Source organism: Homarus americanus, unplaced genomic scaffold (assembly GCF_018991925.1).
Source record: "Homarus americanus isolate GMGI-L3 unplaced genomic scaffold, GMGI_Hamer_2.0 scaffold22250, whole genome shotgun sequence".
In the NCBI taxonomy this organism is placed as follows: Eukaryota; Metazoa; Arthropoda; class Malacostraca; order Decapoda; family Nephropidae; genus Homarus; species Homarus americanus.
This window is the reverse complement of record NW_024741189.1, coordinates 8,233,641-8,305,729: the sequence shown is the minus strand read 5'-3', so window position 1 is coordinate 8,305,729 and position 72,089 is coordinate 8,233,641. Positions and strand designations below refer to the sequence as shown.

Sequence of the window (72,089 nt, the reverse complement as noted above, 5' to 3'; positions counted from 1 at the left end):
AATGACCTGCAGCACTACGTATTTTCTTGCAGGGGGACAAGATGAACGGCGTGATGGAACTCGGGGATCCTGGTTCTTCCTGGTTTTCCTGGTCCGTGTACATGACATGACTTCCGATTTCCTCCGTTTTCTCTTTCTGGTCGGCCTCCAGTGTCTTCTTGGAGGCCTCGTTGCTCCCGGTGATCATGTTGAAGAGTCGCTGGTTCTTCGGAGACTTGGATCTTGACCTAAGAGTTTGAGTCTCGTCTCTAGGAATCCTCAGCTTTAAGGCAGGTCTCACGGTGCTTCTGGTGTCTTTGGTGGCGTTGCTAGTTTTCTTCTCCTTCTTCTTCTCCTCGCGTGTCCTGGGAGAAGATTCCTGGATGGGCTGATCTTCTTCCGGCCAGGCACACGAATAAGGAACATGGATCTTCCTCACTAATTTCAGGATGCCCAGGATACCACCAGGATCAGTGATGTCTTCCTCTGTCTTGATGTCCTGAACCATGAGGTAGATTATAAAGGTTTAATGGCTGATATATCCATTTATCTCGTTACCTTTTTGCCTAATCTATCTATCTGTCTATTTGTGTATCTCTCTAATTTACCTTTCTATCTCTATCTTGGACATAAAGTTAAAGAATCAGGCGTAGATCATTATTCGTTAATCTTAGATCTTACTGTTTGACTTACTGTCACTAAAATTAAAATATTTCATCCATGGCCAACAATCAGCCCAATAGGAAAAGTTCATCACAATTACTCCACCCATTGTAAATATATTTCCTTAACACACACACACACACACACACACACACACACACACACACACACACACACACACACACACACACACACAACAAAACTTTGAACGGTAATTTATGAACTAGGTATTTGGGACACTTATAATGTTACCTTGAGAACAAGAGACAAGACGCGAGAGTAGTTTTTGATGGCTGCATCTATGGCGTGGAACATAGCCCAGGCTGCCCACGGGTTGTCCAGTAGGCACGGCGTCACCACCACCACCACACGACGACACTTGGACACAGCTTCTGCCATTACCTCAATCATCACTGTAAGAAAGGCAGAGAAATATTATATATCGTATACTGTAGAATTACGTCATGTACAGGTCAGCCATAAGGTATGGAAGTAGTTGACCAGGTAGTGTTTGGTCTCTAATTACTAAGAACAATGGAAACGTTTATAGGTAAGAGTATTAGTTTCATAATATACACTTAAGAAACACAAGGTTGACAGTGTTGGTGTTTATCACGTATGTGGTAAAGGGAAAGGCAATGACAAATGAATTTATCTAATATAATCATTGTTTATAACTAGTAGAAATTATTGTGGAAAAATAATATACAGCAGTTTGTTATACTTATTAATTGTTGGTAAAATTGGTTATTATCTCCGAAGGGGAAATTAGAATGGAGATCGAGGCTATAGAAGAGCAGGTGCAGTAAACAACAGGTATATAGAGAGAGAAACTCACTGTCGCCGCCACACATATCTCGCTGCGGAAGGAAGCAGGTGTAGCCGCAGGCGTCCTCCAGCGCTGGCAGCAGCACCGTCCACACCCAGCGGGAAGCTGAGTCTCCGTGAATCACCAACACGTCGTACTGGAACCCATCTGTGAGATGCCATGGTGGGTTTAAGTTGTGCCATGGGATTATAATGGTGCAATGATGGGTTATAATGGTGTCATGGTGGGTTATAACGGTGTCATTGTGGGTTATAGGTGGGATCAGACAAGCTCTCTAGTGTGCGATAGTCATTGTGTTTATAATTTAATTTGCTTTACAAAGTTATAGTAAATTTCCCTTATCAAACCACAGAATTCATTAATCCCGGGGGCGTCATTTCACTGTATTTATCAGAAATTCGGAATTTTAACAACAATGATAAAAGTCACAAACATTGTATGTGTCTATCGTTCAATTTCTCTTTACAGATCATCCGCCGTGACGCCAGAGAACTGAGAGCTAGACAGAGAAGATCTACACTTGACGATGACTGAGGTTATATACTGAGCATTAGTTTTCGTGTCGCATCAGCCTGAAAAGTGAGTAGAGTCTATACTGTCAATTAATAGATAAAATACACCTTCAGTGTTGACAGCTATATACCAGTAGGGAAATTCAGAATAGAAAAAGATTGGGATTTAATGAATTAATCCATTTTATTCTTAACAATAATGATAGATTAAGTTTGTAGTGATATGTTTGTTGGTCTATTCAAGTCTATTTCAATAATAAACACACAAAGTTAGTAGTAATTCCTCGCTGTGACAGATAACGTCGACGGCCATATGACAGCGCCTTTAATGCCACAGTAGTTGTTCATCATTCTAACCAGATCACAAAAATGTATAATGTTGCAAACTCATATATTTTTCCCGAGCGTCATAGGAACTTCATGAACGCATTTTATGGTTCCTTGTCGATTTGAATTATTTCCACATCCTCAAAATCATATTATCCGTAGATACACATCCATCATACCGAGTAAATATCAACACTCTATCATCCGTACACACCCAGATTTTTAGATTTATTTTCAATTACCTGAATGTTTCCTTCATATTTTATTCATATTTTCGATTTTTATGACTTCCTTTGACCTTACATGTCCGTACAGGTCATTTAAGTTATACTAAAACATTTTCATTTTAATCACACTCTATATAATCACTTTGCTTAATTCCTCTTAACGTAAATTCATGTCCAAGTGGCACACAAAATTAACCTTGGTCTTAAGAAACTAAATAATAGAACAGCTTTCTTCTTTAAATTCGTTCGTATGAAAACATTAGGTTACCGAATCTTTGTAAGTATAGATATTGTCTTACTTTTGGTACATCATCATAATGGTCCTATGAGCCATGATCCATATCTACTATAATGTACTAAATACTATTGGGAGCACCATGCCAGAACACGCCCATTAGCACGGGAGGATGACTTAATGAATGCCTGTGAATGAAGGGAGAGAGAAAGTGTGTGTGTGTGTGTGTTTACTCCTGACTCCTTCAAAGATAAAATATATACTACGATGAGTCAACATTGGATAAGATGCATGGAGACTATGTCACCAAAATAACACGCTCAGTTTCGTCAACACATTGTTATTGTTTACGAGTAAGGTGTCACCGCCGTCTCACATCCGTACACAGGGACACACCTCTGAGCCTAACTGCGTAATAGAAACAAGTTTATTACACCAAAAAATGAATCACGAAACTCTCAGGGTTCATTTAGACACTTGAGAGGGAAGCTTAATGTTTCAGAATGCATACCCAGGTAAATCATCAGTAAAGGAACTTTCGTCTGCACCTTTCAATATATATTAACATTTAAACAGTTCTTGTGTTCTTGTAAAAAAATATGATTTTTTTTTATAATATAATTTTCTTTATACGGACTTTGATACAAACTTTAAAGAGTTCCAATTTTTCAGGTAAAACGCTTGCCTTAGACATTCAGTTGGAGACTTGCCCCTCCCTTCTCCTCAGGTAGGGAACACCTGTGAGAGGCCCCCCAGTTATCGTGGTCTCATCCCGCCTCTAGAAAAACATCCGATATGTCCCATCACCAAGAAGGAGGCCGGATGCTGGAAGGTGACGCCAGGTGCGACGTTATAGATAAACAAGGTCGACAGGTAAACTGGTGCCTTCTAACTCCTCCAGGTGAGACTCTCGTCCGTGTTTCATACTTCACCTTCCTTTACTTGCTTGATTATGTCAGTACAGGTGTAAATGTTGTATGTGTCATGAAATGTTTCACAGACTGGCTTTGATGAAACAATACAGCATCGAGACTAAAAAGTTAAGCAAAATAGTATCGTTTTTCCTAGATCTGAACAGCAACATTCAATGTATATGTTTCCAGGGATTATTCTGACTTGGAATAAAAGGCCTTCTATTGACAAAGATAAAGGAAGAGAGAGAGAGAGAGAGAGAGAGAGAGAGAGAGAGAGAGTGTATGCTGGACTAAAATGTTTCTTTTCCTGAATACAATCAAGAACATTTTATCAGGATTGTTAGTATTACATCCAATAGTCCTTCACAGCATGGCGACCAAAGCAACAGACAGAATCTAATATATTTGTTAAACATACCATTGGTAAATATTTATCATATGATCACTAAAGTCTAAAGTGTTCTTATGCTTAGTGATAATGAGTAAAATTAGTAGATATTCATGTAACTGAAGGTAATTGTTTCAAGCATCAGTTAAAATACAATTACTGCACGTTATAAGTATGATAATATAATCAATACATAAATTAAGTTGTAAGAGAATAATTTTTTTTTAGTTCAACTTTATGGACAGCATTTATATTTCCTGATAAATATGTTGTTTTAATAATTATATCAAAAGTGTTATAGTATTAACGTTAGATGGATGCGTGTACGCCCTAAGGCGACTTCATGTCAATTTGATGCCAGTGATTGAATAATTAAACAAAATTTAATGAAATTCCATTACTACCGTCTGAGTATTCGTAAGAGAAGAAATTAAACTATCCTTTGGGAGAAGAATATACCTATAGCAGATACAAATATTGCGGAAAGAACTGTTTATGTTTAATAGGGAGATAAAGGACTCGATATACTCGTATATTCGTATTGAACTCAGTAAATGCTCATGGGTACAGTGAAGACAATAATGTTTCTTGGTGATTCACTCTATGAGAAGAGGATCAAAGACTGCCTCACCTGGGTTCCATTAGACCTATTACAGGTTTCAATAGTCTGGCCAGTGCTCGTCCAATCACTCACCAAGAATTGGCCTCAAACTGTACCGAGTGTAAAATTGTGTACGTATTTATTTACATCAATTAATTATGACTTCATTAAATAGCCTGAGTACCAGATAATTGAATTTCTATGTTCATAATAAAATGCTTGACTTGTCGCTGATGACTGCCTGTGCTGCCCTTGATGATAATGACAGCACTAATATTCAATTAATATCAAATGCAAGCTTCATTATCATACATATAACCGTAATATACCGTGAAGCTGTTTAGGTCCAGGAAAAGCCAAAGTTAATATTTCTATATAAACTTGTATATATTGTCTATGTTATAACTGGGGAGAGGTCAGGAAGGAAACAGAGATTTATACAGGTGTAATAACCATCGACTAGAGCTGAAGATTCGATAAAAAAAAAATCAAATCTTGCGGCTGTTCGTTAATCCAAATATGCATTTACCGTTGGGTAATTACAGAGAGGAAGACAGTGTATAAGATGCATGGAAAAGGAAGAGAGAAAGTGATAAATAAAGAAAGAAAAAGGCAAACGAAAAGGGGAAAAACAGAGAAAGTAAACAAAGAAGGAGAGAACAAAGGAAGTGAGACAAAAAATAGAAGAAACACAGAAATAGAAATTAACTAAAAATGGACAGACAAAGAAAAATTAAAGAAAAAGACAGAGAGAAAAATATAAATAAGCAACGAGTGTACCCCCAAGCCTCGCAGCCTGGACAAAGCAGCCAGTCTCGTAACACCGAAAGGAATAAACTTTACAACTCTGTGACTTGTCAACCTTGCCACGTGGGACCTCTCCAGCCAGAGAATATTGACTGTCTGATATACACCTTCCTTCGCCCGCATGCATGACTGTAGTAATGAAAATCTCATCAGAATTTTGTACCTGATGCCTTAGTTCAGTGTGTCCTGCTGCGGTGAATACAAAGTCACATAGTCCTGTGTGTGTGTGATTGATGCTTGCAAGGTTTTTGGTGAGGCCATAAAGTGTGTGTCATTCATGCGTGTGATGTTTTTGTCTGAGCAGAAAGTCCCGGAATCTACAATGTGTTATTTCCAGATCAAATGTACATGCGTGTCTTTTTTATTTATGCTGAAACTTCAAAAGGAAACTCGTTTTATATTTTTTTGTTCCTCTGAATGTTTTATTCCTATCTGACATTCATACATAAGATATTCGTGTGGGCAAAAAATCATAGAATCTACGAGGTGTTATATCCAGATGGGTGTGTGTGTGTGTGTGTGTGTGTGTGTGTGTGTGTGTGTGTGTGTGTGTGTGTGTGTGTGTGTCAAATCGTTTCACGTTGTATGAGAGGCACTGTTTTTTTGTCAATCTTCTTTTTAAATTTTGGATGAAAATATAAACATCCAAATTATCGTCATAATTTTATACTAAACAAGGTGTCATTCGCTTAGGATTTTTTTTTTAATAATTGTCAATAAATTTTATTTATAAATAAAGTAAAACACAAACCAGCCATCAATTGGGAATTCACCTAAACTCATGATTCCCAAAGTATCGATCATCAGGGAACATAAACCCAGAGACAGACAAAGATAAGAAGTCCTCGAGGGAGGAAGAACACAGTATTGACGCTGTGTGGCGAGAGTTGTGGTGGCTGCTGCGGTCACAAGCCGAGTCTGGACACTAAGTCTCTGTTATGGCTCACAAATGATACCAGCGAGGAATCTCTTATTTCTTTTATACTTTATGTTGTTCATAAAACAGAGTGCTTATTTACTGAGGCCTTGTTGTTATAAATTTGCTTATTTATATTAATATTTAGCGACTGGATGATCCGGACGAAGGATGTATCTTAGTATCTTACAGTTAGATGAAATCCGTAGATACGAAATTGTGTAAAATAAAAGGCAAATGTAACTTCTGTGTTGTTGTGTCATGTACGAGTATCTAAAGTGGTCACGTTAATCTCGAGTCTCGGGCGGTAGATGAAGCCAGCGTTGTGTTGGACAAAGATTAGTGTTACTTCTCTGCTGGTGTTCGTATGACTGCCTGGATGGCCTCAGCGACTTACAAGTTATCACAAACACGTGTAGACTATGAAGGTTACACGAACACATTTATAGAAAAACAAATTGTTCAATGAAGATATTTTAGTTGTTTTATAAATGTCTTGTTCATTTCGTGATATGGGGAGGACAGTGGGTGGTATGGGAGGGTGAGTGTCCGGGGTTGTCAGATTAAATCATGTGGGATGACCCACAATTAAGGACTGTCTAGCGGCTTATTGGTTAACAAAGATAGGCAGACAATTAAACAGTCTATATATATATATATATATATATATATATATATATATATATATATATATATATATATATATATATATATATATATATATATATATATATATATATATCACCGTTCCAACAATGTTTTCTTGGCATATGAACGTAATTATACATACTAGAAATCTACATCTCATTCATATACCCACAAATAAAATAATCATAATGGAATAAAATTATCACAGTGGAATAATAATAACTATGTACATATATATTTTGAGAACAAATATAACCATACAATCAGATCAGACAGTAGCCTATATCTTTACATTCTCACACCATCAAAACATCAAACATAAAGAATGACTCTTTAGACATCTTCGCCATAATGACTAGCAACACGTTGATTAAACTTGAAGACACTGTAGGAGAGGCAGAGAGCTGATATCCTTCCCTTCTGGCTGCCCTGCCTCTGAACCCTTGATTCCGAGAGCCACATATGAGGGAGGAGCTGCTGTAAACAAAGTGTGAGTGAAACATTGAGAAGAGAGAGAGAGAGAAAGCGAGAGAGAGAGATAATAAAAGTGTTACATTCAGACTCCATTTGCCTCGTATAGAGAAGTTCCTGTAAAAGAAGCTGAGACTTAGGTGTGGAGGCTTTATATAAGTGGGAGAGGGAGGCCCTAAATAAGTAGAGGGAGCTCTTATATAAGTGGAGGGAGGGAGGCCTTGTATAAGTGAACGGAAACTCAAAACATTTGGAAGGAGACTTTATATACAATATATCCCAAATAAGCAAGACTCTTTGCACTGACAACAACTCGTCCTGGCCAGACTTTCTAAAGCTGCAACATTATTTATGTAATAGCTCTCAGCGCTACTAGGAAAATGAATTTAGGTTATGTCATGCCGGCTGAAGTGAATTTGATTCTGCAGTTGAAAACAAGTAGCGTTTTATCTCTGAATGACATCGATCAGTGATCAATATGAATTACAGTAATCTCTCACTAATCTTCTTAACAGCTGAGGAACCCCAAACCAACGTTGAGAGTAAGGCTAAAAGACTGGCTGCAGTGCCTGAGGAAGTACCTGGAGGGAAAGGAGCGCTCTTGCCTCTGCAGTAGAGAGCGATGACAAGCCTGGAGCGGGGACAGACGCAGCAGACCACCACCAGGAACACCGTCAAGATCGTCACCACCAAAACCACCGCCTTGTACTGTCCAATCACTAGTTTCTTCCCCACCACTGAAATAGGTCAGGCAATGTTAGAGGTGTGGTAGATGGCTAGTGTAGTAATAGAAGTGATGTGACTGATAGTATTTATAACACTAATGGTAGTAGTGATAATGGTGGCAGTATTAATAACAATAGAGGGAGTGATGATAGTTGAGTCAGTCTTGGTGCCAACACCAAGAAATGCCATCATTAATGACGTGTCTGATATAATATTGATGATAATAACACTATTACTACTACTACTACTACTACTACTAGAATTAACAACATTAACAGCTCCATCACCATGAGGCAACATTGTGGGAGTAAAAGTCATTACCAAAACCATCAGTCATATTACAGCGCATCACTCACCTCCTTTGAGAAGTGTGCCGTTGACCATGAAGTGACCGTTGTGGTTGGTGAAGGTGCAGCGGTAGAGTCCGTAGTGATCCTCCTCGACTTTACTGATCTTCAGGTGGTTCATCATTATTTCGTCCCTGGGGGAAGATCTCTCAATATCTCTCAATTCTCCCCAACTAGGTGCTGTAACTGCTGATTGCTACATGTCTAATATTTTAGATTAAAAAATCTTTCTCTATATACTGTAGAAGTAACAGTAATGCCCGTTTCATAATTTATGTACTTTACTATTTCACAATTCGAATGATTGCAGAGTAAAACCCAATCATAAAACGTTAATGACTGCGTATATATTCAACAACAACAAAAAATATATAGCCTAAGAGTAAAGTCTGATTGATTGTTACTATCTGTAGGCGTCCTAACAGCTGGAGTTATCAACACTATGTGAGTATAACTGGAACCATCCTTACTCATCCTCATGTTGGGAGGTATGAACGTGTCGCAGGAGACCTACAGGAACCCATGAACCATCTAGGGCTTTCTTGGTCCAGGTAATGTTATGCTCCTGAGGGAGATGACAGCTGATACTCCCTGTGTAGCCTGAGCAGGTGAAGGTGACACTCTCGCCTGGGAGGACTGAAGCGCCTTTTGACACGTTCGAAGAGAATTGATTACCAACTGTATCCTCGTTCGCTGTGAGACATAAAGGAGGTTAGGTACATTATACAAGCGACTAGTTTTATTTTTTCAACTATATCCATGAAATAGAGTTAAAACACCAACATTATTGACATCCGTTTCAAAGTCAGCACTGATGACTCACGCTCTAATATGAGGGACTACAAATACTGTTCCAGCCGATCATCTAATATGCCAATATATATACATAGCTACTACACACATTACTGCCGTCATATTTGCAGAGCGTGTGATGAGATGTCCATTCTATATTACATCAAATATATCCTGTGTCTATGTGGATTGCGTTTAAAATGTGCAGTAAAAGAGAGTTTATTTTGTTCGTATTTTTCTAAGATATTTTGCATGTCATTTATTGGTCACTACTGTCTTGTTATTCAAAATCTGGTATTCGTTGCATATCGTATATTGTTCATTATACATAAATACCATCCATTCTTCATTATCTATGGTACAATATTTAGTCTATACCATTAATTACTTTAACCATGGATTAGTTGTTATTTAATACATACTGTTAATTATTAATTCGATCTTTTTTTGGACAGTCTAGGTAGGTAAGAGCAACATTAAAATAACTCTTCATACTAACCATTGACACAAAGGCTGATGTTCCTGGTGACGGAGGTGCCGTTGGTGTCCTTGACGGTGCAGGTGTAGACGCCTTCGTCCCCTACCATTACATGCTTCGACTTTAAGGTCATATTGTCTAGAAGCGCCTTGAAGGAATTACCGTTCCTCTTTGGTAGAAACTCCTTGCCATTGAACTTCCTGAAAGGTGCAGAAATAGGAGATTATGATCCTTCTTGGTGGATAATTGCGCAAATTAAAACGTGGAATTAATGAAAATACAGAAGGTAGAATAGAATCATCACCCAATTCGACTATTTTATTTATCTATCGGGTCTTGGCAATCCATCGGCCCATCAACTTTTATATCAACTAGTCAGGTAACCAACTCATTAATCTAATCTTTAAAAACTATCAGATCACCCAGTGAGTTGTCAATCAATCCATCAACTCATCATATCGCCCAGATCTTCATCGGATTATGACAAGCCCATCATCAGATAATCCAGACAAACATTAAGCCACCTATCAACCTATCAGTTAATGTAAAACTCATCAGGGTATCCATTAACCCATCAGATGACAACCCAGTATCCTCACCAGCTGATGTTAAAGGAGTGGTTGTGGTACTGGTCGACGGGGAAGCCCAGGAGACTGTGTGGGCAGCAGTGTATGCAGTGCGCCCTGTTGGAGATGATCCCCTGAGACACATGGGATGAGAGCTCTTCCTGGGGTAGGTCAATGCAGTTGTATCTAAAGAAGAAGAAGAAGTTGAAAGATGAGATGTGAAGGATGTGTGATTTGGTGATGCCAGGAGGCCTCACTGGCAGAGATAACACTTTTGGCTTCTTTACAGGAGAAACATTCACCTGCTGTACTACATGTTAGCGAGAGAAAGAAACAGTGACTGGACTTGGTAAATAAGAAAAGGTATAAAACTATTGGGTTAAAAACATGAGTTGGGAAGTTGTGGTTAATCTCTGCTTGAATATAATTTTTTGGGGGGTGGGATAATCCTTCGTTGATTATAGCATTACCATTTAAAGTTAAGAATCGGATTAATGTTTTTATTTATTCATTGAACTTCAGTTTAACAGGAAGAAGGAATAAATAAGTATTGTGAAAAATATTACTGTGTCTCATATTCTTGATATACTGCAAACCTACATAATAAAACCTTCAACAGTGTACATGACTGACAGTAAAAATAGCATCTAATAACACCGAGAAAACCACGTGATGATAACCCCATTACACTACACTACACGGCATACAAGAAGAGTAGATCTGTGTTTATACGAACATTCCCTGTGCTGGGATCATGGATGAGAATACAAATGATGCTGCAATTTAGTTCTCCCGTATAACAAAGATTCAGCTCGAGTCACTCTGGATATAGTTATATAATAATGTTCCCTGGCAGCATGACAGTGATGGTATTTACCTACAAGAGTGAATGTTACCTTCATGTAAGTGGGACTAAGCTCATCTATAATCAACTAAAACTAAATTTCATCTCCTTAAAATCGATGTCATACTTAAAACCCAGAGATTTTCCACAGCCAGACTAACAAACAGCGTACACAAGGTTTTCCTTTTTTAAACGGGAGCAGAAATAAGGAAAAAAAGATGAAAATTATGGAGTTAAATTTCTTTTGAAAGGAGCTAAAATCAGGACTCTGATAAGCCACCCTTCGTCCCCAGCACAAGACCTCGCTAATGAGCGGCTGAGAAACTCGTCAGGGAATGACACTCATTTTATGTTAATTTAAAGAAAATTTGGGGGAAAAATTACGTCTAAAAGGTCATAATAAGTGAAAGACTATTAATCTAGGAGACTGATTATAAACGAAAGAATATTATACACCTATTATGGCTTACAAAAGTATTACAAAGGTTAACTGTATATTAATCATAATCGTAATAGGATCTTGATATCATATTCTAAGACTCTTGGACGACTGACTAAAGTACAAGTTGATCGAAAAGTCACTGTGCACCTGAAATAATTAACAACCTAGTTATTTATTTAAAACAATGTGAGTAATTAATCTTACAGGTGCACAGGAACTTCTCGATCATCCCGTACTTTCCCCAAAACAGTAAATCAACGAAGAGCATTATAATAGACCGGTTCTTTAGCCACGTATCTTGCCTCACCTAACCTATAGGGCTTCTTCTGTTGTACAGTAGATGAAGGTACAATGTGTCCCTATTCAGTTGGGAGCCGATATTTCACATTTGTTTATACCAATGAACCTTTGGATTCATTAAACCTTTCATTTAAATGAACTTTCCAGCCATATGAACCTTCCATCCAAATGATAATTCTCGCCAAATGAACCTTCCATCCAAATTAACCTTCAATCTAAATGATCCTTCTCACCAAATGAACCCTTCATCCAAATGAAATTTCCATCCAAATGAACCTTCCAGCCATAATATCGAATCTCAGCCTAAGACAAAACCATAGGAGACCAAAATTCAATTGGATTTAGTAAGACTGAAATCCAACACTAGATTATACAACTGCTCCAATTCATCTTCACTACCCCCCCCCCCTCCCCCTAGGTTATAATCACAAAGTCCCTCGCCCCCTTTCCCTCCCCCCTCTCCCTCCTTCCCCCTCCCCACCTCCTTCTCGTGGTAACACAATTGCCGTAGAAGAAACGTCTTTAAACTCCATAATACTAAGACATACGCGAGACATTACTTACACAAATTTAAAAAGTTGGGTTATTTTTCAGGATGTGACTTAAATAATAGTGCCACGAAGTTTTTAAAGGATGGGTTAATTAAGGAACGTGTTTGTGAGCAGTGGGTATGTGGGGGGGGATGGGTAGTTGTGATGGGGGAGGAGGGTAAGGAGCAGTTATTAAGTGAAGGGTTATTGGATATGAAGGGGGGGGGGGGTTAGGAAGGGTGATAGCGACGTAGTGATGGGAGGTTTGAGTCGTGGGGGTGAGTGATTGTAAGAGTAGTGATGAGATGGATGAGTGGTTGTGAGGGGTGGCTTAGTAGTTAGTTGTTAAGGATGATTTCGTTACGAAGGAGGAGTAGAGTTCACAACACCTGAAATAAATTAGTACAAAAACTCCCAACAAATTCAAAATAAGTTTAGGATAGACAGTATAAAAACATAATGATCAATGTACAGTGAGCGGCAGAACTACCTGTATCTTTACAGTTTTTGGGTGAATGTATCGTCGCCTTTCTGACACGCTCTCTGGGAAAGTTCTGAACAGTTGGCGGGCCTGGAGGGAACTGAGCCTGAGTTTTTAGCATATTCCTAGTGTCCATTTACCATGACTGTGAAATATACAGTTTACCACATTAACCATTTTGTGATGTTCCGAACCATAATGTGGTTCATATTCCTTATAAAGAGGCAATCTCGTCTCAGATGAATCATGCTACCCAGTCAGACATACCAACTGTTCATATGTAGTCGAGGTAGATCTTTGATTATGTTTCGCCAGCTTTAAAAATTAATCAGCTAAAACTGAGTAAATAGATTTTGTTTGCTCACTATACAATGCAATACAATATAACCTTATAGCATGCAGTATCTAGGTGTTAAGTCAAGTATAACACAGTACGAATCAGTATAGCCACATAAGACCAACATATGGATTAGTTTCCTGCAGTATGACCAGATCAAAGACTCTCACCTGCAAATGTGTTTAGTCATGTAGACCAGGGCAAGGTTCAGTGTGGTCATAAACAGTGCTAGGTGAACGCTGTGCCTCATCTTTATCGTCTGGAAGGATCCTCACGCATAACATTCTGAAAATATGGAAGAAATGAGTAAGTATTTGAACTTGGAGTATTAGCCACCTGATAACTTAAATTTGATTTGTTTAGCTACTACAGTAGGTAAGGTTTAGTTTCAAGTTTGTTTCTTTTGGGGCGTTAAAACCCGGCCGGTCAAAAAAATATTTCCACATGTAGAAATGAGTGAGACGCTCACCCAGGTGTTGAATGAATATTACATAAGTGTAATGTAACCAATTAATCATTCATAAGAGTTTTAAAGACATTAAGACTACCATATGGTCGTCATCACACACGGGACTGACACAGCACAACCAGGTAAGCTACTGTCAACAATGATATCAAAACCTAGACGCTGACAGTAGGTTCACACTCCTTAGGGTTTATTTAACTTATGTTAGAACTGAGTTAAATCATGCTAAGGTTAGTTTAAATTAGGGCTTAAGTAACTAATCTTTGTGTTTAGTTAATTATTTTAAGTTAGGACTAGGATATTAATTTAATTTAAGGTGTGTCAAAATTATATTAGGGTCCTGATAACTGTCATTAAATTTGGGCGAACTAGTGTTACGTTCGGTTCTGCAACACTTACGACAAACTTCAACTTACTACTATTAGATATCAGTTCAATCACACCTTAGGTATCTGTCACCTAGTGCTGTGACCTCTGTTCCCCTTTACTGGGGCTCGATCACTTGATCCCCCTTTCTCGTGTCCCTACCTCGTGGTCTTGGCTATTGCGCCAGCTGGAGCACGGCGCCCTCAAGGAGTGGTCTACACCGTCCCCAGTAACGTCCTGTGCTTTTATACTCGCGTCTATATGTCCAATGCAGTTCGTGTTACGTCATGCTTCCTGACGGAGAGCCCAAAACATATGGATAAATCCAACCTTTTCATCAGAAAATTCCCGTTTCCAAATGTCATGTTTACGCTGTAGACTACTCACTACCCTTCCTAGTTTTAGATAATCAACACTTCAAAATTTCCCCAACAAATAATGGGTTCTTGGCAGGTTGGAAAAAAAGAAGAGTACAAATTTAGTTTACTCGACAGAAAATCTCGTGATGGGCTTGGTTTACAGTTTACCATGAGTTTGTTGGTTTTTCAAGCCTGTATGTGTGTATATGGTAAAGAGGGGGGGGGTCTGTAGTGGCATTTGGTTGAGTAGACATAACAGAATTACACTCACATTCTGATTCACATGCCAACCAATACACACACTCACACACACACGCACACACGTACACACACACACACACACACACACACACACAGTAAGTCGATGTACCTGACTCGTAATAAAGTATTATAGCACTCCATTGACGTCAGGTACCCGAGGCCACATGAATTATTGACAGGTACACCACGTGAAGCCCTGCCTGGCTCACGTGTAGGAAGAACACCTGGCTATACTGACACGATTCCTAGTTTAGGTGAAGGACGCTAACGGAGAGGGGAAGACAAAGGTGTAAATATTAAGGTCTGTGGGATATATCAGGTAAGCTTAAATTATCGTAGAATTTTACAAAGGCTTGGGTGACCTACAAATGTTTACGAAGAATCAAAAGATGTACAAGAATTAAAAGAAATAGACTAAGAATATTTAAAACCATTTACAACTCAGACTTAGAAGCTTAATAGATACTTTTCAATAATATAGAATTCTGCAAAATTATTCAAAGTTTCAGAAATATTACAGAAGTTTACAGAGATTTTAGATGGTTTAAAAACTGGTCTTCAACTTGACGTTCAAAGATTTTTATGTTAAGAAGTAGATAATTATAATGTGACCTAATGATCTGAAGGTTTAAAAGTCTCAAATTTAACCACACATACAATGGTAGTCAAGGATTTGATTGACTTTATGTATACATATTTCGTGATTCATATTTTGTTTACGTTCGGTCAATCTTATAACCAGTTGACAGTGATGTTATATCACCATTAATGATCGCTCAATCTACTCTATGAAATTATCGTCGATATTCAGAATTTAAGATATTTCATAAGTTTGGACAAAATTTTCATCCTGACGTTTATTGGTAGACAGACATTGAATAAAAAGTGAACATTAAATAGATCGAGAACTGCGTACATGTACTTGAAAATAGTACGTGACAACTCTACAACACAAAAACAACATCCTGTCACGTCCCAGTTCGTCAACAGGTGCTGAGAGTAAACAATGAATCATTATCCACAGCAGCTTTAACCAGCTCTATCTGGTCCACGTCCTCTATAACCTCTCTTGTTTACATTATAGTCACTTGAAATAATAAAGACATAAGTAAAGACCGAAATATGACATCATTAATATTCAAATAATCATGGTTATTAAAGTTCACTTCTGTCTGAGTTGGTGTGACTGAGCCGTTGTGTCTTGGTTGAACCTTTGTTTCGTTGATGAGCCGTTGTGTCATGGAGGAGATGTTGTGTCGTGGATAAACCTTTGTGTCTTGGAAGAGTCGTTGTGTCGTTGATGAGCCGTTGTGTCATCCATATGTTGTGTCGTGGATAAACCTTTGTGTCTTGGAAGAGTCGTTGTGTCGTTGATGAGCCGTTGTGTCATGGAGGAGATGTTGTGTCGTGGATAAACCTTTGTGTCTTGGAAGAGTCGTTGTGTCGTTGATGAGCCGTTGTGTCATGGAGGAGATGTTGTGTCGTGGATAAACCTTTGTGTCTTGGAAGAGTCGTTGTGTCGTTGATGAGCCGTTGTGTCATCCATATGTTGTGTCGTGGATAAACCTTTGTGTCTTGGAAGAGTCGTTGTGTCGTTGATGAGCCGTTGTGTCATGGATGAGATGTTGTGTCGTGGATAAACCTTTGTGTCTTGGAAGAGTCGTTGTGTCGTTGATGAGCCGTTGTGTCATGGATGAGATGTTGTGTCGTGGATAAACCTTTGTGTCTTGGAAGAGTCGTTGTGTCGTTGATGAGCCGTTGTGTCATCCATATGTTGTGTCGTGGATGAGCCGTTGTGTCTTGGATGAGCCAGTGTGTCTTAGATGAGGGTAAGGGAAAATAAACCACAAAATATAAAAGCATTACGCCATCCCCAATATTGACTATCGTGGTTTATACCTTAGATTATATTATGATATGAAGGGAAAGATGAAATATTCAGCTCATTAATCTGAACTCTTACTGTTTAGTTATGAAGAGTTAAAGCGACCATAAGATCCTCCGACGCTGTATAAATTGTAAGTTGGGGCAAAGTTTTATTAAGCTATCTGTCTCAGTGGCGATCTTAGAACCCATTGAGCAATTTCTCACACACCAGAGGCAAAATATCTTTGCTGTTCAGGGACAATCACCAACATCCATCATTTGTCCAATTTCGTCCTTAATATTGTTAAAAGAAAGGTTAAGGGAAGGGATTGTATATTGTTCTTATTTGGCTTGTAAGATGACCAGAAACCTTTTAGAATGGCGGGTCCTTTGCAAGTGCTTACTCTCCAGCTACAGAACGTTAGATTATGATATTCTAATCCGATAATCCGACTGAACTAAGATTGATGGCTCTTTGAAAACGTTTACTATTTAAATTATCGATGCAAGAGAAAATACTCCTGTAAATTTCCGGAATCTTACTAGAATGACACAGAGAGGGAGGGAAGCTGTTCCGATAAACTCCATCTACTCTGGACCTCGAGGCACTACGCGAGAAGAAAGAAGAGCAGCTGCAATATTAGAATAGATAAGATAAAATAAAAATTTATAAGTTTTCCAGTCACTTAGTTACATTAATATACTACCTCAAGCTATTTTATAGACTATAACATAACTAGTGTGCCTTCAGTGCACACACACACACACACACGCATATACCGCCATCTGGAGAAACGATAAACGTCTGTAGCTGTCTCCTTCATTGACTTGACTAAGGCATTCGACCTTGTCGACCACAATTTAATCAACAAAACTATCGACCTCGGGTTTCGAAGAAGTCTTACACCATGGCTTACAGACTTCCTCAGTAACCGATGCCAAGCTGTACGCTTCCGAGGGGCTGTTTCCACCTTTCAGTTACTCACCTGTGGCGTCCCCCAAGGCACCAAGATGGGACCACTATGCTTCCTTATGCTTATCAATGATGTTCGCTGGAAATATGTCGCCGACTCCATCATTGGGATCAGCGTCAACAATTCTGTTCCCGACTATACCGCCCTTCAGGATTTATTGAACAGTCTCCAAAAATGGTCCACCAACAACCACGTCACCATCAACCATACCAAGACCATAGTTATGCACATCAACATCTCCTCCGACGTTGTCCAACCCCCTTCCATTACTTTAGGTCCCAACACACTCCAGGTTGTAGATTCCACTAAGCTCCTCGGCGTCACCATAGACGACAAACTAAATTGGAAACCACACGTTAGTGAAGATGTCAAATCATCCAGTTTCCGTCTCCACCTCCTCCTCCGACTCAATTCCCTCGGAGTTCCTGCACCCGAGCTCCTCAGTGTTTACTTAGCATACATACTTCCCAAGCTCACCTATGCCTCCCTTACCTGGTCTTCCTCCCTAAATGCCACACAACGCAAACACCTAGAAAAAGTGCAAAAGAGGGCATGCAAGATTATTCTCTCCCCTTCTTACTCCACATATCAAGAAGCGCTCAACACACTGACCCTTTCGGCTCTCACTGACCCTCTTGGCTCTCACTGACCATCACCACAACCTCATCTGCAAATTTGGTGAGAAGCTTCTGCACCATAAAAGGTTGTATAGTTTTTTTTTATCTGTGAATATGATTGTATTTTCGACCGCATAAGGATGTTCTTACTGGGTGCGGTTGCCCAGTCAGGTAGGTTTTTAGGCAGGCTATGTTTAAGGCACCTTTTCTAGCCCCCTCCCCACGTGGGGTGAGCAGAGTGGCTCCTCGAAAGGGCTGCTCAGTCGCACAGACAGGACCGGATTGCATTGCTGCCTAGTTCCTAGTGTATAAACGACCATCTTATATGTGCCACCCATGTGCAGAGTTGTGACAAGAGACTCCCGGTAGTCATCTCTGCCTGTCCCCGTCGCCACTTGTCCGTCGCCATAGGACTTTTTGGGGAATAGGGGTTTTGATGATGGTGATAGGTATGATTAGCCGGATGATGGCTGCGCGTGAGTTGATTTATGTGGTAAGGCAGGGGCGCAGGCTGCAACCACACATCTTGGCTTTTCCTTTTCCTGATCCAGTGGTGCAAGTTTTGCAACGACTGGGGAGAGGGAGAGTTGCAATGGACTGCCGATAGCCCAGTTTGTTAGGTTTCGCCTTAGTAGCCTGTCCATCATGCATTGCCTTCTCCGCTGGTGTAGTCGTTGGGTTCCCATGGTGGTCACTTCTTCCGCCTACACCGCCGTTGGGTTCCCATGGTGGTCACTTCTTCCGCCTACACCGCCTTTGGGGTCTTGTTGGAGCTCTGTAAGCATGTGTCCCTGATGCGGGGCTCCACCTCAGATTTTTCCATCGGGGTTTCCTCCCGAAACCTTATACTTACCAAGATTAATCCGCAAGGCAGCGGGGCAGTGGTTGGTAGGCGCCAGGACGTGTCCACATGCCACTGGGCCTATGCGCCGTCCCTCTGGGGCCCACTGCTACCCTGAGATCCCCTGCTGGTCTAGCCTGGGCCCACGAGGCACCCAGTTACCGTGTGTTGCCACGAGGAGGCACACTTGATGGTGAAGAGGCTGTATGCTGGCAGGGGAAGACTTATTCAGGTTGCTTCTCTGTTCGCCATGAGGGCTAGCCAGCAGTGGTAGCTGATAGCGGGAGGGAGCAAGCAGAGTTTGCACCTTAACACTATCATAATGCTGCCACACTAGACGCATTTCACTACTCTGTGTGTGAAAACACACACACACACACACACACACTTCTCTGAAGATTTACCTCCTTTTCACGAAATTTTTATACATACTTCTCTAATGGCAGCTTCTAGCAGTGAGCTCTTCTCTGAGTGGAGCCGACTCAGCTACTGTAAATATAGAGATCCAGCTTATTTTATACCTTGGTGCTCGAGGCAGCAGGGATTTCTATAAGTAAAGTAGACTTATTGGAGTCTCTGAAAGCTACACAGAGACGCTTTTCACCTGTGGTTCTGATGATGCCACAAAACTCGGTTATATCCCCACTTGACATAATTATTTCTACGGAAGATATTTTACTTTAGTAGACGATTGAAGTATTACAGGGGAGGTTTTCTATAGCAGTGGACTGATACAGACTCATGATGATGATGATTTATTTATAAATATCGAATAACGCAACGACTCATAGAAAACACTCACGAACTTTTTTATTAATGTTTTGAAGCGATCTTAGAGACAAACTTATGGCCGGCTATTCCACTCTTGCTAAATGTGTCTTAAGGCAAGCGGATCATTTTGTTGACAGATTTATTGTATTGGCACGCGGAGTTCTTAGAATAATTGTATCATAACACTAACCCATCAGGAGGGAACTAAGGCAATAGGATTTTTTTTTATGAGTAAGTAGAAAATATTGATGAGAATAGACGAGAGATAATGATCAATATTTATTTATGTACTGCCTATTAGAGTAAAGAGAGAATAAGGAAAAGAAGAATGCTGAATAACTGAATGGTGGGAGATGTAAGAGAAATCCTTCTTCTTCTTCTTCTTCGTCTTCTTCTTCTTAGGTCAATCATGTGGCATTCCCGGGCCGGTGGAAGTTGTTTGGAGTTACTTCCTAGCCCCCCATTAGTCCCTGTTCACCTAGCAGTAAAGTAGATACCTGGTGTAAGTCGAAAGTTGCGAATTCGTATTCAGGGACAAGTTGTTGGAGCTTCCAATAACTTGAGGACATAAACCACTGACTCTTCAGGCTTCTACGCCTTCAGGCTTCTACGCCCTTAACTCATGAGACATAAAGGCAAGCATGAACTTAGCATGCTTCCCTGTTGGGCGCTGTAAACGCTTCTGCGCTTCACCTTACACAATGATGTAGGGGAGTGCCCAATAAAATAAAAAAAAAAAAAAAAAATCAAGTGGCACTAAACGGGAGACATATATTGACTTTACATATATTTGTTGGTCTGTTTGATTTCTACAGTATAATCTATTGAAGGATGAAAATATTGAACACGATTTGATTCTTCCTATGACTAAACATTCTTACAGTATGACCACAAAAAATCCTTATTAATGAATCCTTTCGCGGGTTTTAATCAGGCTAGTTAAAGAAAAGGATAATGATCTCTGTGATGAAAGTGTGAAGGCTACCTGCGGGGCACGTAATTTAAGACATGCTTGGCGTCTGACTTCTACACTACCTATAAATCACTTTCATGTTCCAGTGGCTGTTTGTGTAAGACTAGACTAATTTTCTTCAATGAATCTGTGTTATATTATTGGGAAGGCCCCGGCCATGTGGGAACCCCAGCGGTGGGATATTTGTAAAGGTGTGTACATGACTGAAAGGAAAAAGGATGCTTGCTTATTTATTCCACCAGTTCAAGATTGCTGCATTATATAACCGACTAAGCTTAGCGAGTAGGGTGTGGATTTCCATTGCATATAGGTGAATGTACAACTTCTAATACTACTGGCATCACAAAGAAATTACTGTCCGTGTATTTGTATGTAAATCTAAATTTGTACTGATTCTTTTTAATAAAACTTCTTTTTAATTTAAAGAATCAATACCGTGTTCTTGAATGTCGTTTGCAGGCGATATTTAGAAGACAACATCAAGTACCCAAATCATAATTCTCAAACGTGAACTTTCAGTAAAGGTTTTCAGGTTACCTCACTTGGGGATTTCTGAATATCACTTAAATCGAAGGAATCTCTTACTCGCGGCTGGCCACAACTACCTTCAGAAAAACCCTCCACCATATCCCCACCTTAATCCAGAAACATATGACGTAACCCACTCTATCCAAACTACCCAGCCCACCATACTAATACCCAGTGTCATCAGGGTATTCTTACTTAAAAAATCTTAAACTAATTTATCTCGATACACTTCTAATACACACTTCTTACACCAGATATTTAGAGTACACCCAAATCACCATAATCTAGGCACTTTCATGGTACATACTTTTAACTAGGCTCTCACAGGATACACTTAAATTAAACTTTACAACATCATTGTATAGTCTTTAGTCCCTTGAACTTTAAGGGGTTCAAGGTTATCATGACTCAGTTTTTTATGCCCACGTGTGTGTGTGTGTGTGTGTGTGTGTGTGTGTGTGTGTGTATAGTTATCTCGGTATGCTTGTTAATCCTTGAATCTGTCTTACCACATTTACTATTCAATCAGTTTATGTATGTATTTTCTTCCTTCATCCAATGTTCATAATTTTACTTTTTCTGATAATTACCCGTATTTTTTTTTCTGGTGCTTATCTTGAAAACAACTCTTATCGCCTTCTGTTTCAACGTCCCTTTAGAAGCCAACATAGGTATTGTACTTTACGTGAGTGTTCAAGAAACGACGGTATACTCATGAGAACATTCTGTATCCTTTCACATTATCACAGGACACAAGATATGAAAATCCCACCTTTGTACCCTCTAGGAAAATTAAAACAACAACGACATTTTACATAATTTTAGTTTAAATAATTATTGTTTCACCATTCTTAGATTACTCTTTAGCAGTATTACATATCATGTTAATTGAATAAGACTTTTTGAAAGGAAAACCCACGTAGGATGGGCGTGTACTGACCAGTCTTCCAGCTCAGCCCCTCAGGATGTGATCTTGACCACATCCTCACGCCGAAGTGTTTCAGTCTCCAACTTGCCAAGAAAAACCTCGCTGAACAATGACTACACTGGCATATACCGTCACTACATCACTAAAATAATAACTCATCGCTATTAAACACGAGATGTACAAATCCTTTACAATGATGGCAACTCCTCACAACTAATACATCGACTTATACATAGACAAGTAAGCAATTCATTTTCTATTGATAAATCCTGTTAACGAACGTGATATAATAATCAGTGTGAGTTAATTTTTGTACCTAGTATATCCACGACACAACAAGAAGCTCTAGTAAACTGGTACATATCCAGACGTACAGTTCCCACCACACTTGTTTTTTTTTTCTATATACGTTACAAGAGTAATTTGGATAATAACACATATAAATCAAACACCAATTCTTATTAAGTAAAACGAATGAAATATCAAAACTAATAACCATAAACTTCAATTCATCGTACTGGTTATGACATTACAGTTCCTACTTTAAGAAGACGCCTCATTAACTCAACCATCAAGAAAGACCATGTAGCAGGTGCAGTGCTTCCTCTATTCAGATAATTATGACATTAAACATACGCCGTCATCTTAAGGTTAACTAATACACGATCCTTTTTTTTCAGCAGTCAAACCACATCTTCAGTATATCGTTCAGGACGGAGGCTGTTACCAACACCGACTATGAACCTGGTCCTCGGTAAGACAGGCATGTAACTCTTTCGTTGTAATGTTGGTAAAGCAAGTGTACCATAGGGCACGTTATTCGTCATTTTTACACCAGTAAGATAATTACTATAGTAACCTGCTCTATCTGAAATAACTAGTATAATAAATTGATATATATATATATATATATATATATATATATATATATATATATATATATATATATATATATATATATATATATATATATATATATATATATTGACGGGTTATTGTCATCAAACCAGTCCTAGCGTATTTTTACGATCTGGCCGAGGAGTCGATGCAGGTTTTTGTCATGACAATGTCGAGAATATCGCATTCGGCTCTGAGATATGGGTTGTTTGTTGTCGGGTTGTTTATCAGCACCATGTGCGAGCTGCTTTCTGAAAGCATGTGCTTCTACTGGATCCTCCAGACGCTTAGTCTTAAAACTTCTTCTGGAGGCTTCCTGCCTTCGCCGTTTTGAGGTGACGTGAAGTGAGATCTTGGCTCTGACGAGCCGATGATCAGCGTTGCAGTGGCCTGATCCACGCATGGCACTGGTGATGAAGACATCTCAGCGATCTCTTTCTTTGACAATGATGTAGTCAATGAGATGCCGGTGTTTGGATCGTGGGTGTTGCCACGAACCCCTGAACTTGTCGGCCTGCCTAAGCAAGGTATTGGTGATAGTGAAGTTGTGTGCAACACACTTGCTGAGGAGGAGTAGGTCGTTGAAGTTATACTTGCCTAGTCCATTTCTCCCTATGGTTCCTGCCAACTCTAACATTAAAGTCACCAAGGAGGACAACCTTATCTTCTCTGGGGATAGAGGCTAGAACTCTGTCGAGGTCAGCGTAAAAGGCCTCCTTGATGTCATCCTCTAAATCCAGTGTTGTGGCGTATGCACTGATGTAAAAGGCATGACGTGAGTGATTCAGTGGGACTCGGAGCGTCATGAGGCATTTCAGTTAGCCTGTGTAGGATGCGTTGGTGGATGGCAAAGCCAACTCCATAAGTGCGGTTTCTCTCCGCAGCTGGCTTACCCTTCCAGAAGAAGGTGTAGCCAGATCCCCGTTCTGTGAGTTGAACCTCGTCTAGTAGCTGGGACTCACTAATGGCTGTTATGTCGATGTTACTCCGAGCCAGCTCTTTTGCCACAAAGCCGGTTCTTCTTTCTGTACTCTCATTTGTGCCAATATCCAGAAGGGTCCTGACATTCCATGCAGCGACCGTAAGAGGGTGTATAGTTTGCTTTTGGTTTGATCCGTGATTTTGATTGTGCGGTTGCCCAGTCAGGTTGGATATTTAGGCAGGTTATTTTTAGGGCACCTTTTCTTGCTCACTCCCCATGTGGGGTGAGCAAAGTGGCTCCTCGAAAGGGCTGTTCAGTCGCACAGACAGGACCGGATTGCTGGCTGCCTAGATCCCTGTGCATAAACGACCATCTTATCTATGCCGCCCATGTGCAGAGTTGTGACTAGAGACTCCCGGCAGTCATCTCCGCCTGTCCCTGTCGCCACTTGTCCGTCGCTATAAGACTTTTGGGGGTAGAGGGGTTTTGATGATGATGAGAGGTATTATGAGCTGGATGATGTTTCCCTGTTTGCCACGAGGGCTAGCCAGCGACGCTAGCTGAAAACGAGAGGAGCAAGCATTGCTTGCACCTTAACACTAACATAATGCTGCCACACTAGTCGCATTTCACCACCCTGTACACACACACACACACACACACACACACAGATCTCTCTATCTCTATCCTTTATCATAGTTAGATAAACATAAACCCCGTCCTGTCCGTTCCTAGAATCTTAGTATTACCAGCTGTATAATAACATAATTAAATCGAGTCAACAAAAACAATTGTACTGTTATTATTTTTTATTGATTACGCATTTTAGACTTTTAAATTTACTCTGACTATGGTAAATAAGAAGGTGTAGTTGACCGCCAACATATATCTTTATTGTCAACCCCGACTACTCTTTTCCTGGAAGTGACGGTTACTCCTCAGTATATATATATATATATATATATATATATATATATATATATATATATATATATATATATATATATATATATATATATATATATATATATATTTATTTATTTATGCTGATAACCACAAGGAAACAAAGAAAACACGAAGTTCCCAAGCTCTTTCGTGTAATTCACATCTTCAGGGGTGAGTACAGACTAAAGAGTAATACTTGACAAGGCTAATATATACAGTAGAGGAGAGTGAGATCGAGTTCCGGTCATAAGGCAGTGACCCTTACTAATCTTCTTAATAAAAAAATTGACCATGCCATCTCTAAGCACAGCAGCTGTCCCTAGTCAGGTCATAGGGTAAGATGACCCAACCTTCTCACCTGGTTACAAATCATCTTAATCACAAAATTATCCAGTTTGTACATACCATTACACAAATTCATGTTGACAGATTCGGTATGTTTAATGAGACTGGATTCTATAATGTTCCTATTGACAATTGAATTACAAGGTAATATTGAGGAGGCATTATCCCAGTCAAAGCAATGCTTATTATCTCTCATATGAATGAACAGAGCATTGGATTCCTGGCCTGTCCTAACACTATATTTATGCTGTTTAAGTCTAGTTATAAGATCTTTACCCGTCTGGCCTAAGTAGAACATATTACATTCCTTGCAAGGAATGTGACATTTAAAAACTCATGCACTGTAAAGCAAATGTTAATTAAGAACTCCTCCAACAATGCAGGCGGCTGCATTTACTTGGATCACGCGCACCTACAGTGATTTACTTGCATATATATATATATATATATATATATATATATATATATATATATATATATATATATATATATATATATATATATATATATATATATATATATATATATAAAGAATGATAAATGTATGTACTACAAGTGGAATTAAAGGAAATTAACTTTTGTATTTTCGGTTTATTCTTAAGAGCACTTTATTGAAGACGGGAGAATTACCTTGCCTAAATGATTTACATAGTCTTCAACATAGTCGACCGACATTACTTTCTTTATGATTGTTTATTTACTGAGGACTATATGTTATTATGTGAGGCATTTTGTCATCGGGATTCACTGGTTTGTGTCACGCCCATTTCCGGTAAGTTAAAGCTCATTGCCATCACAAGATGAACAATCTTTTTATTAATTAATATCGAGGTACATGTATATTTGTTCCGCTAAATTAATGAAGTAAAACAATAGAGCATTTAAAATAAGGTAAAGCGAGCTTTCGAATAAAACAAGATAGATGAATTAACAGTTGAAAAGCACCAAGAAAATTTACCTCATGAAATTCGTGTTAGTCGCCAGCGGTCACCACCATTACCTATGTTAAAACAGACGAGGAGAATATAAATGAACAGAGCCAACTTGCCTTTATCATCATCGAGTTGGACCAGACAAGTAAACACACGTCAGGAACACTTGTACTTACCTCTTGTGTTAGGTGGAAGAAGTGGGTAGGTGCATGGTGGTGGCGCTCCTGCCTCAGCGTGACCCCGGGATAGTGACAGGTTTGCCCACTTCACCACTTAGCCTTTCCATTTTATACACTCGCCCATTTTGAGGGATTTTCCGTCAATTTTGTGTATTGCATTGCCATAAGAGCACACTGGAGTTTCTTAATAAAGGTAAGAGGAGGTTAATTGGTTCCTACTTGCACTTGGGGAGCGTATTTTGGCTTCAATATGTCCCTAGCGACAGGGTGCACGACCACGCTCGCCCACAGTATCTCCGTCAATGGTTGGCCAGAGAGGGTGCCACATCCGTCCATCCTGAGTTATCTTAGTGGCCGTCGGGGCTCTCCTAAACTTCCTTGCTCTCAGCTATTAGTGCCTTAATTACATGTTCTCCAGTGACTGCTAAATTAAGGTGTTTCTGTACTTTAGTCACCTGTGGGTTGCTTGGTCATGGAACACCTATTATTTAAGTTTGTTGACGAATTTTCACAACAAAAAATAATCATAGCAAACCCCTGTGTGGATCATCCCCGGTAAATTGAAAAAAAAAATCCATAATTATATTTTATGCGTTAGAATAAAGTTGACATCACACACATTATATCCACTTCGTTAACGCGTTTTACTAAAAGGAAAATATAAGTATTAACTTTTGTCGGGATTTAATTAACCAGGACGCGGAGAGAGATAACCAGCGGACACTCGGGGTCTTTCTTTCTAATAATAATAATAGGAGTAGTTGCCGCTAGTGTTCGAGGAAGGCCGGCCCTAGGGCCACCTAGGTGTGTATTTGTTTAAGGTATAGAAGCTGTCGCTAACATAACCACCATACCCTAAGTTAACGAGCTGTATGACCCAGTGTCAAGGAATAATTCGGGAAGACCGGACAACTCGTCAACTGCACTGGCTAACCATTACCCCGAAATACGATCCGCAAATCGATTAACATTCAGGTCCCCAATTACTGCTGGATAGACAGAGGCAAATGGCGTAAAGAAACTTGCCCATAGTGTCACCCTGACGGGGGTCGAACCTTCTAATAAAGCTAAATTAAAAGACCAATTCTCGACCACATCCCCAACACCACTCAAACAAAAAAAAGCTGAAATCGAGTAGTGTAAAAGTAAACAATTTATATGATATTTAGTTCCGTGTTGTAATCATATACAGTATTATACAAAGCTCTTTATTTTTATTTATTCTTTAGTTGGTTATACAGACACATCGGCTAGTACGAGGCGCCGTGAACCGATGAGGAGCTGACTTTTCATTATTATTATCATGAGGGACTGACTGATCACCAACACTCGGGTCATAAAGGACTGACTCATCACCAACACTCGGGTCATGAAGGACTGACTTATCACCAACACTCTGGTCATAAAGGACTGACTCATCACCAACACTCTGGTCATAAAGGACTGACTCATCACCAACACTCTGGTCATGAAGGACTGACTCATCACCAACACTCGGGTCATTACAGCAGCTCATTATCACAGAGGACACAAGGTCAGGGGCGTCGGCTATCAATTAGGCTTTTCATTTGTCACCTCTCTGTGCAATAAGGTAGAAAGGGTAGTTAATCTTCAGATGATTCGATGAAAATAATAAGAACGGCTCAAAGATTCGCATTTAAACTCGTGGTGTTCAGAATTCTCAATATATTTAGAACCTTCACGTCATTACGGCAAAACAAAAAATTTTACTTCCTCGTCTAAATTTAGAAGTTCTGTTTGTTAATTGCGTTCCGTGATGAAAGTACATATTAAAAAAAATTACAAAACTTTTAAAGTATTACAATACGAGAGTAGTTAGTTATATAGACCCAACCACCCCATTTATCGTTTTCTAAGGTCATGTTATTACTGAAATATTCACTCGTCTGTATTCATCCTTGTGACATGATATTCGTCCTCGTTAATGATATACAGTATACAAAATAACATAAAATCTGCAACTACGTCAGCAGGACTAGAACGGATCTGATACCCGTTATCTGTAGCTGCGACAATGTTGACATTTTCATTTGTCGTGAAACTTAATATAGAGACTTTATCACCCAGTCTTGTTGTGTGCATCCTAAAGTGTAGACAGTGAAATATATCCTGGAAAATTACTTAAGAAAACAAAACCTAGCTTATGAGACATCTCTGTTAGTGTATTTTCAGTATTTGCATTTCACAAACAAAGGGCTAACGGTTCTAGTGACGTGAGCACAGCTGGTGATTAGTGGAGGAAAACATTTTGAGATATGAGTTCATCCAGTCCCTTGAATCAGCTGTAGTGAGAACAGTGAGAAAAAATGGTGTGTGTGTGTACGTGTGCACGATTCGTATGCGTGTGTGTGTGTTTGGGGGGGGGGGGTGTACGCACAGGATGCTGTGCGTACTGTACTAAGCAGCCCTGTCTAGGAACCACTATGCTCACGCCACATGGGGAGGGAGCTAGAAAAGGTGACCTAAACATAGCCCGCCTAAAAATCCAGCCTGACTGTGCAACGGCACCCAGTAAGGTCATCCTAATTCGGTCGAAAACATAATCACAGCTCAAAGCATTAACAAACGATTCAACATCTTATGGTCGCTACATGGAATGTCAGCACCCTTTTGGATATTGGCACAAATGAGCGTCAGGAAAGAAAAACCGCCCTTGTGGCAAAAGAGCTGTGTTGGTATAACATTAACATGGATGCCATTAGCAAGTCCCGGATCCCAGACGAGGGTCGACTCACAGAACGTGAGCCCGGCTATACCTTCTTTTAGAAGGGTAAGCCTTCTCCTGAGAGAAACCACATTTATGGAGTTGGCTTTGCCATTCGCCAATTCACCCTACATTGGCTAGCTGAAATACCTGTTGGGTCAACGAGCACCTCATGGCGCTTCGAGTCCCATTGAAATACGTCATGTCTTTTCATTAGTGCATACGCTAACACTGGATGTAGAAGCTGGCCTCAAGGACACCTTTTATGCCCGCCTTGACAGATTTGGCAGAGATGCTGACTTTTGGCAGGGAGCCATAGGGAAAAACGGAGTGGACAAGTGTAATCCCAAAGGCCTACTCCTCAGCAAGTGTACCGAACAAAACCTCATTACCACCATCACCACCTTTAGGCAGGCCGACAAATTTAAGGGTTCTTGGCAACACCCACGGTCCAAACATTGGCATCTTATTGACAACATCATTGTCAGAGAAAGAGATCGCTGCGATGTTCTCATCACCCGAATATTGCGCGGCTCAGACCACTGTGACACAGGTCATCGGCTCATCTGTACCCCAAAACGGCGAAGACAACAAGCCTCCAGAAGAGATTTTAACACCGAACGACTGGAGGATCAAGCAGTAGAACACGCTTTCAGAGAGAAGCTGATAAACAATCAGACAACAAACATCCTAAATCCGAGTGCAAAATGTTGTATCCTCGACGCTGTCATTACATAAACCTGCAGTGAGATACTCGGTCAGATCAAAAGAAAACACTAGGATTGGTTTGATGAAAATAACCAGAAAATCAATGTACTCATCAATGGTACACATGCTGCTTTAACTGACTGGCAGAACAATCCTCAGTCTCGAACCAAAGCTGATAACTTCCGCCAGAAGAAAGCAATGGCCTAGAGCAAACTTCATAATCTTAACAATGAATGGTGGACAAGTAAAGCATTGGAAATGCAAAAATTTGTCGAGCAACAGAAGATGCGTGAATTTTTCAATTCCACGATAACAATGTATGACCCAACTACTAATAGTGCGGCCCCATTCCGCTCATCCGACGGCAACTCCCTAATTAAAGAGAGAGAATGCATCTGACAGTGCTGGAAAGAGCATTACCAGCCGTGGCTCAACCTAAACACTGATCTGGATGCCCTGACTTTCCAGCAGGTCCCTCAGCATCCAGAGCTAACCCATAACAACTATCCTCCATCCCGTGATGAGGTAGCTACTGCCATCAAGCAGATGAAAAATCGTGGAATCCCAGCTGAGGTGCATAAAGTAGGAAGACCTCTGAGGCGGAAAACTTCCTCTTAGAATTTCAATGTGGCTTTAAGCCATAACATGGCACTACTGACATGATCTTTGCTGCCTGCCAGTTGCAGGAAAAATACAGAGAACGGCGTCCTGACTTGTACATGGCCTTCATCAACCTTACTAAAGGCGTCAAATCGGTCAACAGGGAAGACCTCAGCCATTTTGGTTGCCCACTAAAATTCATCGCCATTGTGGGGCATCTCTAGGATGGCATGAACGGCAGCGTCCTACACAATTGCATCCAGTCTGTGTTCTTCCCCATCCAAACAGGGGTAATACAAGGATGTGTACTGGCACCAACTTTTTTTTCCAATTTCTTGGCTGCCTTCTTTGCTCGGATATGCATCTAATGCCTTTGGCAGACTCTGCACAAGTGTCTTCAGCTGTAGGGGGCTAAAAATATCTACAAATATCTATCAGTGGTCCTCCCCACCCTGCTGTATGGCAGCGAGACATGGGGCACATGCAGGAGGTACCTCAAGGCACTTGAAAACTTTCACCAAAGTAGTCTACGTTCCATCCTTCGAGTTCGCTGGGAAGACAAGAGAACAAATGCCAGCATTTTCACTGACACCAACTGTAGGAGCATCTAGTCTACCATTATCCATGAACAACGACGTTGGACTGGCCAATGGCCATGTTACCTGCATGTGCGACAGTAGACTGCTAAAGCAGCTACTTTACAGTCAACTAACGAGTGGTAAACTTAACGCTGTCAGGTAACGGAAAAGGTATAAGGATAGTCTTAAGACGAACCTGAAAAAAGTACCAAATTTACCCCCTCACCCGGGAGACGATTACTCCACATCGTAACTCTTAGAGGAGCACCACACGAAAAGGTGGCAATACTTTCGAGTTAGCCCGACTGCCTACCAAAGCAGACAAGCACCAGCGCACGGTAGACGCTGACGCCTCCCCTCCCGCTCTAGATGTAGCCCCCTACACGTGCAACATCTGTGGATGGCCCTGCTGGTCCCGTATCGGCCTCTCGAGTCATTTCAGAGCTCACCAACGAAGGTGACATCTTTAATAGCTCATATCATTGTATCATAGCTGGATGATTGTTGTACTCGATTCCGAGTGAGAAGCAAAGTAGTGGTAATAGTAGTAGTAGTGTGTGTGTGTGTGTGTGTGTGTGTGTGTGTGTGTGTGTCACTGAGAGTGAAAGAAGAATATACATCTGAGTAAGACAAACATACGATTGATATCTCGCATCCTTTGGAGTGATAAAAATATTCAAGCATTTACTTTCACTACAGGAAGACGAGTCTTTTATCTCCGCAATTTCAGATGCGAAAAAGTCCTTGCTGTCGACATTGACTCACCCACTTTAAATCTTCATATATACTCCTCTCGCTAATTCGATCTTTTAACATAATCAACTGCATTAGAGAAAAAACAAAAGAAGATCAGACAACTTTACAGGTGAACAATTATGTTCTGGAAGTTGACTGGACAGAACAAAAAAGAATTTAATCATTTTCTGCGATTCTCGGGATACGGTGTTGGACCCTCGCGTCACAGTTACTTGTTTCCTCCGCAGTTGCTATCTTATAACTTCATCCTCATATTCAAACAAACCAGATTTACTATGATTTCAGAACCAGAATGACGAATAGAGAAGAACAAAGCTGGAAGATGATCAAACCGAGTCATTCAACACACACACACACACACACACACACACACTGCTCGTTAAAGAGGAGATATGGTAGAAGCAGAAAGTTCCACTATTTTGCACTGAACAATGAAAGGAATCATTTCCACAAAACTGTGTAGGAAAGCGGGCTCTCGCTAACACGGATTATGAATGTTAAGAAAATAAACGCAGTGCTAGACGCTACGATATATTATAGCTGAGAGTCGTGTATGATGTTCGAGGATAAGAAATTCATTGACGTATGTTTTTAAAAAATATAGTTCATGAACAGACGCAAACGATGAACATGTAAGATTGAAGGATACATATTACTACTTTGCTGTCACTCAGAATCGAGTATGACTACCATTCAGCTATGATAAAATGATAATTATGAGTTATTAAGGATGTCACTTAGATTGGTGAGTTCTGAGGTGACTTAAGAGGCCGATGCGGGACCGGCAGGGTCGATCCAAGCGTTACGGTGTACATGATCGTTTCCCAGGTGAGGGGGTCGATGTGGCACTATTTCAGGTTTGTCTTAAGACTATCCTTTTACCTTTTCAGTTGCCTGCCAACGTTACATTTACTATCGGTTAGATGACGGTAAAGTAGCTGCTTTGGCAGTCTACTGTCGTCCATGCGGGTAACATGGCCAGTCCAACGTAGTTGTTCATGGATAATGGTAGCCTCGATGCTCCTACAGTTGGTGTCATTGAGAATACTGGCGTTTGTTCTCTTGTCTTCCCAGCAAACTCGGAGGATGGAATGTAGAGTATGTTTGTGAAAATTTTCAAGTGTCTTCAGGTACCTCCTGTATGTAACCCATTTCTCACTGCCATATAGCAGGGTGGGAAGGACCACTGCTCGATATACGTGCAACTTTTTAGATAATTTCAGCTCCCTACAGCTGAAGACACGGGTACAGAGTCTGCCAAAGGCTTAAGATGCACACCTGATCAGATGTGTACTGAATCACTGATGGTGTAATGAACACAGTGAACATATTCAGATAGTTGGAAACACCAGAAAAGGTCGCAACACTTCTTAAATTCCTTGACGAAATCTTATCAGACTTATTGTAGTTTAATCTATCTATCTATCTATCTAACTATCTGTCTGTCTGTCTGTCTGTCTAAATGTTTTGACACATTTTACCTTAAGTTGTGTATATCGGCTGCTCTACACAAAATGCATCCATTCCCGCCACCAACATCTTCGCCTGCCCTCCTCCGCACCTCCTCCCCGCTCACTTGTTATTCCTTATACTGATATGGGATTCAGTATCAAAGAGGACGATTCTTCCTCGGACGAACTCAGGTTGATAGGTTCATCTCCCTACTCCTACGACTTTTTGGTTTCAGATTCCATAGGAGTAAGTTTATTTCCCTCTCTCTAAATGTAAATAAGAGAACGCGTCTGGTTGCGCCACCATAATGTTTGCTGTGGCGGTTTTTAGAATTACGAGACTAGAATCCACAGAGGAAGTCGTACAGTAATATACAAATGGAATTATGAAGAGGTAAAGAAAGTAAATAAAATAGAAAGAGGATGAACGAATTACTTATAGATTATGAAAGAAAAGGATAAGCGAAAATGGGATGGTAAAGAGTAATGATAATAATACGAGCAAAATTAGAGAAAATAAAAGTAAGGGAAAGGGAAAACCGGCGAAGAGGATGTGAAAAAAAATAGATAAAGGAGAAGGAAGATTGAGAAAAAAGCTAACAATCTCAAAATGACCAGAAAAAGATGAGAAGTAGATAAACGTAGAGTAACGATAGAAGAAAATAAGTAAAACAAATAGGAGGTGAAGAGGGAATAACAAAAAGGAAAATGGAAAGAAGAAACATAGCAATAAAGCAGAGAGGAAAGGGAGGAAGAGGGAAATTAGAAGTGAGGGAGATTTTAGAAAACTAATGATTTTGTGTTCCTCGAGATGGGATAGGTGGGTATAGAGAGCATGTGATAAACTAGGGTATAAAGAGAACATGTGATAAGCAAGGGTATAGAGAGAGCGTGATAAACTAGGGGATAAGGAGAACGTGATAAACTAGGGTATAGAGAGAATGTGAAAAACTCTGGTATGAAACTCAGGGGTCAACAGAATAAATTGGAATCCATTAATCTTGTGTATTATAGTTGAGAGAGAGAGAGAGAGAGAGAGAGAGAGAGAGAGAGAGAGAGAGAGAGAGAGAGACCAAACAGACAGACAGAGTGTATCACAGGAGACGAATTTTGCCCAAATTAAAAATGCTAAACCTTACGTTCTCCCATGTAATTTCACCTGCAACATTAACATTAATTATCACACATTATAAACTTACATGCAAAAAAAAAAATTAATGAAATCATAATTAATTTTGATTATAAATCGTAATTCCCAATGTTGTCTAATGTCTATTGGATATTTAGTATCTTGATCAATAGCATTATATTAATCTATCAACAGTAAACTAAATTATTTCTTCATTTTTAATATTATCCAAATACTTTACTAACTCGTCGGTATTTAAGAAGTTTCTGGTAGAAACATTTTGTGCAGTGTGAAATAATCTCCATTACTTGTCACCAATATGCAGATTAGGTCTTAACAGCTTAACTTTGACCAAAATATATTCTTACTTGAAACCCTAAAGTATACAGCGCTTCATGTTAACACGAGTTATCATATCGCCTACAAAGACATCTAGTGCGGCTTATTCCTGTACAGATTACAAATGTCCTGTGTAACCCGGAACTACACTCGGTGGGACTGTGTTGTAACAGCTCCAACATGCAACACTGACTTTCTTACAAGGATGTGTAGCTTAAGGGATTATATATAACACTGGTGCCTGTTTGGTCTTTCCACCTATCGTGTACTAAGAGAACACTGTACACCGTCTCAGAGAAAACATTTTGTCAAACCTTCACACGAATACTTCCAGCAATACCCCGTTTGAGTTGTGTTTACGTCTTCCAGGTTGGGTTTTTGTTGATCATCACTTTTTTTTTATTGTGTGTTGATTGCCATAGAATTTGTCAGATCATATGTTGAGATATACTTGTGAATGTTGCTAGTAAAACAAAACTTCAAGACAGATTGTTTATCCCTACTGAATACTAACTTTATTGTACTTATCGGTATTATAACATTTTAAGTGCACTATGATGTAAGTATTCAACTCAAAATTATATATATTTTATTTTTATTTTTCATCGTGCATAGTTTATCAGAAATATTATAGCGTTTATCCTATTGAGCATTTTGATTTTGCAAAGCATTTTAACCACTTTGGAATATATATATATATATATATATATATATATATATATATATATATATATATATATATATATATATATATATATATATATATATATATATATATATATATATATATATATATATATATATATCGGCCTAAGAATAAGAGCAACACAGACAGGGGATTCTAGTAACCTTGATGAGAAGGATGAATAAAGGTTCCAGACATAAGTAAAGTAAGTAAATAAAGTGACGTCACGTCCGATAACATCAGTGCCCCACAGCGGAAGCATTCCATTTTCTATGAACAAATGACGCTAGAAAAGTATTATTGCCAACTGATCATAATTTTATTGCTTATTTACATTAATTTTCTTAAATTGATCATGGGATAAGAATTATGACAGACCTCGAGTGTAACATTTATATATCTTCATGTCTTAGGTGACAGATCAAAGCGTCACCTTTGTAAATAAATTTAAGTTTCCCAGAATCATATATACAGTAAAATGGTAGTGCAATATGTCGCCACGATAAAGTGTCACATGAACGAATAATTTACTGTGTATATGGCCCTTCAGCACCATGGCACTTTGGCACCTCCCCCATGCTGCCACCAAAGTTCAAGTTAAGCGACCACTGGCGCCCACTAAACTCGGGCTATTAAAGGTATATATTTGAGGGAGCAGTAAACAAGAAAGATACTGGAGGCGGATATGGTAACTCAAGCGTGCTGGCCACTGTGAGTGATACCGTCGTCGCGTGTGGTAGTGTGATCATTAGCGTGTTGCTTCCACCAGCCAACGCGACCCGCGACTTTTAGACTCAAACTCCTGGTGCCTCTCACTGGAGGCTCCAGGACACAGACAGCAAAGTGAAGAGGACACGTACACCTCGGAGATCAACGAGACGATGGGTCGAGGGATCAACAAGCCTGAGAGGGAGTAGAGCGTCACTGTTTAACGTCGCCTTCACCTGGATATAGCCAATATCGCAGCCGCCTCACCTCACACTATCTACACGCGAAGTAAGAGACACGGGTAGCCTTCTTCCTTCAAGATTACCTACCTTCTTTATTGTATTTTACTGGGAGCTACAATATTATGCTTTTAATGTCTGTGATATTATCCCTGCTCTCTTATTGACCTCTCCTGATAACCTACTTGTAAAATATATCGCTTTTAGGTCCCCAGTAACAGTCACTCAGTCATTTCTAAGGAGCGTTGCAAGCAATAAGTGTTTTTCCAAAGACTTCAAGTGAAGCTTGTCCGTTAGCTTGTGGTAAAAAGTCTAATGCAAAGGGAAATGGATAAATTAATTGATGAATGGTGAGAAACCTATATGACTGAATTCATATTAACAGCAACTCTATGAAAACCCCCAAAGCAATATTGCTTACAATTCAGAATGATTCAGGTGCTTATCGTTATTATACTTACTACATACTTTCTCCATCAGCTCTAAAACCCGAGATCCACCATGTTATATTAACCGGGACCTCTTAACTTACACATGAACTTTCAAGTAGTGTCGTGGTCATATCAGACTCAGTTGCCAGTATACAGTGTTCACAGCCATACCGATCGTGTGTCTCCCTCCCTCCCTTCCTACTTACATCCCTACCCCCCCCCCCCGCCTTCTTCCCTCCACTTTCCTCCCTCCCCTTCCTCCCTCCTTCCCCTCTCCTTCCTTCCCCCCTCTCTCCTTCGCCCCTCTCTCTCCTTCCCCCCTCTCTCTCCTTCCTGTCGCCCACATCATCACCACTCATCTTGGTGGCCCGTCATCGGCTGATCAATATGGGCTACCATGACGATATGGCTTATGGCTAGTTCTCAGTGCAATATTCACTTTATTACAGTTGCTCTCGTAAGGCGTATCTGAGCTAGATAAATGCGTCTTGACATCACCATTTAAGGAAATTTTTAACCATTGACATTTTAGACTGACGTGTTCGTGCACAACCTAACTCATTATGCCATGCCTTCTATGTTAATGTGTTATATTATTTAATGTTTATTTACTCTCTATCGTAGCTGTATCAGGAAAAAATCGCTACCTAAGAATTCACCTTTTTTCAGCAAAGTAATGAACGTTGGTGGCGTATATATAATAATAATAATAATAATAATAATAATAATAATAATAATAATAATAATAATAATAATAATAATAATAATAGTAATAATAATAAATGACAAGTTGTGCTCACTCGCCTTAGAGCCTGCGAAGACGCCACCAACTTATTAAAGACGGTCTTGGTCACCCGCGCGCAACCGCCCAAATTGCCTCCCTTAGCGTTCTTCTGGAAGTGCGATAAATATCGAAGTACGTGTACGTTAATGCTATTCTTAAATTGGCTCATAAATACGCTAGTTTATTCATCAAAATGCCATCCCGATGTCGTGGTCGTTTTGTTAAGGTCAGTGTGAAGAATCAACTGGAGTACAGATGACAGACAACGTATGCGCGAGATGCTTGATGTATAAATAACGGAGGTAAGGGTAAATATTTTTGTGTATTCTCATAAAAGGCTGGTAACATATCAGTTTTGTTCGTTTCATACTTGGCGCATATATAGATCGAGGCTTTAAAGTGATCCATGTGACAGTGTCTAGTGTAGACAAAAATTTACAGCCTCAGGACTCGGTATTTTCCGTAACAAATTTTCGAGTAAAAAGCTGACATAATTTCACTTTTTGGCTTATAAATTTATATAGTGTTGCATATTTGCACAAGTAAGTGCAGAGTCTTTGCTTTGCAGTATGCATACAACATTAATTTTATAATATAAACTGACTGCTAATGAAAAAATAACATGTTTGAGCCCAGTTTTTATTATATGAAACAAATATACCCCAAATGGACGAGAAGCTTATATTTATATTTCATCATTGTTTTCAAATATAGAAGTAGATTAGATGGTCAAAAATCGAGGTCTGTATCTATTGCGCATCTTTTCTGTAGCATATGTCCTCAATCAAATTTACCACCTATAGGAATCAGACTTGAGGTATTGCCGATGCCTGTACATGTACCCAGCTTATATATGAACTGATGAACAGGTATTGCACAATATTTAGCAGTAGGACGCAACCAAGATGTGAAGCAGTAATTTAAAGACGAGTAAATAATCCTCTCAGTTGTAAGGAAGCAAACAGTAAAACAGGATAAAGAAATTAAAGAAATCTCCGAAAATCGAATATTAGGGGAAAACGAAAATGAAAATTATCCTAAAAATGAAGTTGGATTATGGCGAACTTTGCATCATTAACAAAAAGACATTTCGAAAAACACACCTTTAGTTTTTTATTCCACCAAAAACAAGATAAAACAAGAACTAGGATAAATAACCTCAGACATAATGAAAAAAGTTTTATTAATTCATCCCGTCGAGTAACACACACACACACACACACAGACACACACACACACACACACACACACACACACACACACATAATGAATTATTCCTTAAGCATAAATTCTATGAGCGTAAAAATCTTTCATATTCAGAATCGCATTTTAGAGGCATGGGATTTAACTCATGCGTGAAGCGAATGGAGAAGAAGATTAACTGCAATTGACTGTGAGTGAAAAAGACGCCAACAGAGCCCCACTTCAGCTACAAATCAAACTCACTGCATAATATTTCCAGTCATGTGAAATATACGTGTAATTATATCCAGCTGAGGCGAATTATTTTGTATTATCAGTTACATTTTTTATGATTCTTAAATAATGAATGAATTCCTCCTTTTATTTTTCACCTCTTATGTACAGTATGTGGGTAAAGCCAAGGTATAAACGTGTCTTCTAATTTCAATATATTTTTAAGCCCTACAAGGAATAGCGTCTTACTTAGGTATTTTATTCTGGCTAACACCTAGTGATTTTATTCAGCTGAGAGAACCCCGTACCACTCACTGGGATAATAGGGAAGTAATAAGGGTAATTATGAAGTGTTTATGGATGAGCTACCACAAAAATAAATAGTTGAATAAATAATAATAATAATAATAATAATCGACAAATAATACTGAATAAAATTGAATGAAATGATCCATCTATCACTAATTACTCTTATTTTAACTTGTATATATCTCTTTCATTTAGCCACGTGCAGCCACCCCCCTCCCTACTCCCCAATCCCTCGGCTTGGTTGTTCCTCTATAATGTCTATAAACGCTTGACTAAGTTCAGTACTGTGTAGGCTCTTCTCAGTGTGATGCTCTCCTCTTGCTCCGTGTTCAGTTATTATTCTTCCCCTTCTTATCTCCCGCTTTCTTCGGCTTTCATCTCCGTGTGTGTGTGTGTGTGTGTGTGTTTGTTTGTTGTGTGTGTTAACGTGCCGACTATGGTACACATTCTCTTCCTGTAGGTGTAGGTTCTTAGCTCGCCTACTTCTCAGGAAGATGAGAAGCATTCATCACCTACCTGGCATTGTCTCTCTCGAAGGTGTTTCCAAGCTACCACGGCGATGCCTCTTACCGTGTTGGGTGTTTGAGTCATGTAATAGCTAAAATGTGTGTTCATTTACCTCGACAAATATATAGTTTTACCTCGAGCAGTGGATGTTTAGAAAGGATGTTATTGGTGTTATAAGGTGTTCTAGGTTTGTAATTACCTTAATCATCAAGATTTAAGAGAGTTTACACACCTGTGATTTAGAATGGAACTTACATTTTTACTCGGATGATTGGAGACCATGTGTTGACTGCACTGGGACTAACAGAAGATAGAGAAACAGAAGTATGGGTGGACCATTGTTTTAACAGAGTTTAGCTTTGGCAGAGTGATTTTATCTGTAAAAGTGAGGTCGTGTTAGAAAAAAAAGGCCAGTATATGTTTCTTTACCTAAAATTGTTTACCTTATGTACACAAATCACATGAATAAATTTGAAACTAAGTTGATATGTTCATGTATGTTTACAAAGAGAAAGGAAATGAGTAACAATTAGTTCGGAAATGAAATTGTGGATGAGTGCAACAAGTTAAAAACACCACCATTAACTCTAACTGGTTGAGAACTTCCAAGTATAGGTTAAACAGATATAAAAAAAATGTAAAGATTGGGTGTAAAAAGGGGCTGCCTCGTATAGGCCAGTAGGCTTAGTGCAGTTCCTTTATTCTTATGTTCTTATGTATATAAACTTAAACATATGTGCACAGTGTACATCCATACGAGCATATCAACACGAACTGAAATATAATCTAATACTTTTATATTCAAATATACAAACATATAAAAAGATTTAATGGATATATGTGGACATGTGTATATACGCACACATGTCCGGACAGACGAGGCAAACATAACAGAATAGCGAGGGGTGATAGTGGCAGTAGGGAGAGGGGGGGGGTTGTCATGTAACCCACGACAGGGAATTCCTGAATCACTGAGATAAAACACTGGATCAGGCTGTGTAGCGACCAATAACGGTGTATTAAATGTGCATGATCGTGTCCACGAGTCCCTGTTGCCTCCTTGTGTCTGATGCTAACTCTGTTGCTCTCATAATGCTATTGTTCATGTTGTGTTTAGTATAATTCGCGGTAAATAATGTGTATTTTAGTTCCTAGAATGTCGTCAATTGCAAGTCTTCAGTTTATTATTGTTCCCAGTACAGTGTGTGTGTGTGTGTGTGTGTGTGTGTGTGTGTGTGTGTGTGTCTGTGCACAGGGTGGTGTAATGTATCTAGTGTGGCAACATTATGTTAATGTTAAAGTGAAAGCACTGCTTGCTCCCTCTTGCGTTCAGCTAGCGCCGCTGACTAGCATCTCGTGGTGAACAGGGAAGCAACTTGCACAAGTCTTCCCTTGCCAGTACACAGCCACTTCACCATCAAGACTCCTGCTGTGCCTCCTCGTGGCAACACATGGTAACTGGGTACCTCATAGGCCTAGGCTAGACCAGCAGGGGATCTCGGAGCAGCATGGGCCCCAGAGGGATGGCGCATAGGCCCACTGGCATGTGGACACGTTCTGGCGCCTGCCAACCACTCCCCCGCTCCCTTGCGGATTAACCTTGGTAGGTATACGGCTACGGGAGTAAACCACGAAAGAAACATCTGAAGTGGAGCCCCACATCAGGCACACCTGCTTACAGAGCTCCAACAAGACCCCAACGGCGGTATAGGCAGAGCAGGTGAACAACATGGGAACCCAATGACTACACCGGCGGATGAAGGCAATGCATGATGGACAGGTTACTAAGGCGAAACTCAAGAAACTGGGCTATCTAGAGTCCATTGCAATTCTCCCTCTCCCCAGTCGTTGCAACACTTGCACCACTGGATCAGGAAAAGGGAGAGCCATGAGTGATTCCCGGCTCCCAGACAAGGGTGTCTCACCTCAACACTGGATGCAGAGGATGACATCAAGGAGGGGTTTTACGCTGACCTTGACGGAAGGTTAACATCTTGCCCCGGAAAAGATAAGGTTGCACTCCTAGGTGACTTCAATGCCAAAGTTGGCACAGATACTGACATCTGGTATGGAATCATAGGGAGAAATGGACTAGGCAAGTGCAATCCCAACGTCCTACTCCTCAGCAAATGTGCTGCACACATCCACAATATCACCAATACCTTGTTTAGACAAACCGACAAGTTCAATGGTTCATGATAAACACTGGGATTTCATTGACAACATTATTGTCAGAAAAAGAGATCGCCCAGTTGTCCTCATCACTCGAGTCATGTGTGGCTCAGACCACTGCAACACTGATCTTCGGCCCGTCAGAGCAAAGCTCTCACTTCACGTCGCCCCAAAACGGCGAAGGCAACAAGCGTCCAGAAGACGTTTTAACAATAAGTGTCTGGAGAATCCAGCAGTATCACATGCCTTCAGTGAGCAGCTCGAACATGGGCTGATAAACAATCCGACAACAAACAACCCAAACCCCAGTGCCGAATGTGAAGTTCTCGACACTGTCATGACAAAAACCTTCAGAGAGACCCTCAGCCAGACCAAAAGAATACACCAGAACTGGTTTAATGAAAATGACCTGGAAATAAATGTATTTGTTGTTGATAAACATGATGCTTTAACTGACTGGCAGAACAACGCTTAGTCTCGAACCAAAGCTGATATCTTCCACAAGAAGAAGGCGGCGGCCTAGCGCGAACTTCGTAATCTAAAGAACGACTGGTTTAAAAAAACCATGTGTAACACAAAAAACTTGGAGATCAACACAAGATGCGCGACTTTTTTAATTCCACTAAAACAATTTATGGGCCAATCACTCATGGCATAGCCCCCATCAGCTCATCCAGTGGTAACTCCCTAATCAAAGACGAAGAAGGCATTCTTCAGCTCTGGAAAGATGTGGATGTCCTGACTGCCCAGCAGGTCCCTCAGTATCCAGAGGTAGCTACTGCCATCAAACAGATGAAAAGTAACAAAGTCTAAGGGCCTGATGGAATCACAGCCGAGGTGTATAAATCAGGAGGACCTCTGCTTACCAGCCCACTCTCGGAGAATATATGGGAAAAGGAGGAAATCCCCAATGGTGACCAGTCAGACTGTGATTATCGCCCGAGTCCTCCTAAACAGACTCCTTCCTGAGGTAGAAAACTCCCTCCCAGAATCTCTATGCGGCTTTAGACCATCATGTGCCACCACTGACATGATCTTTGCTACCCGCCACATACAGGAAAAGTGCAGAGAACAGCGTTGTGACCTGTACATGGCCTTCATCGACCTAACCAAAGCTCTTCGACTCGGTCAACAGGGAAGCCCTCTGGCGGACCCTCAGCTGTTTTAGCTGCCCACCAAAATCCATCGCCATTGTGAGGCAACTCCATGATAGCATGAACAGCAGTGTCCTACACAATGGTACCCAGTCTGAGTTCTTCCCCATTCAAACGGGGTTAAAACAACGATATACACTGGTACCATCTCTATTTTCCATTTTCTTGGCTCCCTTCCTTACTCGTACCAGTGCCAATTTAGCTATCGGGGTGGACATCCATTACCGGATGAAGGGTCTTTTCAACTTAAGACAATCCAAGCAGGAACAAAGGTGTCTGCAACTTCCATTATTGAACTTCAGTACACAAACGACCCCATCCTTTTCGCTCACACTGAATGCTACTTACAAAAGATTCTGAACACCTACCCAGATGCGCACTTCGGCCTTGAGGTGAATGTACGTAAGATTCAGATTCTCTTTCAGTAGTAGTAGTAGTAGTAGAGTAGTGTGTGTGTGTGTGTGTGTGTGTGTGTGTGTGTGTGTGTGTGTGTGTGTGTGTGTGTGTTTTACGTTAAATGGGGATAATCACCGATTAAACTTGAACAAGAAACTGACGTGCTTTTTTTTTAATTGGTGTAACTTTTTCTTGTTATCGATATATCTAATGGAAATGAATATTTACAAGGTTTAGAAATTGTTCTGTTTCATTCAAGATGTCGTGTAACAGATGATGCCCAAATTATCACGTTTTTAGGGTTACAGTAAACAAAGCTGTCATAAAGGTGGAGGTAAGGACGAGATCAAATCATCTTGAAGGACACAGTTTTAGTTGCCATTAAACCACGAATCAGAGATCATTTACTTGGTTTCTTCAGGAGTTGACACGTGTGCTTGTAAAAGGACAAAAGTAAAGTGTATAAGCAACAGTAGAAAAATCTATATACACGGTAAATCTCTTAAATAAGTTATAGACAATAATAAATAGAATGATAATGGAAAGCCAAGGAGGTTGAATCATTATTGATAAAATGCCTCTGGATTTAAACACTGTTCTCAAGTAGGACGTTGATGTAGGACACAAGGCTGAGGCTCGAGGTGAGAAAATAACGTTTATACAGATTCAATAAATCAGTACCGTAGAGGGAGAGAGCTATGAGCTAATGGTTGTATGTACAATAACTGCTCTGGAATTATTCAAGATTCCAGTGTAGTGTTTTAAAATTTGGTCTTTATTTACGCCCCTCATACAGGAACGGCCAACCACTGGACTTCAGGGACTCTATGCGTAGGGCGAGGTGCACCCCAGGTTGACTGCTGGTGGGTATAACTTATTACCAAATAACAGTGAAACTCACACTTCACAGAGTACGCTAAGACATTCTTGAAGTTCAAAAGCAATAGTTTTCCTTCTTTAATGGAGATGAGAGAACGCTCTCTAGTTGTCTCACTTAAATACTGAAATAAAGATGGCGGCCACTTATCCTGCCGCAACTAGACCCAACCACAAGTTGGACTGCGGCCAGGAGATGCTCCCGCAAGCTTTACTGCTGCAAGACTTTCTGCCTCAGGGGAAACTAGACACTGCCTGTTATACCCCTAAAGTAATAAAAAGTCTCTGTAAGTTTAGTTGTCGTAAAGGATCGTTGCCGCAAGTTAGTTGTTAGAGAGAGGATAGGCATATCCGCAACGGGACGCCGGAGTGGAATACTCCTCACGAAGGACGAAGGCGTCACCGGACATTACTCAGATTTTGTGTAGAACGGAATTGTGTGTCACCTTGTTTATGTGCTCGACGGGTATGTGCGTTGTATAAAACCTCATGCCCTACGTACCTACTGCGCACGTACAGAGGTGGCGTCTATGTACGTTTGTGTCAACATTTGTAATCGACATGTGACGTGTGTATAGTTATATAACCATTCGGTATGTGTGTGTCTACTTTATAATCACAATGTAGAATTAATGAAAAAGTATCGGCCACCCTGCCGTGCTGAACAATATGAGGCCTAGTGTGATAACTGTAAACGTATACCCGAGGTTACCGGCGGCAGTTGGTTGTTGTCGCTCATTTTCTATTCCACTGACCTTGAGATGATCGATACTTATTTTACTGACTGTACTTATGCAATTAATGTTTAACTACTATGTATGGATGTACATAATGTGAGTCTCCTGTGTATGCAAATATCCACACGTATATGTCTACATGTATAACAAGCAGACAGTTATTTATACAAGCAACGACTATGTACTGTACATATACAGTATGCCTATATGTGTAACGCTACATAGTGTACAGTTGTGAACAAGAGTAACTCAGCAGAGAGGGAGTGGAAGCTGCGTCTGCCTCATTTTTAAACTAAAAAAATCAATTTGTTGTGTGGAAAGAAAATCGTTGATTTTTAATCACCACCTCTGTGTGACGAAGTCTCCACCTACTCCTACCCTGCCATACACCACCTCCTTCCCTCCCACCCTCCCGAATTCTTTTATCGACAACTGTACATTTGCTTCCTCACGATTTAAGAAAGCCATCCCTCTCAGCGTAAGCTAGGTAGACTTAAGCTGCAGTGTAAAGATTCATACGCTAACGTCGGTGGTCGTCACCTAAACGGACACGTGGGAGAGTGTGTGGACAGTCGTGAGCTGGATGAGCCTAAAGATTACGGCCTTAGAAAATTAAACAAAGATTGTGCGAGAATATTGAATATGGCTCTCTGTTTGGCCCTCATCTGTGTTGGAACATCGGGTTTAGGACAGGGAAGAACATTTGTTGAGTTACAAGATCGGGGGGAGAACATTTGCCAAATTAATTACATTTTGGTAAGACAGAGGGACAGGAAATATGTGGTGAGTTGTAAGATTAGACCAGGAAAAGTTGATGCGAGTCAACATAGGGTTACTGGTCATGGATATTTGGTTTAAAGAGAGATATAAAGGGAATGATGACCAGGCGAGAGAATGAAGGAGGAGGTCCAGCAGAGGTTGAGGGAGTTGTGTGAGATTGTAAAAATTTAAGGAAAATAGAACAAAGTGACGATAATATTCAGAGGAGTGCGGTAGAGCCTAGGGTAGGAGGACGCGGGTAAGTGATACTTGATCGTGAAATATGGAAGTGTCGGCATGAGTGAAAGGAAGAAAGAGGTAGGTAAGGAGTGGAAAGGTACAGGAGGTGAGCGAAGATAATAATGAAAGAGAACAGTTAGTAGCGAAACGATGAGAGTAGTTATTATGAGTTAGGTGAGAAGCATGACAACCAATAGACACTAGAGAGAAATGTAACCGTCTATAGGGGTGCAGTATGAAATTAGAAATCGCCTTATAATAGGAAAGAGACATTAAAAGTATGTGTAAAGATACTTTTAAAATATTACTAAATTAGGAAACGAGATAAAAGCAATTGCAAAATAGATGGCAAGAGAAGAAGGTAACGAAGACGGCGATAGATAGGATGAAGAGAGGGGAGGCTTGTGTACCATCTGAAGCGACAGTGGAGTTAGGGAAAATGTTGGGGGGGGGGGTGATGAGCAGGATGGGGTGTCAGTCGGATCTGTTCTGGAAAGTGTCGAGGGATAAAAAGATACCGGAAGACTGGAGCCAAAGTGTGAGGGTGAATTTACAACCGGAAAGGTAACAGGGACCGTGGGTGCTACTGGAGGATGGCGTTCATGAAATACCCTAAGAAAACGATGGATAGAGGCGATGGAGGGGTTAGTAGAGCAGAGACTGAGAGGGAGACAGTGAACATAGGTGAAAAGAAAGGTAACAATAGACGCTATCAACATCAGGCATCAAATTCAAAGTGTTTCAGAAAACTGTTTTTGTAAATCTGTAAATCTACAGAAGACTTGAGAGAGTCCTTGAAGAAAGTGTGTATTGATGCTTGAGAAAAGAAGATATTGGAACAAGATCAAGAATGAGATCTATAAGCAGTTAGACAAGAGAGGCAAGGCTGAGATGACTTGGTTCTGTGGGAGGTCATAGGGAAGAGATCGGGGAGATGACAGAAGTTATGATGGAGGGACGTGGTTGAAGGTCATACAGAACAGCGGACTGAGACTCAAGGCTGAAGATAAAAGAATGTGATGGAAATAGATGTGAGAGGCTGACCCTTAACCCTTAAAGATGGTTAAAGGAAGTAGAGTACACAGAAATATATAAATAGAAATGTGTGTGTGTGTGTGTGTGTGTGTGTGTGTAAGCGACCGGTAGAAGCAGCGATAAGCTAACTCAACGGCTCTCGAATGAGGTAATTTAGGCCGCCTCGTTTAAATATAGTTACCCTTGAGCATCATAACAGACAAAATGTTTACAGCTCTACTATAGTGAATGTGGAATATAACACACACCAACACGACAACATTGTAGGAATTACATATTTCTTTACAATTCTCATTCATAACCATTTAACGAATTAGGCGTAGATGAATTACAGATGTACTCACCACGATGGTACAGTACTACATCAAGTACATAAAGTAGACAACTATTTACAGTACCCTAAAGATAGTACCAATAGAAGCATGTACTCTATTGTACTACTTAATAATAATTACTGAAAAAATATCTAAATAGCATTTTCACTGAATTATTGCTGTAATATGAACTACAAAACATGTTCTATCGGTTATTTAGTACACCAAGACACTGTTGAAGTTGTCCTGTAGTGAATACATGATTAATAATGGTAATGACAAAATGAGAACTGTTTATCTACACTTACTCTATTGTAATATATTGTACCATTATCAAAAATCTTGAACTTAATACAGTACTCAGATTTCAGAGTGGTCTTTCGATACAGTGTCTATGAAATCGTTCTGATATTTATTGTTGTCTTAGCTTACATTTTCTCGAAGTGTCTTAATAATACACAGTGATAGTACTTTTGTGTGCACGTCTGTCTATCTGTGTGTGTGTGTGTGTGTGTGTGTGTGTGTGTGTGGGCTCAACCCCGGCATGACATCAGAGGCCACAGTAGAGGTGGTAGCCAGTCCTTCCTGCCTGCCTCATGTGTAGTGACGATTTCCACACCTAGTTTCTTGTGAAGGGGTGATAAGGGTGATAATATGGATAGTGACTCTAGCAGGTGTTTGTGGATGATAATGATAATAATGATGATAGTGAAAGTGAGTGGTGGTGACGATAGTGTTGAGAATATAGGAGTGTTTTAAATGTGTGTGTGTGTGTGTGTGTGTGTGTGTTTAATATTTTTCATGTATACTTACAATACTAATTTTCATTTCTAAGTCAATAATGTTTACGAAAAAAAAAATAGATTTCTCACTTGTCTGTCGGCTTCACATACACAGACTAAGAATTACTGACAAAAGTTAATAATACAGACGAAGACACGAGGTACAGGGACCCACAAATCATAGACACAGACACTAAGCACAGATAAAGACTCGGCAGTAGCCACAAAATCAGTTGTATCCATAGCCATACCCACAGAAAGACACAGCCATATCCACAGCCATACTCACAGCCTCAGCCATAAGCCACAGACATAGCCAGGATGGCAACCCTTGGGAATCTCCATCTGTCACCAAAACAACATCGAGGCGCCACTTAAAATATTATCCCCAAACTGCTTCTACCACATATTTTTTCCTATCCCCGCTTCACTTTCTCCCGTGTGTTATTTCCCCCTTTTCGTCGGCGTATTTAAAAAAAATAAATAAATACAAGAGAGAGAAAAGAGAAATAGACGATTTTAGTTATGGATGACAACGCCGGGACACGAGGAGGGTGGCACAACACGGTGTGATGACATACCCTTGGGTCAACTGATGTTTTCACAACAAAGAATGTTGTCACAGCGTTAGAGACTTTGAGTCAGTTATCAAAAAAGTCTGGTCTGAATGGAGGTAACTTTGGGGCCATTATAGAGAGATAATTATTTATGTTTGCTTCTCTGTTGACAATTTGTTTAAGGTTTTATCAGTAAATTCCTGTACTTGTAGGCTCAAGTAATTAACTGTTCCATAAACCTGTAGGATCTGATGAGTAACTGTTTCGTCGAAATTCTGTTGATCAACTATTATGTCTAAGTTCTGATGTCTGACTCTAAACAGTTTAAAGTCTGACGATTAACTTATGTTTCAGTTCTAATTACTGGTTCTACTAAACTTAGGTTCTGTTGATAAAATATAATAACCAAGTTTTCATGGATTTTTCAACTATTTTCGTATTTTGGTAATGATCGTCATATCCATTTCCTTGTTGTTCAAGTATTTTGTCCGTTCACTAAAAAGACTCTAGAATGAAAGTTCTCTCTCAGCCATATAACATTGGAGAGCAATAAATCAACCAAGACACCTCGGAGGACCATTTAAATGAGTAAAATACCCCAGAGGAACAATTAAAACGGCCAAGACACCCCAGGAGAGAGTTAAAAGGCTGAGCTAAGGTCGTTTAAACAACCTTGGACATCCTGGGCTGTGATAAGACGCCAGGTACACAGGTGACACAGGAAAACAGGTGTCCCTCCTTCTCCTCCACGACACAACTTGTTATGTTATTACCGTCGTTATGTTATGACTCGGACACACAGGTGAGAGCTTTGTTTACACTGGTGGTAAGTATGACGTGGACGATGATACTGACGCTGTGGTGATTTTTGTTATGGATTCTATCTGAAGCTAGATAGGTTTAGGTGCCCTGGGTTTGAATGCATTTATTTGTCTAATTAATTGTCACTAGGCACACACACACACACACACACACACACACACACACACACACACACACACACACACACACACACACACAACACTGCTGGACGAAGGCTTCTCCATATACTTTCCACAATCCCTTACCTACATCTAGCTACTTTTGTCCAGTGAGCCGCTTCAGTTCTCCTAATTGAATATGAATTTTGCCGCAGACAGACAGTAGTAGGCCTACCTATAGTTTACTGTGCATCCCATACTCATCCTGTGAGCAGTAGCGCAAATAAGGATTACAGAGTAGTGGTCATGAAGGGTGTTTATCAGCTCTCCCTCTCGAGGTCTTCCTTGGTGTAGTGTTATTATTTTCGGATCACCATCCACCTTACTAGACTTTAACGCTTACGCAAACATAACGTAACATAACATAACATAACATAACATAACATAACGTAACATAATGTGAGTATATCTTAAACCTATTTGTTCTTTAGGTTGCCTGTAGTGGTGTTTTATTTTAAACTTGTTCACTGTTTTGCAGAAATTGTTATATAAAATGACTAGAGGGAGGAGTGAAGGCTACCCTTTATTGGTTAGGTGTATTTTGAGAACATTTACACTGATTCATCTCTCCTTTCCTTTATAAGTTAATAAACACTTCCTCTTTTTTTTAATATTTATGTGCAGTGGTAAACAGTTTTAGCTAGTTTTATAATAATTCAATTTTTTTTGTGAACTGTATTCCTTCTAAAACCTGAATAAGTTTGGCTCTACTCAAGTGGCTGAGAACTAACACATCATGATACAGGTGACTTGTGTTCGAGAACGGAAATTGAGTTTCATTCTTAAAACTATTGTGATTTTCCACGTCCATTTCGTATTACTTTTATTCTTCAAGAAACGATTCATTATGGATAAATTCCAGGTGTTTAGCGAGATCTTTCAACAGAATTTATATATGTCTCATATATATATATATCTCACACATATATGTCTGAAATTCTCGTATCCTAAATATTACACTGAAATCCTGTGGGCACCTTGATGTTGAGGAATAAACCTGATTTACCTCCATCTTTATCGTGGCGATCATTTGAACTAATGTGTGTTTTCGGGTCTTTAGTAGGAGAAAGTACAACTCTATTATACTGTTGGTAATTCCATATAAATATACATACATATATAATCACCATCTTAATTATCCACAACCTTATTGTATCCTCCATTCTTATTTTATGGCATACTGGAAGAACAGTTTCATGAGTCAGTTCCGTGAACGTGGAGTCCTCGAACTTAATGTTTTATGTAACAAAGAATTATTTGACAGATTTTTAGAAGTTTTGTTTTTCGTGAATCATAAAGGTGGTTAGAATATAAACTCTCCTCGATGATAAACTATAGAGTCTAATATTTCCAGTTTACTTATTCTCTCTGTGTAAGCTTCCCAGCGTGTTTACCATGTCCTGCAGGTCATAAACAATTGTTCTCTGTATTCCTTCCCGGAATTCCTTCAAATAAGTCGGTATTTTCCATAGGACTGGAATGCCCAACCGGAAACCCATTACCCAATGGCGTGAACAAAAGAGCATCAACAACATAAAAGATTCCTCAGTTGGTAGATTCTCGCTGGCGCATTCAGTTGTTATTAAAGGTAAGAGCTTACAGACACTGTTTATTGAAGCGGTTATCGATTAATACGTCTACCATTAAGAATATTTTGTCTTTTGATCGCATATACTTTTTGTTTTGCTCTCGTTTGATTCCAATTCGTCTCTCGGCAAAACACTGGTGAGTTTCAGTATAACCCAGGATCATTCACAGTGAATTAAATCCCTTAAAATTACACAATTTGGGATTTCGTGGAAATTTTTAATAAATTCCAACATCTAATTGGCATTTATTGTTCATCTATTGGTTGTGTATTATACTGTCATAATCTTCCTTTGCCTGTGTATTTATCCCTCCCTATATATCGTTCCATCACCCTTTTCACCTCGTTTATTCATCTCTCTCACTCATGTTGTTCCATTTCCCCCAGTCATCCCATTTTACACCTACGTCATCATCATCCTCCATTGTCCCTCCCCCTTCCTCACAAACCAAACAGCACCATCCCTTAACTCCCTCATCCCTTCATCCCTCACACTTGTACCCCATCATCCCTCCCTTCATCTTCCTCACACTCACCTCTCATCTTCTTTGAGCCTTCATCCTCCTCATTACGGAGCCTCACCCACCTCCTCGACCCCTCATCCATCTCCCTCGACCCCTCATCCACCTCCTCGACCCCTCATCCACCTCCCTCGACCCCTCATCGACCCCTCACCTCCCTCGACCCCTCACCTCCCTCGACCCCTCATCCACCTCCTCGACCCCTCATCCACCTCCCTCGACCCCTCATCCACCTCCCTCGACCCCTCATTACCTCGCTCGATCCCCTCATCCATCATACTCCTCTCAGCCCCTTGTTTATCTGAGTATTAATAACATTTAATATACCTCTGATTAATGATACACTTCAACATACCCATATATATATATATATATATATATATATATATATATATATATATATATATATATATATATATATATATATATATATATATATATATATATATATCTTTGATCCACACTAGAGTTACAACTTAACTCACAATCACCTTTCTTCATTTCTCTTCGTCGGAATATAAACGACTTAATCCTGTGTGGTTTATCACTGTGTCTGGCAGGTGCTTCAGCTGTTTAATTTTCCAGATATAGTTCAAGATTTTTCTCTCATTGGTGTGTCGTAAGGAGTTTTGTACCATGTGGAGGTAGGTCTCTCTCTCTCTCTCTCTCTCTCTCTCTCTCTCTCTCTCTCTCTCTCTCTCTCTCTCTCTCTCTCTCTCTCAATTTTTCTATATAAGGTCACTAATGATTCACTTAAACACATTTCATTCGTAGAGTGAGAGACTTCCCTGCCGACACCATGAAGGAGCAGGGCGTTGGTCGTCTGCTGTCTCAAGAATTGCTGCTGTTGTTCTTATTGCTGATGTTCCTCCTCCCTGGCACCCTGCAGCAGGAAGCGAGGTAAGGTGGTTCTTGCTAGCACTCAGACTGGTTTCTTTTACACTTCCTGACTTGAAGAGATAATAAACACGGTAATCAAAACTAACATAACCTAACCTAACCTAACCTAACCTAACCTAACCTAACCTAACCTAATCTAACCTAACCTAACCTAACCTAACCTAACCTAACCTAACCTAAACTTTGTAATCTGTTACCAACTCAATGCCAAAATTATATTGATTAGAAGTTTTTGTTATTACTTATGATATTTTCTTTAAGTAAAACATTTCGATTTCAACAAAGGCTTATACCCGTGATTGCCATTTTTTTTTATAGGGTAATACTCTTAAATCATCAAATGCTTCTATGTTCCGCTTTAAGCTATATTGCTTCTTTTACGCACAAATCCTGAAATTATTTAAAGTGCGATTCCGAGGTATATCATTTGAACATTAATGGAAAATATACCTAAACTAAAGTAATATATAAAGTATTCATAGTCTTTTATCATTTGAACCAACAGAGTAATTATGTATTGTTATGAAAGATGAAAAGAAAAATGAATACAGGAAGATTCAGATTCACGGTGTCAGAACGAGAACTTATTTCATCTACAGAGAATTCGTTAAAAGACCCTCCCCCCCCCTCCCCCCTCCACCTTCTTGACGTTCACCATCACTCGCTCATTGGATAGATTTCCGACTCCAATTTATCTTGCCTCTTCTGCCCCTTTCAAAGTCCTTCCCCTTCCGACATCATCTATTAGAACGAGGAACTAAACATCCCTTCAAGACGTCTATCACTGTTTCCTCTCACTATGGTAAACACTCCACTGACGTCAGTTTCTTGAGAGATCTTTTTCGTCTCCCTCATTTTCGTGATAGTGAGTCAATGGAAATGTCAGTGGATCACCCTTGAAGAATCATTGTATTCGTTCTCCTCAGTCGTAAGGAATGTGTTGGTTGAGTTATATCTATGACCCACGTACAACATTTGTCTTTGTTTTTAGTGATCCAATTACTATTATTCAAGAGGGACATGCGGCAACAACTTATTGTAAGGGTTCACTCTCTCTCTCTACAGCCCTCCACCAGATGCTTCTCCACCTCTCTGTCAATTGTTTCCCGAAGGGTTAATCACGTTCTGTCACTCATCAGGTATCTCTTGGCGGCACTATCTCTCTCGCGCCTCGTCCAAACTATCCTTCATCTTCCTTATCCACCTCACACTCCTCTCCCTCACCACCTTCCATCACTGCTTTCCTTCCCTCACTTTTCTCACCTCAACCTCACCTACCTCACCTTTCTCTCATCCCTCAACTCCCTCGCCACTACCTCATCTTCTCCACCACTGCTCCTTCTATTCCCCAGCTACTTGCCTCCTCCCACCATACCCACTTCCTCACCGTCTCTCATCTCTCCTATCTCACTCTCTTAACTCACCCCACCACCAATATTCCTTCAATTCATTAAACTTCTCTTTCGCCACACTTCCAGCAACCAGTTAACATGCAAGTGTCAGGAGAAGAGGCCGAAGGCGATGCAGGTGCCTTTTCCCGACGATGCCTTCAAGGTTTCTAAGGGGGGTGAGATCAACTGTTGTGTGGAATGGTTCCTTGGATACTCAGACCCCGATGCCACTGTCACCTGGTGGGTATTGTCTACAGTTTACTGTAACAGTTACAATTAATTTTGTTTTCATTAACTGTGCAGGTACTTAAGGTTATTAGTAAAATATAGTGTAAAAATGTTTAAGCAAGTACACTTGAGGAGCCCATCATGTGGCTAACGTTTTGGGTTGGCTGTGATGTTAACTTAACTTCAGTGTTTTCCCTCTCCTTCCCTCCTTCCTCCCTCAGGTGCCAGTTTCTTAAAAATATGAAATTATATGATTTAGTCGAGAGATATACATCATTTATACATCAATAACATTTGCAACCTTGATTTACTCTTCTCTTTACTAACTCAGGAAGTTCAAGGGAAAGACTTACCCATGGCAGGAGACCAGCTCGTTCCAGAAGCATTCCTGTGGGAAGGAGGCCTTAGAATCATTTAAAATTAAACGCTCTGACGAAGGCAACTACACCTGCACCGTCACCTCTTCCAACGGCACCATTGTCACCAAAACTATGGAGTTGGTTGTTGAGCGTGAGTCATTCTCTCTTTACTTTCTCTCTATCATTCCCTCAGTATGTTACTCTTTGAATTTTCATGAACAAATTCTTAAACACCTTGAGAATAACCGAAGATATAAATCGAGACCTGACTGTACCACTATAAATTGATGTTCAAACTCCAATTAAGTCACCATTAATCTTGTTATCTCCTATCAGGAATCCCAGAGGTCCGCGATAAACCCCTGAAACCGCAGACGTCCGGGAATGTGACGAACACAGTTGGTTCGAAGGTGAGCTTCTTCTGTGAGGCCTTTGTTGGTATCCAAGCTGATGGGGGGTTACCACCAAAGGTCACCTGGACTAAACTGCTCCCCAACGGCACCGTCTACACCTTTGCGAAAATGCTGCCCAATGTCACCTGCTCTCAGGTCTATGAAGAGTAAGTATTGTTTGGATTATTTATAGGAAACGCATTAGTTGGTTATCAGTGACAATATATATATATATATATATATATATATATATATATATATATATATATATATATATATATATATATATATATATATATATATATATATATATATATATATATATATATATGCGAGCATATATTAATCAGGTCAATGTGGCCAGTAAAATTCTACTGGTAATTCTAACGCAGTTAATTAGAACTAAATAACAAATACACATTAATATTACGGAGAATAATAACACTAACTCTTGCCAATTTTATTAAAGAAAAATGTAATATTTCAGACACGAAAAAGAAAATTCATCATATGAAACGAAACGCAAATATAGTATACGTTTTAATACACGTATCTAAGTATATATATGAGCTCCAACCTCTTGCGCCACTTTCGATAATAGTAAACAAAAATAATAATAATAATAATAATAATAATAATTAATGGCTTATGGAGATAAAATTGCTACCATGGGTTGTAAATGCACAATCGACAGAAATTATTGAATTAATAAGGAGTTATAGAGGAATAGGTCATTTAACATATGCGTTTAATATAAAACAGAAGGAACCATGTGGTAAACACACAGGTTAACTAGAGTCTGATACTTTTAACTGTGGTTGGAAAGGAGCTGGTCTTAGCCCTTGATGCAGCTGTGGTGTTGTACTGGTGGACGATCACAAGGTGTTGTCAGCCTCCCTGGTGCAGCTGTGGTGTTGTACTGGTGGACGATCACCGGGTGTTGTCAGCCTCCCTGGTGCAGCTGTGGTGTTGTACAGGTGAACGATCACAGGGTGTTGTCAGCCTCCCTGGTGCAGCTGTGGTGTTGTACAGGTGAACGATCACCGGGTGTTGTCAGCCTCCCTGGTGCAGCTGTGGTGTTGTACAGGTGAACGATCACCGGGTGTTGTCAGCCTCCCTGGTGCAGCTGTGGTGTTGTACTGGTGGACGATCACCGGAAATGTAAGCCTCCTCCACTGCAGCTGTGGTGTTGTATAGGAGGTGACGATCACCGGGTGTGTAGCCTCCCTGGTGCAGCTGTGGTGTTGTACAGGTGAACGATCACCGGGTGTTTTCATAATCCTGGTGCAGCTGTGGTGTTATGTAACGATAAAATAATTGTGGCTGTTGGAGTAAAATTGCAGCTGTGGTGTTGTGCGGTGAACGATCACCCGGGTATTGTCAGCCTAACAGTTATGTGGGTGGTCCTTAACACGATGCACCGGGTGTGGGTCAGGCCTCCTCAAAGGAGCTGGTCTGTGGTGTTGTTAGATCACCTTGTCAGCCTCCCTGGTGCAGCTGTGGTGTTGTACTGGTGGACGATCACGGGTGTTGTCAGCCTCCCTGGTGCAGCTGTGGTGTTGTACTGGTGGACGATCACCGGGTGTTGTCAGCCTCCTGGTGCAGCTGTGGTGTTGTACAGGTGAACGATCACAGGGTGTTGTCAGCCTCCCTGGTGCAGCTGTGGTGTTGTACAGGTGAACGATCACCGGGTGTTGTCAGCCTCCCTGGTGCAGCTGTGGTGTTGTACAGGTGAACGATCACGGGGTGTTGTCAGCCTCCCTGGTGCAGCTGTGGTGTTGTACAGGTGAACGATCACCGGGTGTTGTCAGCCTCCCTGATGCAGCTGTGGTGTTGTACAGGTGAACGATCACCGGGTGTTGTCAGCCTCCCCGATGCAGCTGTGGTGTTGTACAGGTGAACGATCACAGGGTGTTGTCAGCCTCCCTGGTGCAGCTGTGGTGTTGTACAGCTGAATGGTCTCAGTCCACGTGGTGTCGGCGAGGGTCGTCTCATAAGGGTCAGTGTTTGGCACTTGGGTGTTAATACGTTCAGGCCGAGTCTCCTCCTGGCCTTCGTAAATCTGGTGTCTATCTCACTGGTGTTTCCACTGTCAACACTTACCATTCTTTTCGAGTTGAAATTGTCACTATATGTTACTTGTGGTGAGATGAGCAACAATCCTTGCACTAGTTCCTTGGTGGGGAGGGGGAGGGGTTAGAGGTAATCCCTGGCAGCTCCTGAGAGTGCCGAAAATGTGCGGCACTTTATGTCTATGGTGATGATGGATGTATTTGCATTTGATAAACTATAAAAGCTGCTTTACAGTGACGTATTGTGACAATAGGCCTATAATTTACTATATTTGTAACACCGGAGAAAAATTATAAACAGTTTGTTGTTGTTGTTGTTGTTGTTATTGTTGTTGTTGTTGTTGTTGTTGTTGTTGTTGTTGTTGTTGTGGTCCTTGTAGGTGCTTCAACGGTCAGCATTATTGAGAACCTCTCACTAACTCTTACTTTATGCAACAAACAACTTTTAGTCATCAACTACGTTCATTACTGATCTTTTAATAAACGAAAAAAAAAATTACACCAGAGAACAATTCTTGGCTAGCTAGAGCGAATAAGATTGTGGTTGAAGCCTTCGATTATGTTTTATTAGGTAAATACGTGACATTTTATAACTCACTCCTAACATGATCACTGTAAGACTTCCAAATGATAATATCGTTTCATTTGAAATATTTTACTTATAGTAATCAGGTGATGAAACCAATATTTATAAGTGTTTCTCCGATATATATTTAAGGTATTTATATGATGTGGATAGTATTAACTCTCTCTCTCTCTCTCTCTCTCTCTCTCTCTTTTTTCCTTGATCAGGACTGGGACGTTGAAGGGGTACATGAATATCAGTTTCGTGGAGAAGGTACACTTCGGCACCTACAACTGCTCCATCACCACCCTCCACAGCGCAGTGCTTCTCAGTGTTGTACTCATCAATGGAGGTAAGCTCATGTGAACCCCAGATTAGGGGACGATTAACCTTATCGTAGAGTCACAGTGCTTCAATGTCAAGACTTAAAGTGCAGGACACAACCTAAACCATTGCACTTGTATTTGGTATGTAAACATAAGAACAATAGCAGGGTATGACTCAAGTTTCCAATAAGATACCTTTTTATTTTATGCAGAAGTTTTGAAAACTATACTGAACGGTGAACATGTAAATAAAAACAGCATTTTAGAAGTAACTATAAGATTGAGATAAAAATATGAAATAGATGCACCTGTTCATTCAAATTATCACCCTTCCTCCTCGTGGTAGTACCGGAGATGGACCTCTTGATGCAGCAGTACAAGTTGGCAGTAGTGACGACGGTGTCCATCGCAGCATTGCTGGCAGTAGTGTCGTGTATATTGTACCGCGTGAGGCTCCAGCTGTCGCTTTACTGCTGCCAAAGAAACGCCGTCGCCAAGATCAAAGGTAACGGGAGTCTCAAGGCTGTGGTTGTGAGGAGGAACATGTCTGTGTGTGTGTGTGGTGTGCAGTCGTTGACTGCTCAAAAGAGCCGGATTCCTAATAATCTTGAATTAAGGACTCGGGTTCATTCGACCTGCAGCCGTGTGTGACCCATCACTGTTTGGTCTTCAAGGTCACAGTACCAATTAAAGTACTACGTAGTGAGTTTAGGTATAAATAGTTACCCGAGTGTTTGTGTCACCTGTTCGTGCTCAGGAAGTGTCACATGCCACTGAACGTGACTGCATAACGGATGTTTTTCAGTAGGATTGAAAGCTCTGGTAAACAAGTCTTACCTGTGTGTTGACGTGTTATACAGGTAATTGCATCTTGCCTGTGTGTTGACGTGTTATACAGGTAATAGCGGCTTACCTGTGTGTTGACGTGTTATACAGACAATGACGTCTTATCTGTGATCTACCTAACGTTAGATGCAGGTGATAGCGTTGTACAGTACCTATGTGTTAAGAAAATCAAAATATTCTTCCTCTTTTTTCACATTTTAGGAAATTAATTGTTTTTGCATCCCCTCAAATAATTTCCAGGAATGATCACTACACAATAATGCGCATCATAGACCTTGATGGTAAAACGGAGAAATGAGATGATGTCCCAACGTAAACATTCTTTCGGACATCTAAAAGAGTAGCGAGAAACAGCCAACGTACTCCCATCGTCTACTGTCAGAGTTAGAACAAGAGCATTGAGCATCACAAATACTGTATATCGGTAAACAAAACAATATTAATTTTTATATTCAGTTCTGATACATCCGTCTGTCTTCAACGACGCTGTTTCTTCTCCGCTTATTTTTCACGTTATTTCTCTAAATTTTATGACCATAAGATATATTTGTTTCCTCTCATGCGGGTCTTCCTCCTCACAGATGGGTACCAGTACGATGTGATGGTGATTCATGGAGACTCAGCTTCCCGCTGGGTGTGGACGGTGCTGCTGCCAGCGCTGGGGGACACCTACGGCTACACCTGCTTCCTTCCGCAGCGGGACATGTGCGGCGGCGACCGTGAGTTTCTCGACATCTGTTGCTTACTACACCTGTTTTCTACAAATGTTGGTCTCTACTTATTGCCTTCTCTTTCCTAGTTCTTTGCACAGGTTATGTTTTTTTAACTATTTTTTCTTCAGTCTGTGTTCTGTGCTGGTCTTCACACCTGTTTATCCCATAAACTGTACCTCCTGCAGATGTGGGTGACTCCATCCTGAACGCCATCTCGCGGTGTCGTCGTATGGTGGTTGTGGTGACGCCTTGTCTACTGACCAGCCCCTGGGCCACCTGGGCCACCTACAGTGGCATCCACGCTGCTCTCACCACCCCCGCACGCATCCTCGCTCTCCTGCTTCAGGTATGACCTCACAGGGTTAAGGAGGGAGGCTTCGGAAGACGTCTCCACCTCCCCTCTCCCAGCATTTTTGTAAATTACTGATTTATTGTTAAATTTTTATGTAAACACTTTTCGTAAATCCTTCTTCATCGTGGTGAAGTCTGACACCACTTTTTTCTTATAGCTCCACCCTGGTCTGAAGTTATCACCACCCGTTTTAACCCGAATTCTCTTTCATTACTCTCACAGTCACAGTCCTCCAGTAATGGCTGCTTAATTAACATCTTTGAATGATCATCATGTAACAGATGCCAAAGTACTTCTGTTGATTTTTTGTTTCGCGTCTATAATGAACACATTTTAAACTCTAACATAACACATCAAATATATATTTTCCCACTGAAATAGTTATAATAATAATAATAATAATAATTATAATAATAATAATAATAATAATAATAATAATAATAATAATAATAATAATAATAATATCACTTAACGTTATATTATCAGCTTCTGATAGAGGCAATTTGGCAAATAAGTATTCCGTGGAGTTATTTAAATGTATCAAAGTATAATAGATGGTAGAGTGACTGACTCACCCGATGAAACAAGAGGCTATAAAGTCTAGGTTATACACCACCTTTTAAACGTTCAATCAAGGTCCTACAAATGACCTGGAATAAACAAAAAACAAATCTCTTGCATGAAATTTAGCCGTTTGTAAGTCAGTCATTTTATTATCTAAAGAAACGTTATTGATTATCTTGAGATGTAATAACTGGAAGGTATCTTAAAACAATTTGTAATGTTTGTTTTTAATTCAATTTATTATTGGAGTTAAAGCAATTTTTACGAGAAATTAAAAAATAAATCGATTAATAAATAGTAATGAAGTAGATTGCGTATTGTTCAATTTCTCAACACTCATATAACCCCTTTTGGAGGCATGATCTGTCAAGGGATACAGCGACTTACTGCTTCATCTCAACAGGAGGTGAGTGTACAGGGTGGACCACCAACCAATAATTCCTGGCTTGGGATTCTGAAGGTGGTGGTGAAGGTGCGAGTGCCATCTGTGTGTGGCTGGCAGTTGGTAGAGGAACAGGAGAACCAGCTGGACGAGGAATACTTCAAGTTGGAGAGGAAAAACACTAACCCTTCTGAGATGAAGCTGACCATTCCTGAGATTAAAATTGAAACAGCATGGTCGAGTTCCCCGAAGAGCCAGCGACTGTCGAACATGATCACTGGAAGCAATGCAGCCTCCAGGGAGGATTTGGAGGACGACAAGGACAAGAAGATAGAGACAAGAGACCCCGTCATTTACTCGGAAGAATACGGAATGCAGGACCCCGGATCTCCGTGTTCCATAACTCCTTTCATCCTACCCTCCTGCAACAAGGACACCCGTCAAGGCATGGTAAGGGCACAGCTCATTCCTTCTTTAGTATTCATTCAAGTGTCTGTGATTAGCAAACACGTTCTATTAAAATTTATTGTGTTTCGAGAAAGAAAAATGGTAATTCATATATTTCTGAGAATGAATTTATGTACATTAGGCTTTACACGGAGACTTGAACAGTAGGACAACTGACAATAATTTCAGATACATCACCTGAATTAGAACCTTAAAGAAAATAAACAGCAATTGTTACTTTTATTCAACAGGTGTGTCAGTCTTTGTGCAGGTGTATGCAAGTTGTGTGTGTAGGAGACCCTAAAAAGCTGTTCTGGCAGACTGTTCGTCTCCGCCTGGGTCCACCAGCCCTCCGTAATACTGAGAACAAACCCACATACTATAAGGCTTAATGGAACTTGCGCTGGCCTCTGGATGTACAACTTATCGGAGGTGTAACAGGGAACTGAGAGTTTATAAATGATCAAGTGCTTTTATGAAGAAACTTCCTTCCTGGGATAATCTTGTGTCATAAAGTTTGAAAATAATATTTTTTCCATTATAAGAATATCGCAGGTGCTTCAGTTCGTTCTTTGTCGTGTAACTAAACTCCATTAAACGTGTTGGTTTAAAGAGTAAAAAAAATCGTGACTTACACGTGACGCAGAAAAAGAAGGTATGATGATTTTCATTGCTACCGGGAAAACAAAGAAAACTGTCCAACAAAGGTGGGAGCGAAGCATAAAATGATATTGTCACTGCTAGCGAGAAGAAGGGAAGGATTTAGTTCACACGTTGGAGGAAAGATGAACACACGAGTAAATTGTACTTTATCGTGATGGTTCCTAAATCAACTGCAAGTGCTGTGATATGATAGAGGAGGTGTGGCGTTAAGAGAGAGTGTGATACTGAAGTTGTAATACACTAAAGCATGAATTTTAACATAAATAGACTTAAATTGTACACATATTACTAAGTTTTACGTGTTTAGTGGACATTAGATAGTTAGCAAGACTTATATCACACTATCATAAAAACAAAAGTGTTGGTAGTGGCGTGTTTGGTAATGTCTATAATTAAATGACAAATCAAATAGGCAAATGTTTATCTTTAACTAGTGTTAGCAAGTTATCGTTTATGGCTAGCGGCTAGTGTGACTAATGTCGATCTAGTCTTAAACAAAAAAAAAATTATATGTATGCTTTCGTGGACTTATTTGTGCAATTTATCTTACGGGTCTCGGAAAAAATTTTGGTGAGGAGATTCGACTTTTGTTTCCTGGAGGTTTCATTCTTGTCTTGTTCCGCCCTGTGTACAGTCTCTCCCCCTCAACCTACGAACCCCGAAATTCAGACACTTGAATCCGAAGCATTTATGGACAGAATAATGTATCAGCGTAGTGCTTTGGGTTTTCGAGTCTGAATCTTGGGGTTCGTGGTTCAGAGGGAGAGGCGAACGAACTTTAGTAGTTGACTGTACGTTCCAGTTTTATCTACATACTGTAACCAATGTGAAACCTACGAGCGGGCTTAGTAAGTCTGTGTAAGTACAAAGGGCATAAGAAGTGTGTGTATGTGCGTAGCTTCACTGTGATAATTCAGTGAAATTACTGAGTGCCCAGAATGAATAGCGAATTTACTTACTGAGATAAAAGAGAAACATTATCAAGTGCTGAGAGAAGAGGAAGCAGTATTGTTATTGACCGGTTAAGATACATTAGTGAGGTAATAGAGTGTCGAAACAAACGCATTGAGAGTGTGTGTGTGTGTGTGTGATTCTCAACTAATAGAACCTTGTTGACGCTCGTGCAGGGTTCATTTTGAGTACACGTGTTGATGTACCCGGCGTTATTGCCACAGGTGGAAACAAAGGCGCACCAACGCCTCAGTCGTCAACACGAAGTCACGATGGTAAAACTCAGTAAACTTCCTGAATGACGGAATTATCTATTCATCTGTATTATTTATTGTCCACACTCTCTTGAAAGTAATTAAAAAAAACATATATAAGTACAAAAATAAGTTTGGTGTAATTTGTTTCGTTATATAGGAATCTTAAACAATTTAAACCACATTATGTTCCCTTAACAAGGATGTCTTTTTGTTTGTTCACTGAATCCACTGTAATGTTTATTTATTGAGGTATATATTATGACAATATACATAAATTTGGTAGGAGAATTGTACACGTTTAGCGTCTCTGGGTAAGTTTCCTGTTTGTTTACAGTATTCGGCCTTTTCAAAATGTATACATATTTTTTTTTCCATTCATTGAATACTGATTTACTCTAATAGCTTAGAGCTTTGATCATATGGCAATACAAGCGATAATTTTACGATTTAGTGTGGGAGCCTCTTGTTCCCACAGGTATTAACGAACCAGTTGAAATCGAAAGTATATATTTTTTCCTCTTTATACCTTAAGCTCAAGTCCCTTATCATAAGAAAACACTATTGAAAGCAGTAAGCGGACAAACCCTTCGCCTGGCGTACCTTCCATATCTATATTTTTGCCTTATGGACGAGAAAGCCAGATGTTACTGATTGCTCATACTGGTACTGGTTTCAGATCCAAGATACCTCACCCCCCCCCTCACAATGCACCATATTCCATAAGTACAAGGACTGCCATTTGTTAATTCTCTGTAGGTTTAGACTAGAGTGAGTGGCGGACAGCCTCTCACGGATGGGTACCTGAGAAGTGAAGCCAGGTTGTGATGAGGAGAGGAGTCAGAGTTGGTCGACGTGAGCTACTGTACCTCACTATGCTGTAGGGTAGCGTTAGTCTGTTTTACTTTGTGTTGGTGGTAACGATAAAGACACATGTAAATCCAAAGATACGTGTATAACCAGATGCTACGAGAACTGTGAAGAAGATACCTGACTGGTACGAGGATGTTAAGAGAGCGACAACACACCGTGATCACTCCCTTAAGAAATTAATTTTACTCTGGAATCACCTGCACAATAATATACATATCAATATATTAGTTTTAGTATAATTATTATTACCACTGCCATCATATTCTTTCATATATATATATATATATATATATATATATATATATATATATATATATATATATATATATATATATATATATATATATATATATATATATATATTTGCATTTAGCATAAGGTCTTTTATTTTTCTTATTGATTTTGTGTCTTAATATTAACTTCTGAAATGCAATAATTGTTATCTTACCACTGATTATTAGTAATTTATTGTACCTATTACCTATAGTAAAATTTCTATTCACCTGTGCTGGTGTTAGGGTGATACGATACTGAATTTCTTTACGGAAACTGTCTAAACCTTTATTTGATGGTTCTTGAACTTGAATTTTTTTAACAAATGTGAGAGCGTTCATTATAGTCGTAGACAAGTTCAGGTCATATTTTAGTGTTTGATAACAGGACATGCTGAGGATGGGCGCTGTTAGGTTGTGTGAGGCAACAAAGACAAACGAGGTAAGATGTTTAGAACAACCTTTTTATTCAAGAGAAGCGCCATAGTAGAACACATCTGTTACAGCAGTATGAGTGACTCAATGATGGGAGTATCTTGTCTGCTCTTGATCCCTGACGCAATTTGGTAGGCCTGGACAAGGCTTGAGAGAACGAATAAACAATTGAAGAAAAACAATTTAAGTGAGAATCAAAATCAGATGAGACAGGAAAGTGTTACAAAAAAGCAGCAGTAAATAATTACATACGGGTGTGTACGTGCATTCTATTCTGTTCCATAAATCATTAAATTTTTCCTTCAGGTGAACTGCTGAATGTTTTCCTTTAGTTCATACCGCTACACTGCCCTCTTAGTACGGGTATCCCAGACAACACTCTTTACGTATGTTAAATAGTCATAGAAATTTCACAATGACTCTCATCTCTCTCGCTCTCCTTTTACCTCAACTTTCCTCTCGTTTCAAATGTCTGTTGTTTCCTCTCTAAGCCCTGGCAATAACCCTCAATTGTCTTAACTTATGCCATTTTCATTTGCATTATCTTCCCTGACTCCTCTCATCAGTCCACCAATTATCCCACCCCCCTCATCAACGTCTCACCAAACCCACATCGTCCCCGTTACTACAACAGACATAACCACTACACCACCATACACCTCCATTACGTTGAGTGAGGGAGCTGCCATGGAATATGAACTGTTATTTAGGGAATGTTGGATATACAGTGCTGTCAGTCGTGTGTTATGACTTAATAGTGATGAAATAAAGGTTGTTACTAATAATTGCCATAGAAGAAAAAAAAACGCATTCTAGTATTATCTTTGGTTGAGTTAGTCGGGCAGAAATTACCCATGTATGGTTACCTGAACGATAAGCTTCTCACTTTTGCAGGATATTTTATAAGCTTAGTTTAACGCATACAACGTTATATTCTTGTTCTTGTTTATTATATTCTTTAATGATGTAGAGATTCTGTGTATAACATCATCCATATGTACAATGTTTATAGTCTTAGAAAATAATGAATATAAACTCTCGTAATTTAATATGCACAGTTAGGAGGTGATGGATGAAGACATGGAAACACCTTATATTGTATGTGACCAAAATCCTTAAAAAAAATTACATTTCATTTTAAGGTTACCTGCAGTGTGTGTGTGTGTGTGTGTGTGTGTGTGTGTGTGTGTGTGTGTGTGTGTGGTTTTCAAACGTTTTGTAAGTGATAGACGATTATTATTAAGGTTCTTGGTATGGATTACGCGTTCCTATAAAACACACACACACACACACACACACACACACACACACATGGACTATAATATTATACTGTACGAAACATGTAAAGTCACATGTTTAAATGGTTAATTTAGAAAGTCTTCATTAACTTAAAGATGTACAGATAAATCCACAAAATTAGTGGATTATCTTTTTGTCTATCTCATCCTTGCCTAGAATAGTTTTCCATTTGTAAAAGATATAAATAACAAATACCACAGCGTATACAAAAAGAACTTCCTGTTCAGCATTCTTTATATTATAGCAGTATTATTATATTCACGTCATAGGTAGAAACAGACTGATAGATCTATGGTTTTGTCTTTGGTGGACAGGTAGAGGCTAAGAGAAGGCCTCCAGAGGTGGAATATCCCTTGGGTATATAGCTATTTTCATGAGAGGTATAATCTTCCATGACTTGGCTTATATCACGTCTGTTGAGTCACAGTAAATAATAAATCTCTCACTGCCTGGGAGATACACACACCGTGATCGTTCATACATGACGTCAAAGAACCAAATTCAAAACGCGATCTTCATTAGCGTGTTTGCATATAGACAAAAAATAATTCCAGTTATTAGTGTGTAAACTCATACTAGAGTGTATGGAAACCGAGGAGATAAGGAGCCAGTTTTGTGAGGGTTTACGGAGAGTAGTGTATAATATATTGTGTGTTGATTTATCTTAGTATAAAACACTGCCTTTACGACGTGATGTGTAGTTTAGTGTCAGATATAAACTTAATACACATTTATTCACATGATATTCTTGTATACTTCGTTAATTACTGTTTACTCGTTGTACAAATGAAAAGTTGTACACATTTGGCAATACGTGTGTGACCTTGAAATGTAACTAGGTTGTGATGGTGAGTTTGTCATCATTGTACTGAAATATTGTATAAACTAGCGTACCAAGCCTAAATGCAGAGAAGAATTTGCTTCGTAATAAAAAAAAAAGTTAGAAATTACATTACTCGTTTTCATTACCCAATAAATCTAATGAATTGTGTTACGATTATACAAACAATAAATCATAGCGGAGTTTTTTATTCCTCTTAATGTTCGGTACAACCTTCTTTGGTGTTTATAGTTCAAAGATGAGTTAGTGGAAAGTAAGACGAAGACGATTAGGGGAAAGAAAATACTGGGAGAGAGGAGGACGGGCGGTAAGGAAGCAGCAGAACGCGTGAAGGATAAATGGAGGAGAGAGCAAGTAGTGTCAACTGGTTTATGGGTGATCTCATATGGTTGAACACGAGGGCCTGTTTTGGTTCTTGATTCCAGCCATGTGTCTGTGTATGTAATATGTATCAATATAAACACAACCATACAGACATACATATAAATAAACACATCCTGTTCACGTTCCGTCTCTCTGAACACACACGACGTCTGAGGGAACAGCTAGATAGACGCACCCAAGGAGAGTCAATTCCCAGTTCAATCTAATATGGAATTCACTATGAGGAACTGCTCTGTCTTCCTCCCGAGCCCAGAGTACTGATATTAATCCTTCTCTGGTAAACGTCTCTGAATTAAGTCTGTTTTATTGAGAGTTTCTGATCCAGTTTTTGTTACGCATAGTCCATGTGTCTTTTGTTATGTAATTATATCTTAATAGTGTTCAAGGTTGAGGATCTAATTAATGAACAGTTAGATAGATAGATATATAGATAGATATATAGATAGATAGATAGCTAGATAGATATACATTATAATCGTCATACAAAAGTTTAACCTTCGACGCATTCAATGTAAAATAAGACCATCACAGCCTAATGGTTATTTCACACAGTCTTTACACCTGAATTAAGATGGAGCCGCTCACTACCTCACCTGACTAGACAATCCCACAGTTTTATATTATATAATTATAAAAGGAATATTCTTTTGCAGACAATTGCACGAAATGTTAATTGTGGGTGAAGTACAGGGGAACACACAACCTCCATACATACATACATACATACATACATACATACATACATAGGTACATGAATAGGTACATATAGATATATAAATATAGAAGGAATGGTGACTATTTATTACATTAGAGAGATAATTAAACTAGGTGGGACTTCCTACCCAATATACTAAATGTCTCGGAAACAAAGTCAGTGTCCTTGAAATAGTCTCTCAGTGTAGCTTAGCGAGACAATGGAAGGAGGTAAAACAAAAACAGAGATAAAGAGACAGATGTGGTGAGAAAAGCGAAAGGAAAATGCAGATTGTGGTGAGATAGTAGGGTGGAGAGAAAGAGAGATAGAGTAAAATAGTGAAATGAAGATACGGAGAATAACAGAGACAGAGAAAGATGGATATACACTTAGATGGTGAGACACAGAAATGGTGGAACAGATGAAGATGGAGAGAGAGAGAGAGAGAGAGAGAGAGAGAGAGAGAGAGAGAGAGAGCAATCAAGTTTACAAGTTTACTTACAAACTACCATGGGTAAAAAAAAAAGTTAAGTCACAATCCTGAGAATTATATACACATGATTTTCGATAAAAGAGATAAACAAAAGTAATAGTTTAAGTTTCAAATAACACAAAATAGGTAAAGTTGCTATTATGTGTTCGTCTTCTTGAGTGAAAATAAAAAAAATATATGTATTAAGTCCCAATGAATTTGGTTTCGATCATTTTGCTTGCAGGAATTAAATATGCTTGAATATTGAGTTTGTATTCTTTAACTGGTCGAGTCGTTTCCTCAAGGGTTAAGAAAAATCACCTGACATTGCAATCGTTTCTTTTAGTGACTGACACTGACCTAGGGGAGTCACTTAAAGCCGGTCCCGAAAGCTAACATAACCGAAATCTCAGCTAACCTAACCCAAGTACAGTCGAAACTAACCTAACTTAACCTAACCCCAACATTTCCTGAACTAACTTGACTTAGCTTGATCTATCAGGAAACAACCGAACCAAACCGAACTCTAGCATAACCGAACAATCTATCGAACTCCACTGCCTTAGTCTGAAGTTTCAGTTCCGGTTTCGAAATCAAAAGCGAATTTCAGAAAAGCCTTAAAAGGAAAGAGGATAAACTCCGAGCGTACGCAGAGAGCATGTCCTTCACTCCTATCTGGAGCCAGACTTTTAAACATTCATGTAGAATTTTCCTCATCAACTGACATCAGCTGTGAGTTGTGACACTAAAATAAAGCCCAAATTTTTTTTATCAAAGCTGTTATAGCCTACTGTAAGTCTCTCCCTTAACTAGATATGTGAGGATGATAAATACATAAAAATATACAAAAATGTTGGATAAAAATCGTACATTTTTTCGATATATCGATCATATGGAAGTGAAGCATCTTACAAGCCTAGGAAGTTATATAAACACTGAAATGAGATTAAAAGACAACGTTAATTAATTAAAATGATACGAAGTTAAATTAAGGTAACTAAAGATCAAAATTACACCTAAAAAATAAAATACGGCTCTATCTTATCGAAAGCAAAATTGTACAAAAAAAAATGTATTGGAAAAGTTAATAAAATCAGAAGTATTGACCTAAATAATAGAAGAATGACATACGCAATTCGCACAGTGCAACGTCAACAAAGGCTGAGTGAGCTCTCCTTACAATTTCCAATTCTGATAAATCTAGTGAGTCGACTACCTTCATTCTGTGCAGAGAACTACAGTAAGACCCAGTTATCAGCACAGTGTCACTTATGAAATTTCAAGTTGATGGACTTAGACAGAACTTTTGATAAAATATTTAGATTTTCTGCCTAGACCCTCTGGTCGTTGTTCTCGCGTCTGCGCATGCGCAGCGCGAAGAGTGTGGCGTAATAGTGACGTACTTACAAATTACCCAACCACCCTCAGCACCTCTACCCTACTCCACCACTCTGTGTGACAGGGCAGCGACGCTGTAGTGACATTGCCGCCATCGCTCAGTGCGCTGCCCGTTGTGATGTCCAGGGGCGTTATGGAGTACTCCGGACCCGTCACCCTTGCCAACCTGGAGGCCGACCTAGCGCTAAGCTACGAGGATATGCCAGCCGGGGAAGTTTGGCCCCTCTTGCTTTGCTTGGCCACCAGGCCTCTACCGCCACCAAACGCCTCTTGGAGTCCACTTCAGACAGTGACAGTGAATCTCCGTCTCCTGCCTTCAAAACTCCCAAGAATACAGAGGCTTCTGCTTCTCAGCATGTGGGTCCTTTGCGCACTACAGCGTGGGAAGCCGCCGAACTAGGAACTCGCAACTCACCCGACCTCGTACAACTTCCAGCCCACGGACATCCCATCTCTAGGGCAACTTCGTCTCTGGCCGCTTCCCAGCCCGCTCCGATACCTCCAACTTTTGTCCCCCGAGCTGACTACATCAAACTCCTCTTCAAAGGAAACCCTTCGGTTGATACAAAAATGCGCTGGCTAGCCGAGGTCACAAGGACCTTTCACCTCGAACGGGACCTTGCTGAGTTCAAGATGCTTGCTGTTACCTCTCGCTTCGTCTACATCTCCAGACGACGCACGGACACCATAAAGAGGGTTAAGACTGGTGAGTTCCTCTCCCTGCTCCTCGACGTTCAGGATTCACCCGATAAGCCCCGCAAATTCCCTAGCTACCTCCTCACTCGCTACCCTATATGCTTTGATCCTTCTCTTGCCAAAGAAATTCTCGGTATCCACTCTGCTCGTCGTTTCCATCAGAATGGAAAACCCATCTACCGGTTTGTTGTCGTCTGGAGTCTCTCGGATCCTCCCCCACCAGCTATCGCCTTCAACTTCTTCCCTTTTCTCCAATCTTGTGAATTATGCAAAATGAAGACCGAACAACCATGGCGACTTCAAGTGCTGGGGAATCAGTCATACTGCTCTGCTCCAGAGACATGTTCCTGGTGCGCTGAGGCCCATTACTCCCGTTCATGCCCTCACCGGACCCCTTCATCACCCACTACCTTCGACGCCTCTACCTCGAGGCTATCTACCCCAACTGCGTCAGATACCTCTCACTGTCCTTGCTGTCATGAACGGTCATGAACGAGGAGTCAATGTCTTGCACGGTTGCACCAGACGCCAGCCTTCCGCTCCAGTCTCGCCTCCACCGCCGAATTATGTGTCGCTGGTGGGCCCCAGTGCACCCACACCTATGCCGCAGGACACCGCACCACCACACCACCTGTCACCTCTACTAACCCTGATTCTGTCGAAAATCTTGCCCATACTGGGCAGTCCCAGTATGGGCCAATAGGCCCGCTGCAGTTTCCTCCATTCTTATGTTCTTATGTTCTTATGCTGGCAACTCTCTGATGTCTCGCTATACCTCACTTGCAGCACGTCTTGATGCCACTGAAGTTCGTATTGATGGTCTGGGAAGCAGGCACACCACTACTGAAAACACTCTCGCTTCTCTTGTAGAAACTCAACGGGTCGTCATCACGTCTGTCACCGCCCTTACTGAGAAGCTAGACGCTCTCACCTCTCGCCTTGAGGAGACCATTGGTCTCCTGCCCCCCTCACGTGCCGCACCACAAAGTGCGGGGTGCGCTCTCTTCTCACTGGATGTGGACCCACCGGCGGGAGGTTGGGTCGGCCGTAGACTTCCGAACTGGTCGATCTCAACCTACAGTGAATTACATGGACTCTTGGATGCAGTTGATCTCCTTCAGAGGAGATTGAACGGTATAATCATTTATGATTATCAATCTGCCCTCCAGGCCCTCTCCTCTTTTAATCCTCTATGCCTCCCTTTAATTCAATAGTTGTTACGTCTATTAGCTCTCGCTCATGATAATTCTCTTGTCATGCCTTTTTTGTGGATCCCATCTCATGTTGGGATAATAAACAATGACACTGTTGACC

At 40.1% G+C, this 72,089-nt stretch overlaps 2 protein-coding genes across 5 annotated transcripts in view; one reads left to right on the top strand and one right to left on the bottom strand.

The window, feature by feature from the left end:
* LOC121875633 overlaps nucleotides 1–26,825 on the bottom strand; it is a 30,351-nt gene extending 3,526 nt beyond the window's left edge. The window contains exons 1-10 of one of the 3 annotated variants that reach the window (XM_042380236.1): nucleotides 26,528–26,825; nucleotides 13,531–13,645; nucleotides 10,460–10,612; nucleotides 9,882–10,060; nucleotides 9,061–9,283; nucleotides 8,600–8,724; nucleotides 8,099–8,254; nucleotides 1,481–1,618; nucleotides 895–1,055; nucleotides 1–478 (exon numbers count right to left, since the gene is read on the bottom strand). The exon at nucleotides 1–478 is cut by the window's left edge and continues 5 nt beyond it. In XM_042380236.1, coding sequence (XP_042236170.1) covers nucleotides 1–478; nucleotides 895–1,055; nucleotides 1,481–1,618; nucleotides 8,099–8,254; nucleotides 8,600–8,724; nucleotides 9,061–9,283; nucleotides 9,882–10,060; nucleotides 10,460–10,612; nucleotides 13,531–13,610 — 1,693 coding nt within the window. In that variant the 5' untranslated portion in view covers nucleotides 13,611–13,645; nucleotides 26,528–26,825. Of the gene's footprint in view, nucleotides 479–894; nucleotides 1,056–1,480; nucleotides 1,619–8,098; nucleotides 8,255–8,599; nucleotides 8,725–9,060; nucleotides 9,284–9,881; nucleotides 10,061–10,459; nucleotides 10,613–13,530; nucleotides 13,646–14,242; nucleotides 14,440–26,527 lie in introns of those variants that run through there. The other 2 variants (XM_042380237.1, XM_042380238.1) reach the window with 2 other exon arrangements.
* Nucleotides 26,826–36,190: 9,365 nt separating this feature from the next.
* Nucleotides 36,191–64,539, top strand: LOC121875611 (X-linked interleukin-1 receptor accessory protein-like 2). 2 transcript variants are annotated; one of them, XM_042380196.1, is made up of 12 exons: nucleotides 36,191–36,497; nucleotides 51,370–51,485; nucleotides 52,781–52,906; nucleotides 54,385–54,537; nucleotides 54,857–55,035; nucleotides 55,221–55,443; nucleotides 58,141–58,265; nucleotides 58,586–58,744; nucleotides 59,667–59,804; nucleotides 59,984–60,144; nucleotides 61,118–61,546; nucleotides 61,795–64,539. In XM_042380196.1, exons 3-12 carry the CDS (start codon nucleotides 52,806–52,808, stop codon nucleotides 61,933–61,935), a joined length of 1,809 nt encoding a protein of 602 aa, XP_042236130.1. In that variant the 5' UTR covers nucleotides 36,191–36,497; nucleotides 51,370–51,485; nucleotides 52,781–52,805; the 3' UTR covers nucleotides 61,936–64,539. The 2 variants fall into 2 exon arrangements, with proteins under 2 accessions (XP_042236130.1, XP_042236131.1); XM_042380197.1 differs by lacking the exon at nucleotides 51,370–51,485.
* Nucleotides 64,540–72,089: the final 7,550 nt, after the last annotated feature.

Coding starts and splice junctions, on each gene's coding strand:
- LOC121875611 (XM_042380197.1), top strand. CDS start 52,806: ATGAAGGAGCAGGGCGTTGGTCGTCTGCTGTCTCAAGAATTGCTGCTG. Junction 60,145..61,117: donor TCCTCGCTCTCCTGCTTCAG/GTATGACCTCAC, acceptor TCATCTCAACAG/GAGGTGAGTGTACAGGGTGG. Junction 61,547..61,794: donor AGGACACCCGTCAAGGCATG/GTAAGGGCACAG, acceptor TTTATTCAACAG/GTGTGTCAGTCTTTGTGCAG.